The 67,611-nt window shown below is 36.5% G+C and overlaps 2 protein-coding genes across 5 annotated transcripts; one reads left to right on the forward strand and one right to left on the reverse strand.

Annotated features, from left to right (window-relative positions):
• Positions 1–612: 612 nt before the first annotated feature.
• Positions 613–32,123, reverse strand: Nsl1 (NSL1 component of MIS12 kinetochore complex). The gene is made up of 6 exons (XM_046438471.2): positions 31,843–32,123; positions 28,581–28,659; positions 18,664–18,794; positions 16,970–17,024; positions 4,212–4,279; positions 613–2,495 (listed from the first exon to the last, which is right to left on the reverse strand). The coding sequence occupies exons 1-6, from the start codon at positions 32,074–32,076 to the stop codon at positions 2,220–2,222; spliced, it is 843 nt and encodes a 280-aa protein (XP_046294427.1). The 5' UTR covers positions 32,077–32,123; the 3' UTR covers positions 613–2,219.
• A 12-nt stretch (positions 32,124–32,135) lies between these two features.
• Positions 32,136–55,295, forward strand: Tatdn3 (TatD DNase domain containing 3). Of its 4 annotated transcripts, XM_046438474.2 has the most exons (11): positions 32,208–32,305; positions 32,893–32,966; positions 35,121–35,153; positions 42,504–42,577; positions 42,781–42,865; positions 45,817–45,879; positions 46,798–46,907; positions 47,075–47,130; positions 49,040–49,152; positions 50,338–50,418; positions 54,324–55,295. In XM_046438474.2, exons 2-11 carry the CDS (start codon positions 32,958–32,960, stop codon positions 54,465–54,467), a joined length of 768 nt encoding a protein of 255 aa, XP_046294430.1. In that variant the 5' UTR covers positions 32,208–32,305; positions 32,893–32,957; the 3' UTR covers positions 54,468–55,295. The 4 variants fall into 4 exon arrangements, with proteins under 4 accessions (XP_046294428.1, XP_046294429.1, XP_046294431.1 ...); XM_046438472.2 differs by lacking the exon at positions 32,893–32,966 and having other exon boundaries at positions 32,136–32,305; XM_046438473.2 differs by lacking the exon at positions 32,893–32,966 and having other exon boundaries at positions 32,138–32,305; positions 50,341–50,418.
• Positions 55,296–67,611: the final 12,316 nt, after the last annotated feature.

The raw sequence follows: 67,611 nt of genomic DNA on the forward strand, positions 1-67,611 counted from the left end.
ATCCTCAGCACCATACCAAATAAAATAAAGGCATTCTGTCCATCTACAACTATTAAAAAAAGAATATAAGTCACCCTGAAAGGGGTGAAGGGGGGAGGATTTTTGTGACCCTTATACTGACCAGATCCCAGATCAGGATAATTCTCTCTAAACATAAAATCTATAAGAACAGGTTCTAATTAGGACTAATCAGCATGGGTCAAAGTGACCTACAGTTGTCATAACAGTGGGAACCTGAAAGTCTGACATCATCTTGCTGTCAATTAAAAGTCAAGAGGTGGGCATGACTCTCTGGAAATTTCATTGGGAGCCCTCTCTGGGTCTTCCTCCAAGTGAATTTTAGGATTATCTCCCAATAAAACTGGAAAGCCAGAGCAGCATGCCATCCCTCTCCTGAGAGGACCTACTCTTTCCCTTAAGAGTGTCCCCTTTTCCTCTTTTCTATCCCTTCTAATAAATTCATGCCTGTTACCTTGAGTGACATGTCTGAAATCTTTCTGGCATGACTGCAAGAAAGGTCTCTGTGCTACATCAGTCTTGCAGCAGGCCTCTACCCAAAACAACAGTATGAAGTTAGCACTGTAAAAAGAGCAATATTCTATAGCCTCAAAACAATTTTAAAGTGAAGTTTAATATGTTCTGAAATGCAAGGTGCTGACCTGCAATTCAACTAAAGCTGAGCTCAAGAACACCCACTGAAAACTCTTAAAAATACATAGTATCAAAGTCAGTCTTTGTACATTATGTTAATTAAAAACATTATATACAAATATACAGATATGGAACTGTAACATTAAAACATAGAATGTAAAAATGCAATAAAGTGACTTTATAAGTTTTCTTCACGGAAACAGGCTTCACAAATCTAGACATTTATGATTATTAAGATATTATGAGCAACAAATATATAAAAAAATCTAAGCCATGATTAGTAAATTCCTTTGGAAGTGGAGAAAAGTAGTATACATATCAAAAGGGAAACATGGTAAGTTATATGGTCCTGCCTACTTTGCATATTATAAGAGGAACCAAAAGTGCTATAGGAAACTGTAGTTAAATGTTAGAAATATATGTAATACATTTTCTCAGGCTTCCATCAATGATTATCTATTTGACTTACAAATATCCTTAAATGTAAAATTGTTCAGTATTATTGCATTTGTTGTATAATGAAAATTTGCCAGTTAATCTGATATATACTTTGAGCTGAAAGAATTTATGTATAATGAAATAAATGAGGGCTGGGGCTGTAGCTCAGTGGTAGAGTGCCCGCCTCGCACGTGTGAGGCACTGGGTTCGATCCTCAGCACCACATAAAAATAAAGATACTGTGTCCAACTACAACCAAAAAAAAAAAAAAAAAAACACTAAAGAAAAAGAAAGAAATGAGGAATCCTAAGAAAAAAATTATTAGTTTCCAAGTCAAATTATGTTAAATATTCATGAAAAATAAAATTATAGGCCAGAAACACTGGCTACTTGCCAATGTTCATTCTGAATAATAATTCTTGCACAAATAATAGCCATCTTTGTCTTTTGAAGCAAACCCCAAAAAAGCCTAAAATTAATCCCACAAATACAAATTAACTGATTTCAGAATAACAAATTCAAAGCCAGTATTGTCATTTGCACATTAAGTTGATATGCAACTCTAGCTGAGAGGTAGAGCACAGGTGTGGCATGCACAAGGCCTTGGGTCCCAACCCCAGCACTCCAAACAAATAAAATCCTACATATAAAAAAATGCATCTGCTCCTGTATAGAACTGATTTGTTTTCAGCACTGAATGAATCATCACACAGCCTCCCCCTCTTGTTTTAAGGAAAGATATACATCAAGGAAATCAATAGAATACATTACTTATACAATTCCTCAAAAGCAGCAAGGCAGCCAAGAGTTGATGGCATTTAAGGAAAGTAAAAAATTTGCACTCTTAATGTCCACTGATGTGATTTGTGCCAACTTCAAACAAAACAAAACAAAGACCCCCCAAAACCACCACCAACAAAAATAAAACCCAACCTAAAAACACTTTTCACCTAGTATACATGAAATGAAATGATAAGAAACACAATATTATATCATATCCCAGCACAGACTTACTATGTTTGTATCAATGACTCACTAGTAAGAATTATTTGTTGGTTAAATAAAGTCCTGTCTAAGTAGTAGATGGTAATCTAAACACTGACAGCACCTATAGTCTCAAACAAAAGAGCTTATGAATCCAGATTAATTCTCTTTGGCCGCAGTGGATACCATTTTCTCTGGGGGCAGTCTTTAGTTCGCTTTCTTTTCAGTACCATATCAGAGGTTTTCCTGGGAGCAGTCTCCATTGGTGTGGTTTCTATTTGTGTTATAAAGCTCTCGGGTTTAGCATCTGGTTTTCTACAACTGGAAAAGATTTCTTGGTGGATCCTCTGGAGCTGAATAATAGGTTGCATCTTCAAAACTTGGGAAAATCCATCTCCTTGTTCAATCAATGAAGGCAAAGCCTTAAAAAAGTAACAATCAACATCAATCTCAGGTTGTAATACAAACATATGGACGCAGCACTATCTTCAGGTCAAGGCTTTTTTGAGACCTAATTTCTTGGGGTTATGGATATTCTGCTTTTATCTTCAAAATAACAGTTTAAGCCGAGGAATTTTTACTAAAAGCTAAGACTAGAAAGATTTATTCTTATCCTACAATGTCTGGTATTAAAATTAAATTCAACAGAATGGAATAACAGAATTTCAGAGCTAAGGATCTAATGTCTGAAATTCTGTATTTTAGGATTAAGGAGTACTTTGCAAAGCTTGATAATCAAGAAGAGGGATCAGTACATTTTTCTTGTAAAGGACCAGACAGTAAATAGTTTTGCTCTGGAGGTTTGCGTCTCCTACCATAAGAATGCAATTCTGCTGTTGTAATGTGAAAGAAACCTCAGAAAATAAGTGAATGAATGGACATAGCTATATTTTAGTAAAACTTTATTTACAAAAATGGGATAAGTGCGGGGCTGGGGATGTGGCTCAAGCGGTAGCGCGCTCGCCTGGCAAGCGTGCGGCCCGGGTTCAATCCTCAGCACCACAAACAAACAAAGATGTAGTGTACGCCAAAAAAAACCTAAAAAATAAATATTAAAAATTCTCTCTCTCTCTCTCTCTCTCTTAAAAAAAAAATGGGGTAGGCTGAATTTTAGCTTGGCCTACCCTAATTTGCCAATACCCAATCAAGAACATGCTGAGAGAGAGATAATTACTAGAAAATTATAGAATCAATCCAAACCTCAAAAGAATATTACAGAAAATTAACATTAGAACAGGGGAGATTCTGAAGGAGTTTAAAAATAATTTTCATATACTAGAAATCCAAATGTTTCCTGTTTGGATAAAATAAATATCAAACCATAAACATTTTCATTATAATAATATCAAGATTCTCCAGTTGGAGGAGTAGTATAATATAGTGATTAAGAGTATAGATTCTAGGTGAGGTGTGGGGATTGCTCAGTGGTACAGCAAGTCCTTTTAACATATGTGAGGCCTTGCATTCAGCTGCCAAATACCGAGAGAGAGAGAGAGAGAGAGAGAGAGAGAGAGAGAGAGAGAGAGAGAAAATATAAATTCTAGAGCCAAACATTCACGGTTTAAATCCTGGCTTGGCTACCTTAGCATCTCAGTTTCCTTATCTGTAAAATGGGGGAAATATAGTACCTATAACATAGGGTTAGTATAAGGATTAAATGAAGTAATAAATGTAAAGCAGTTACATGGTGCCTGATTCACTCCAAGTAGACAATAAATGTTAGCTAGTATTATTATCCAGAATCATCTAATGGGCTGCTAATACTCAGCCCTTTAGATGATTCTGGATAATAATACCAACCTTTAATATACATTTAATGTGCCTAATAAAGTGTTCTGAATTTTATTGTTGCTTGATACATTTATTAAACATCTATTTATTTATTTTTAAATATTTTTTAGTTGTAGAGGGACACACAATATCTTTATTAATTTATTTTTATGTGGTGCTGAGGATAAAACCAGTGCCTCACACATGCTAGAGGCAAGCACTCTACCACTGAGCCCCAGCCCCAGCCCATTAAACATCTATTTAAAAGACTAAGAATTATAATACCCTAAAACACATATAGATGTTGAGAGTAAATAAGTAGTCATTCATTTTGTTCACTTTATACTTTTTTATCACATAGTTTTTACCTTGACGGCTTCACTGATCACCTTAGCTATGGTTTCCCCTCTGCATTTCAGACTTTCCATGCGAGAATCTATAAAAACATCACCAAGCAATATTAGGTTTTTTAATCAAACAGCAAATCATAGAAGCATTCAGATGCTATCTGGACACAAATCTGTTAGGACCATTTGCTTTAACTTAATCTTCCTTAGATTGTCTTGTAATCTATTAAAACAAACATCCTAGTAAGTTAATTTGGATAAATGAAAAGACTATAAGAACATTAAAACAGTAAAGTAAAACTAAAAGTTAGAGGCATAAGGTAGTAGACAAGATTCTACCATGAGCAGTCCTAATGGTGTGTGCTCCTAGAAGAGAGTGCAATGTTCATTCTATATATTATCTACCATCATATTATAACATCTCTGAACACCATCATCATATTTTAGAATATAGGTTAATACTTAAGCAAAAGATTTTTGAACTTAGATATACAATCAGGCTATGGTGGTTATACTAATATCAAACAAAATAAACTCCAAGTCAAAAGTTGTTATCAAAAAGACTTTATTGATAAAAGGAAGTCAATCAATTCAGAAGCTCTATCAATTATTAACCCAACAAGAGCTCTGTTTTGGTTACTGTTTGCATGGAATATCTTCATTCATTTTTTCAATTTCAACCTGTTCATGCCTTTGGATTTCAAATGACTCTCTCTAGACGGAATATAGTTCAATCATGTCTTTTTTCTCCATTTGCCAACTTCTACTTTGAATTAGAGAGTTTTTAGTCCATTTATATTTAAGGTAATTATTAATAAAGAAGGACTTTTGCCACTTTGGTATCTTTTTTTTTGTATATTATTATACCATTTTTGTTCCTGGGTTCCTTTGTTACTGCCTTCTTTTTGTTTAATTTTTTATAATATACCATTGTTGTTCTTTTTAAAAAATTTTTTTGTTGTTGATGGACCTTTATTTTATTTATCCATATGCAGTACTGAGAATTGAACCCAGCACCTCACACATGCTAGGCAAGTGCTCTACCACTGAGCTACAACCCCAGCCCCCGTTTTTGTTCTTTTCTGTTCATTTGTAGTATAATTTTCTAGATAATTTGTTAGGCTACAACTGATAACTAGTACAACATGAAAGCAATTTTCAAATCAATATATTAAGGCCTATGCTAGGTGAAAATTAAAATTCTCAGCAAGTGCTATAGTTTGGATCTTTAATGCCCCTAAAAACTCATGTGTTAAAGGCTTGGTCCCCAGTTTGGCACTATTAGGAGATGGTGGAAATATTTAGAGGTGGGGTCTAGCAGGAGGGCTTCAAGCCACTGGGGGTTTGTCTTCCACAAGGGGGTTGTGGAACCCCAGTACCTTCCTCTTCTCTCTTTCCCTTACTAGCCATGAGGTGAGAAGTTTTATTCTGTTGCACATTCCTGTCACGATGTGCCATGATAAGGCCAACTGATCGTGGACTGATACCTCTAAAACTGTGAGTTGAAATAAACCTTTTCTTTTCATAAGTTGATTATTTCAAGTATTTGTTATAGTAACTGGTGAGTAATACAGTGATTTATTTTTAAATATATGCAGATATTTCTTTGCAACTAAAACAAACCTCATTTAAAATTTCAAATATATCTAAAGATATGATACCATGTTAAACTTTCAGTTTTTGACTGAGCCTTATATGATATACTAACAATATCAAGTGGTAAGGATATGAAGCAAGTGGAACAATTACCATGCCTGCTGATTGAAATGTAAACTGGAAAACTTTCTGCAGTAGCTATAAAGACTAAATATATGCCTATCACATGACACAAAAACTATTTCTAGATTTATACCCATAAGAAATGAGTACAAAAACAGTATATGAATATTCAGAGTTGCACTACGCATATAGCCCAAATCTTCAAACAATCCAAATGACAATTAGTGGAAGAACAGAATAAACTGTTTATAGACACATGGTAGAATACTACACAACAATGAAAAAAACTTTTTTACTACCCTTAAAACATGGATGAAATCTCAAAGAAACAACTCAGAGCTAAAGAAGGCAACACAAGAGTACATAACTGTACAATTCCATTTATACGAAGTTCAAGAACAGATAAAACAAATCTATAATGATGTAAGTCAGAAAAGTGGTCACCTCTAGTAGAAGTAGAATACTGACCAAAAAGAGGTATAAGGAAACTTTTGGGGATACTGGAAGATACTGGAATGTTACACAGAGTGTCTATAAAATTAGGAAACAGGATACACATGTGTTAGTTCCATTTTCCAATGATATGCTCAATATCTTTTTTAAAGCAATAGGCCCTATTGTTAATCTAAAAAAATGTAACAAATACACTATTTTACTTATGCTTTCAGATTCTTTTGATACTCCAAACTATATTTATTGTATAATTATAAACATAATGGGAACATTATTTGAAAATGCAGAGCTTAAAAATAAGTATATCCTTCTTTCCAACTATGCAGATACTGTATACCTAAATCAAGGTGGCAGGTACATGTATATATGTGTATAAATTCACCAAGCTGTGCACTGCACGTTATACCAACACACAGACACACACACACAATGAACACAATATATTTTAGCATTTACTGTAGAAAGTTATCTTACTTTTACTTACATAGTAAGGCAATCCTAATCTTCTTCATTGTTACTGCATAGTTTACAAAATGATCTATCACCTGAGTGATTCTATTCAATGTTTTATTAACAGTACCAATAATTATGTTCACCAATTTGTGAAGCCTTCACTATGATTCTCTAATTGGAAGATTCTTAGAGACTAAGAACTATCAATGACTAATGTAAAGAATTCCTAAAACACCTCATTACTTTTTTGGTCTATAAACTTATATATTGCTGAACAACAAAGCTTTCCATCTGTTACACACGCAATGCAAAAGTAGATTGGGCTTGTATACAAAACGTAGTTAGGTCCTAAGTTTGAATACAGATTGTCACACATGAATGTCTGAAGGGATATTCTAAAGTTGTGCAGGACATATAAGACATTTAGTATCCCTGGCCTGAGTATGAAATGCCAGCTATACCCTTCTCATTACTATGGTAACTCAAAAATGTCCCCCAACTTTTTAAAAAGGACCACTAGGGGGCAGTACCTGCTCCAAGGAGAACTCTAGTATTCTTTATCTTCTAGAACTACCTTGGGAACAGGAACCTCATGCTCTCATCTTATGATCTCTGGTGTTGAACACCTAACATGTAGAAGAAGTGCACAATAGTTATGATGGAGCTAGGCTATATAATAGAGAATACTATACAGGCACAAAAGGGTGAGGTCAATCTAACAGGAAAACTGAAGGGAAAAGAAAATCACAGGTATTGTAAGAGAGCTGCCTTAAAAGAGGATTTGGTGCTTGGAGGAGCTTGGAGACTATAGGGGTAGGAGGTAGGTGGCAGAGGATATGCTATACCAAAACAAGGGAATAAATCAAGAAACAGGAGAAAACAGGAACCAGGAAATGTGATCCAAAACAGGAGACAAGTAAAGGAAATTCCCAGAATGATAATGAAAGGAACAGATAGGATGAAAGCTCTCTGCAGCAGGCTTAGAGAGTACCCAGTCCAGATTTGGAATAGGAAGGTGGAAGGTTCCCAGATTATTTCCAAGAAAAGAAAGGAATTTAAAAGTGGATTTGATGGATAACCTGAAGTGTTTGGGAAAGAACGAACCAAAAAGAAAATTAAAGCAATTATCATTCCAGAAGGGAGCAAAAAACTATTCAAGAAAGAAATACACTCATAGTAATAATTACCTGACTCAGATTGAAGAACATTTATATAGTCATAACAATATAAATACTAAATACTACTGATTTTTTTTACAAGAATGACTGAGATTTGGTTAAAAGTAATGCTTGTGAGATGATTCTATTAAGAAATCTGACAATGAAAGGGAAGATTTCAGGAAAGAAATACAACATGAAAGCTTTCTCTACTTGTTCCTACTTAGCCCATTCCTACAATAGTACATGTTGCCATGCCAATCTACATTATGTAATTTTAGTAACCCTGTAAGGCAAGCAGATTTCATTTGCCTTCTTTTATAGGTTAAAAAAAATTAGATGCTGAGAAACGAATCTACAATTGAAGAGAATTAGAATTTACATCTCCTAGAATCCAAAGCATGTACTCTTCTATATTCTATATGTAACTTTCCCAAATACCACTTTGCCAGGAATTACACTATCTTCAGAAGAACAGAGGTTATGAAATATTTAAAAGTTAGCTCAAGCAAGGCTGAGGATATAGTTCAGTAGTACAGAGCTTGCCTAGCATGCACAAGACACTGAGTTTGATCCCTAGCACCACAAAAAGAAAATTAGCTCCAACATAATGAAAATATCTTGAAACAAAAATAATTATGCCTGATAAAGAATTAAAATAGCACAATTATGGAGTTAAATGTTTTAACTATTAACTTTATAATATTTTTGAGTTAAGTAAATTAAATTCTTTGCATTTAAAAAACTAAGCAGTATCAATAATTTTAAGAACAGAACTAAAGATTTTTAAAAAGAGACAAGGTAGGAGGAGACACATTTAAAAAGATCACTAAATATGTGACTATGCTGTCTGATAATGGAATAATAAGTAATTTCCAACATTAATATCTGTTTAGGAAATTTCAAAATATACAAACATCTCACTCCCTCACTCAAGATTACTCTATGTGAATTTTTCACATTTTTTAACTGTGAGAGCATATAGGTACTCCCAATTCAAAATCTAATTTAAGAATGTCTCACATGTAGATGTCTGGTCCAGGCCATGCAGAATATGGAATAGGCAGAAGCATTCTCAATAGCCTCAATAAGACAATTTTGCCAGGCACAGTGGCAGAAGCCTATCATCTCAGTGACTCTAGCAGCTGAGACAGGATAGCAAGCTCGAGGCCAATCTCAACAACTTAGGCCCTAACCACTAAGCAAGACCCTGTCTCTAAATAAAAAATAAAAAGGGCTGGGGAGGTGGTTCAGTGGTAAAATGCCCATGGGTTCAATACCCAGACTAAAACACACACAAAAAAAAAACCCAAATCTTCATGGCACCACTATTTACCCTCTTTGCCACAAACAATGGTGGAATCCAAAGTTTAGGGATCTAGACTTTGCCCTTAAAAAAATCCTACCTAAACATCACACAGTAAAAACTATGCACCTGAAATGTGATATTCCTAATATCTTTTATCACCAATGTGTAGTATTTCAGTTACACTGTATGTTCAACAAGCCTTTAAGGGGGAGCCTAGAAACTCACTCATTTCTAATAATTTACAATTTTTTTTTTTGTCAAGGGGGAATGCATTTCTAATTCCAAAGCCCAAACTTTGAACTTATAAAACATAACTACTTATAAGTGCATGACTACCTATAAATATTGTAGCCTAAGAAGGACAGCATTATTAAGAAAGAAGAGGAAATGCCTTTAAGTCCTCTGCTTGTAGAGTTAGTAAAGAACTGAAGTATTATTAAGGCTGCTGTATGAAACTTAAAATAGCTCCTTGCCATCACATGTTTAATGAAGAACAAAGAAAAAAAGAAGAAGAAGAAAGAGAAAGGGGGGAGGGAGAAGGAGAGGACAGAAGGGAGGGAGAGCTCTTCAAATTAATTTCAAGGACTTTTAAAAAAAAGGGCAAGATAGAGGCAATTATTCATTATACTAGCAGAATTATAAAAGGTTGTTACTGACAAATGAGAACCACATTTTATTGGTAGACAGTTAATCAGTAGATTACTTCAAGGATATTAAAAAATGTTTGTCCTTAAAAATGTGGAAGTTAAGCACCCTTGAGAATGCTGCCTTCCCTAGCTGCTGCTTTCTAAAACACAGGGAAATGAAAAAGTAGAAATGAAAGATTGAGTAATCAGCCTAGTTTTGCTTTCGGGTTATCACAGTGACTAAAGTAGGAAACATGAACTTCCAAAGCAGGCACAAATTCAGGAATTCAGCAAAAATATATTAACTGACTGTTTGTTTTCTATTTCCAATGTATGTTATACATATGAACAAGCAAGATCACATAGCACAGGATGACTGGTTTGTACTGGTTTCTGAGAATACAACTAAAATCATTAATTAGAACCATGAATAGGAAAACAGCATCCCTGGTGAAAATGAAAACAAAAACTAAGCCATGATTTATGATTTTCTAGAACTTAAAGAGATCTGCTTATTGGACATAATCCTCCACACCCATTCCCACACATACCTTGCCACTTCCTTCAGCACTGTGAAGTCTCTCTAAGGCATTGTTAAACCCCTTACCCTCACTCATTTTATCTGGCCTCAGAGAAATCGCTAATCTTAGCTTGTAAAGTTCTTTCCCTCTGTTCACTCCACTGTACTCAGTGGATTTTATTCCATAAATACCTAAGCTCATTCCTGACTTAGGAACTTTGTTCTAGCTCTTCCCTTTGCTTAGAGAGCTCTTCCTCTTGATGGTCACCAAATAAAATTCCTTTCCGTTACTACCACAGAAATGTGTTTCCTATCACTTAAACACATCATCTTGGCACTGATGTCACTAACTTATTTTTGTATTTATTACTTTTTCCTCCCACTAGAATGTAAGCTTCACAAAGCAAAGACTTTATGTTGCTGCTCACCATTATGTCCTCCATGCTGGGAACAGTTCTGGCACACAGTAGACATTCAACATGTATGATTAAATGGACAGAGGTCACACACTAAGTATTTATGAGCATGGTGCTATTACACTGGCTACATATAATGTAAATATACTGGAAAAAATTTCATAGAACTTTCAGTTGTAGGTGTGAAAGAGAGACTATAAATAAGGAAACCCACAAATAAATTATAACTAGTAGTATTAAAGAAATAAACATGTTATGATAAAGATCTAGGGAGGGAGACATTTTAATTAGGATGGTTAGGAAAGAACTCTGAGAGGGTAACATTTAAATGAGAAAGAAAACATGGGAAGAGGAGGGGAAGCATGTGTGAAAGTGAGACACCTTCAATGAACTGAAAGATGGGTAGGCAATGGGGGGCGATAGCCAAAGGAAAGTGCCTGAAATGGATTTAGAGAGGCAAATGGGGGTCAAATCATCTAAGGGAATGCAGAGAAGTTCAAACTTTATTACATATATATGTATGTATATTTTTTTTAAATATTTTTTTCAGTTGTCAATGGACCTTTATTTATTTAAAATGGTGCTAAGAATCAAACCCAGTTCCTCAACGCATGCAAGGCAAGAGCTCTACCACTGAGCTACAACACCAGCCCTGTATGTATATTTTTATATCAAAAGATTTAGGGATTTTAAGCAGAGGAATGAAAATTGATTTGTGTTTTTAAAAAGTATCCTAGATTTCTAGTCAAGTGATTTTGGAAGTTCATAAAACACCCTATCTTTGCCTCAAACAATGTTGGATACAAAAATCAATCAATCTATCTATCTACCTATCAACACTGAGGACTGAATCCAGGGGTGCTTTACCACTGAGTAACACCCCCGATCCTTTTTGAGACAGGATCCTGCTAAATTGCTTAGGCTGGCCTTCAAACTTGTAATCCTCCTGCCTCAGGCTCCTGAGCTAATTAATGGGATTACAATTGTGGATCACATCCATGCCCATGCAAGGCAAAAGTAGCCAGAAATTTGTCTCCTGCAAAAATGAAAGGGGTTCAATGTGTTCTAGAAGAGCAGGAAATGGAAAGTGTCCATTTCACTTTTGAAACCAAGGGCTGAGGTGAGTTTTCCCACCTTGAAAAAGAGGCGGGGGTGGGGGTGGGGGTGGGGGAGCCTGCCTTCCACCACTGTCAGGATCTGAAGCTTACTTAAATCTATAGCGAAAACAATGAGAAACAAATAATGCCTCAAGGCCTGGACCTGGACCAGGCCACATGCTGACTGACTGGCTCCAGTATCAATAGTGGGATATGAGCCAATTTAAGATATGGTTCTTACATGGGATTGTTGAGGCCAAATGAAGGCAACCACAAAAATACTGGACAAGGAAGGGTGAAAGCAAAAACAAGAAAATAAGCACAAGAAAAATTCTATTCAAGAAGAGCATGAAAAAATTCTAACATACGTGAAGAAATTAAAAACATGAAAGATGACTGATATAACTAATGTTGGGGAGAGGAACCTCCTGCAAATGAAATTAAAATAGAGCAACCTGATGATGACTTCAAAAATTGTTTGAGACCCCCAGGTACAGTGGTGCACACCTGTAATCTCAGAGATTAGGAGGCTGAGGCAGGAGAATCACAAATTTGCAGCTAGTCTCAGCAACTTAGCAAGGCCCTAAACAACTCAGTGAGACCTTGTCTCAAAATAAAAAAGAGGGCTGGGGCTGTAGCTCAGTGGAAGAGCATTTGGCTATCATGTGTGAGGCACTGGGTTCAATTCTCAGCACCACATAAAATAAATGAAATAAAGGTCCATTGAAGACTAAAGAATATTTTTTGAAAAATAAGATAAAAAATAAAAAAGGGCTGAGGATGTAGCTCAGTGGTAAGGTGCCTCTGGATTCAATCCTCAGTACCAAAAAAAAAAAAAAAAAAAAGTTCTGGATTCTCCAATAGCTAAAGAAAATCAGAACACACATCATGAAAGAAAAAAAAATAATAAATTAAAAACAAGTATAATATAAAAATAGAAAAACTGATTAGCAAAATTGAAACACTAGGATAAAGATTTTCTAGAAGATGTGAAAGTATATAGGCAGATGTTAGTGGAATATGGGAGGAAAGAGGAATTAAGGAACAAAAACAATTTTTCAAAAAAATTCAAGAACTATGTGTATATAATCCCATTTAAATAAAATTGCCTTGACCCTTACTTCACTATATTCATAAAAATTAAGATGGATCATAGATCTAGAAATAAAACTAGAACCTAAATAAATAAATAAAATTGCCAACAGGTGAAGAAATTACCAATTAAAAACCATGAAGGTAAACTATATATTGTTGAGTGAAAAAAACATTGACAAAACACAACGTATTATGTAATATTTATATAAGAAAGCAACTTAAAAACTCCTGTGCTATCTGTATACAAATGCACTAATAAAAACATAAAATTGGATATACCAAACTCCTAACAGTAGTTCCTATTTGAAGGTGTATGCGATCAGGTAGCCTTAGGAAAAGAGGCTATGGTATATTATCATTTCCTAATTGTTTAAAATTCTTAATTATGTTAATTTTTAGGATAAACTTATATTTATTAAAAACACAAAAACTAACTATAGAGCCAGGCATGGTGGCGCAGGCCTGTAATCCTAATGACTCTAGAGGCAGAGACAGGAGGATTGCCTTTGAAGTCAGCCTTAGTAATTTAGAGAGGCCTTCAGAAACTTAGCAAGACCCTGTCTTAAAAAATAAAAAGGGCTGGGGATGTAGCTCAGTGGTAAAGTGCCCCTCGATTCAATCCCCAGTATCAAAATAATAAAAACATAACTATAAAAATATTTAAAATACAACCACAATTTAAAACCAAGTTAGATCTATGCCAGTTCAACCGGAGGATTTCCACCATAAATTTGAGTTAGAAGACTAAATTGTAGATAACCTGATATATGAATCACTTTTATGTAAAATAAATTATGCCCCCAAATTATCCAGTTTATACATGCTCCTATAAAATTATATGTGCAGAGAAAAATGGACTCATACCAGCTTAACTTTCAATATCTAAAGGAGTGGCAGATGAGAAGGGAGAGAGGACACCAAAACAAAACAAAAAAAAAAGAACAGTATCCTTGATTTTAAAAGGAGAATAATATGAGCTCATCTATAGAAAAATTTTTGCATTAATATTTCTTGCGTGCACTTGATCTTAGTGTTGGAGCACTCCCCCTTAGTCTTGAGTAATGGGGGGTGGAACTGGCTATGGGAGGCAAGTGGGCCTCACCTTGGCAAGGAAGTGTAACTCAGGATTTGGGCGTCACCCAAGGGGACTGGGCTACATCCCCATTTGTTGTAACACAATCCCTTGCCTTATTTGGGTGGAATTTTCTATCAAATGTCTTTCCCCTAAATAAAAACAGGGATTGGGGTGTGCTTGCTCTCTTGCCTCTTGCTTCCCTTACTTCCCTTGCCCTCCAATGTGGGAGCTGACACCTGAGGTCTCAGAGCCGTCCCTGATCCCCGAAAAACATTATTTCTTGTTTGTGTAGTCTTTTCGTTGCCAGCCCAACTCACGCAGAGGGACCCTGACTCCATTGCCTGCGCAGGACATAGGCAATAGTTGGCGCCCAGAACAGGGACATTCTGCGTGAATTTCAGGCATTTGGTAGGTGTGGCTTTATCTCCAATAGTAAGAAGCGCGTATATATTTGCAGAGTATTGTGGATTGGTTTGTGAAAGTGAGAGGAGGGAGGAAAGTGAGTGGACGTAAAAAATAAAATAAACTATGGGGAATTCTTTGTCTTCAGAGAGAGAAATCTATTTTGCAACTCAGAAGACGACAATCAAGGGAAGGTGAGGCCCACTTGCCTCACTGCATGTGATTCCAATTCCACACCCCCATTACTCAAGGCTAAGGGGGCATGCTCAGCTCCTATTCAGGACAGCCTGACAAGTTAGGACATAGAGAAGTGAGAGCTTAAGATATGGGAAAAGGGGAAGGGCAACAATAATAAATAGAAATGATATCAGTAAGTGTTAGACTAAAATAAAGCAGGTGGAGGTGATAGAATATGACCATAAAGGTCATAAGGGAATTTGACAAAGGCTCTCTGGGAAGATCCTCTGATGAGGTGATAGTTTGATAGAGAATTGAAAGAAGTGAGAGAGTTGGGCAGATAGTTTCAGAGAGAAATGTGTTTCGGGTAGAGGAAGCAGCAAGCCTGAAAGCCACAGGAATACTGTGAGCTTGGAACATCCTGGAACAGCAAGGATGCTATTGTGATTGAAGCACAATAAGCAAGGATAAGAGTGAGAAAAATACCAGGGTCAGAGATGATATCAGAGAAGCAGCCAGGGACCAAATTCTAGAACAGGTGAAGTATAATGGGAGAAACTGGAGGGTTTTAAGTAAGAGGTAACAACCTGATTTTGCTTTAAAAGAATTCTCTGGATATGGTATAAAAAAATAGGATTGAAAAGGAGACTAGTAAGGAAGCTATTACAGTAGTCCTACTAAGAGGATATGATGAGGGCTGAAGACGTAGCTCAGTGGTAAAGTATTTGCTTAGCATACTCAAGGCCTTGGGTTCAATCCCCAGAGAGAGAGAAAGCCTATGATAAACAGAACAAAAGTATTAAGAGGTAGATTTGGTGAGTGGCAGCTGGATTTGGAATGTTTGTTTCAAGATAAAGGCTGCAGGATCTGCTGGCAGTTTAAGGGTGTAGATATCAAACAATTTTACTCCTAATTCTGGTGACATGTTAAAAATGTGATTTAAACTATTTTTGCTTGTTAATGTTTTCAAATATGCATACATTATTTATATGATTAAGAAAAACAATACATTTTCCAAAAGATATACACTAATTAATCCTTTCTTTACTTTTGAGATTAGAAGGATATGACACAGAAGATTTTTATACTAATGCTATGTAACCAGAATGTTGGGAGTAAAATCACATAAACCTTCAAATGATCCTTTAAGTAAATCTGTATTCCCTCCTAGATAAAAAGGTTACCAGGTTTCTTTAGGTGAAAATTAACTGTATCTAAAAAGAGATACTTCAGTATATTTTAAAGAAACAAATTTCAATTACTGTTTTTATGCTGTGCAAAATCAAAACAAATACATGTCAATCACTGTATTTGGAAACTACCCATTTTTGGTGAACCATGATAATTGATTAAGCATTAAGTTCTAGGTCAGTTTTTAAAAGTCAAACTGCGAGTTTTGTGATTTTAATCAACTTCAGAACAGTTTCTAATGCTTGTACTTGTCCTTCTCAGTTTATCCTGCTGGTTTAGGAGATTTGGGAAATTGTGGGAGGGGAGAGAGAGGTGTGAAAAAAAGAGTTCAGAATTCAAGAAAGACAGGGTATTTCAAGCCATGAGCATAACTATTTCAATCAAATAAATCAAGGGTTTTGCTAGGTTCCCCGCCCCTCAATAATTGTTCAGAAATGGCATTTTTGAGTGCCAAAGGAAATTTCAAAAAGTCTGTTAGGAAGATTGCTAAAGTTTTAAAATGTGAGAATAGACATTTAAAAATATGTATGATTCATATTTTTAGCAATGTCAGCTCTATTGCTGCATTTCCATATGTTTGTTTGTATTGATTTTATTTATCTGTGTTTTAAGGGAGACATCTAAGTGGAAATAAAACTAGGTTCAAAGGTACAATAAATACCTCTCTCTTAAGTTCAATGTAATTTTATTTATTGGATTTTATTTTGTAAACAAGGAGAAACCAATGAAGGTTATAACACTATGATTTAATAGTATAACTTTGACTGTAATGCAAAGAATAGACGGTAACAGCAATTAGAGACAGAGTTATTATAATAAAATTAGAAATGGGCATGTGTTATAGTAATCTAGGTCAGGAGAAAGCTTTATAAAGTCTAGATTCCTGGGTCCAGCCCTGGAGATTCAAAGACAGCAGGTTTAGAGCAAATTCTCAGAACTCTGAATGAAGAGTAAAATATGAATGACTGGTAGTTAAGTTTAAGTATCAAAGGAAGACATCTTTGATGCTGTACCTTTAGAAGAACAGCAAGAACTTAATAAAATCACAAGCTCATGCTTCATTTTTACCATAAATGAACACTGCCTTACCTGAATCAGGGTCATATTTTAGATCCAATGGAGGTACAACAGGTTGGTACTGTTTCTGCAAATAGCATAAATAAAACAGACAATTTAATCATATAATGTCTCACGTAATGTCTTTCAACTAATGTAAGAAAATATACTATGTAATCAATAATACCATTTTTTAAGGGGGAAAATATATATTTTAGATCCTGAAATCTGTAGGAAAGGGAGGAAAAAAGGTGAGGTCAGGAAGTCCAATTTATATCTTTTATAGTACTGCCACCTGCTGCATACACTAAGAAATAGCACCATAAAAACAGGTATAATCAGAAAAACCAATCAAGTAAATTAAAAACAGAGACTGAATGTTTTGTTTAAAGTACAGGGCAGTTTCCAAATTATGAATAACTACATTTCAAAAGTTCATTTAGGAAAACTCAAAATTCGTATTTCCACAGAAATGCCATTCTAAATGATAGTTGAGCTACCATATCATCACACTAAAATCTACATATCCTATATTAACACTTGAACTACTTTAGAACTATTGGTAATTCCACAGTTCAGGCAACAAGAAAGAGGAAAATATTTCTTCTTATTCCTGCCCAAAGTCAAAAGGAGCAAAAGAGTTTAAAAAATGGAATAAAATTTAAAGAAGAAAGAAAGAACTCTTTGGTATCTTCACTCCATCCATTTTACCTCACTTTTAAACAAGTACAGTGGGTACATCACCTAGGCAAGGAAGGAGACAGTAGAAAATACACACGCTTAGAATGTTTTTCTCAAGAAATTTTAAAGTGGTAACAGATTAGGTATTTGAAGAATAACTGCTATGGAAGAAAAAGAGAAACGATCTCCTTATAATTTTTTTTTCATAGAATGATGACTAAAGTGTTTTAAAGTATTAAGCCCAGTCTTTAATGACCTAGAACAATCCCTGAAAGGGAAAAGACTAGAAGACTTACATGCAAAAGTATGCTGATTTCAAATACTTAAGGCAAATAGTATAGAATAGTCTAAAAGCAGCAAAAATTTCGTATTCAATGGGCAATGCCACTTCCAATAAACCTTCCACAATCCCTAAGGTGACATTTAGATCTAATTTGCTTTGTGGACTTATTTTGTATTTATTCCAGTCCTAATAAATCTGAAAGATGAAGGTATAATACAGTTAATACTAATATTTACAGTAATTGGAAGAAGCAAGCCTATCATTCTGCCTATCTAAAGAGATCAGTCTGAAGGAGTTGACTTCCTGATCTTATGACCCAGATGGTTGAGTTTTAAAGCAAAAAAAAAAAAAAAAATACATAATTCATAAAGCAAATTTGGAATTTCAGCGTTATAAATAAGTACTCAAATCATTTTCTCCACCAATTTAACTAAAGGGTTATTCCAAAATACACAACCATATACAAATAATATTCCAAATACAAATAAGAACTAGAAAACAGTTAAAAGATAAATTTCCTTTCCCTTCCTGGTCTCAGAATCATTAAGTCATCATCAGGCTTCCATCTTCAATTTCAATTTTAACATCAGCTGTGTTCCACACCTCATACAACTTAGATCAGGAATAAGTCTTAAGAGACAAATAGTACTGATTAAGACAGGAAAGACAAAGAGAACAAAATATCATCTATCTCCATGTGGTTCACATACTTTATTTTTTTATTGTGGTAAAATATACATAAAAATTAAATAAATCATCTTACCAGAGCTTCATGTTGTGCCTTTAAGGTTTTGATGACACATTCAAGGATCTTTCTGGGATACTGCTTACGTTTTGTTGCTATATCTACTATGACTTCATCAAACTGATCTTCAAGTACTTTGATGTCAGAATCTATTTCAGAAAAAAATAATAACTAAAAGAAGTTCTTAAAACTCACTATACATATTAGTATGAAAAATTGTTATAAGTAAATTAAATTTAGAAAACACAAATAATTAAAGAAAACATATATGGCAAGTTAATAGACACTCCTACTTTGGTGATTAGTTAATTCTCATTCAACAATCCTTTTTTTTTTTTTTTTTAGTACCAGGGATTGAACTCAGGGGCACTTGACCACTGAGCCATATCCCCAGTTCTATTTTATATTTTATTTAGAGACAGGGTCTCACTGTGTTGCTTAGCGTCTTGCTTTTGCTGAGGCTGGCTTTGAGGCATGTGCCACTGCACCCAGCTGAACAATCCACTTTTGAGCACCAATAGGAAGTCAGGCCTAAACCAGAGAAATATAAATGTTAACCTAATATGATCCCAAGAAACAGATAACTGCAATTTGATAAATCAACAGAGGTATTAGCAAAATGTCATCAGGACACAGAAAATGAAACACTAACTATGTCTGGAGTTTAAGACTTTTAAAAGGAAGTAATATTTGAGCCTGGCTCAGTGGTACAGTTTTGTTATTCCAGCAACTCATGAGACTAAAGCAGGAGGATTGTGAGTTCAAGGCCAGCCTTGGCAACTTAGCAAAAAAAATATAAAGAGCTGGGGATATAGTTTGGTGGTAGAGCACTCCTGGGCTCATTCCCTAATACAAAAAAGAAATAACATTTGAGCTCAAAATATAACTGTAAATCCACTGGATAAAAATGGTAGGGGAAGACTGAAGATACAGCTTGGTTGGCAGAGTTCTTGCCCAGCATTCACAAGGCCCTAAATTCAATCCCCAGAACCAAAAGAAAAAAAAAAAAAGTAGGGGAAAAATGATAAGGAAACGCATTTTGGGCAGAGGAAAACAGTATTTGTAATAGCACAGAGTCTTGAGAAACCGAAAAATTCTAAATGCCTGCGGAATGAACTAAAGGTAAAAAGGATGAAAAATATTTAAGAACTAGACTGTAGGGCTGGGGTACAGCTCAATGGTATAGCAAGTACTTAGCATGCAAGAGGCCCTGGATTCAATCCCCAGCACTAAAAAGAAACACAAAAACAAACAAAACCTTAGACTATAAAGGACATTTAGTATCAGAGATATCCACAAGTTATTAATGTGATTATCCTCACATAAAAATAAAAAAAAATCTTAAAGAGTAATATACCACATAAAAATAAATTAATAAAAATAAGGGTATTAAGAAAAAAACTTTTGCAGAACTCATAATCAGCTTGTCCTTATGAGTGCAAAAATTTTGATTCAGTATGAACATAGGGCCCAGAAATGACACTCTACATGAAATGAGTTCAGGTGCTGATCAACTTTATTCTGAAAATAATTTTGAAGAGTAAAAACACTAAGTAGTTATGAATCCTAAAAAACTAGGTCCTCAGCTTACTTGGTTTACATCAGATGTGTTCTGTTGTGTCAAAATCTGTTAAAAATGGATCTATTTGGGGCTGGGGTTGTGGCTCAGAGGTAGAATGTTCATCTAGCATACGTGAGGCACTGGGTTCAATCCTCAGCACCGTATAAAAATAAAGATATTGTGTCCCCCTATAACTAAAAAATAAATATTTTTTAAAAAATGGATCTAGGGGCTGGGGTTGTAGCTCAGTTGGGAGAGTGTTTGCCTGGCATGTGTGAGGCACTGGGTTCGATCTCAGCTCCACATAAAAATAAAATAAATAAAATAAAGGTATTTTGTCTGTCTACAAAAAAAAAAATTTTAAATGGATCTATTTATTTTATTAAGCAGAAGCTTTGTTATAAAATTTGAAACAGCATGTATATTATTTGAAACATTCTGAGAAACTGCTGATATATGTCAGCATATACATCCATATCAGGTAAAGATTAATGAAGTACATCAGGTATGCTCTTTCATTCATGTAATGAATATTTGTTGAATCCAAATAAATTACTTCTTTAGAGAGTATTATGAGAGAGACATTTCTTACTTAGAATACTTATTTATAAATAAGCAGCTCTAAATTTTAACATATCCATTAAAAAAGTTAAATCACTGACTAGAAAAGAATAATGTACACAACCAGTTTAAAAAAAAAAAAAAGTCTCCCAGCTAAACCTTTGTAGGGAAGGAAAATGGTCTCTTAATGCCACCTAAGGATAAAAAAGCTGCAAAATTGAAACATATAAACAAATTTGAACAGAGAATTATTCATTAATTTAACAAACACTTAACAGGGACCTATAAGGTGCCAAGTTGAAAAAATATGAGGAGAAAAACAAATACAGTTCCTGCTCTCAAGGAACTTATGTTCCAAACATTAAATCTAACTGATCCTCCTGTAACTAAGATAACTCAGGGTAGTAACAGAGGAAGGGAAGAGGTTGGTTTCACTTGTATATTCATTCATTCATTCCTTTGTTCCTTCACTCATTTACATAAGGATCTCAAGTGCCAGATCCTAGAAATCTTAGTCAACAAAACAGACAAAAAACTTCTGCCCCAGGGGCTGTGGTTATGGCTCAGTGGTACAGCGCTTACCTAGCACCTGTGAGGCAATGGGTTCAATCCTCACCATCACATTAAAATAAAGGTATTGTGCCCATCTATAACTGGAAAAAAAAAATAAACTTATCTTGCTAAGGGTTGCTTTAGCTATTCTGGGTCTCTTATTTTTCCAAATAAATTTCATGACTGCTTTTTTTATTTCTATGAAGAACGTTATTGGGATTTTAATAGGCATTGCATTAAATCCATATAATGCTTTTGGTGGTATGGCCATTTTGACAATATTAATTCTGCATATCCAGGAGCATGGGAGATCTTTCCATCTTCTGAAGTTTTCTTCAATTTCTTTCTTTAGTGTTCTGTAGCTGTTATTGTAGAGGTCTTTCACCTCTTTTGTTAGATTGATTCTCAGGCTTTTTTTTATTATTTTTTTAAGGCTATTGTGAATGGAGTAGTTTTCTAATTTTTCTTTCTGTGGTTCATCGCTGATGTATAGAAATGCATTTAATTTGTGGGTTTGTTTTTATATCCTGCTACTTTGCTGAATTCATTTACTAGTTCTAGAAGTTTTCTGGTGGAATTTTTTGGATCTTCTAGGTATAGAATCATGTCATCAGTAAATAGTGATGAGTTTTGAGTTCTTCTTTACCTATTTGTATCCCTTTAATTTCTTTCTTTTGTCTAATTGCTCTGGCTAGAGTTTCAAGGATGATGTTGAATAGAAGTGGTGAAAGTGGGCATCCTTGTCTTGTTCCAGTTTTTAGCAGGAATGCTTTCAATTTTTCTCCAATTATAATGATGTTGGCCTTGGGTTTAGCATATATAGCTTTTACAATGTTGAGGCATGTTCCTACTATCCCTAGTTTTTCTAGTGTTTTGAACATGAAGGTGTACTGTATTTTGTCCTATGCGTTTTCTGCATTGAGATGATCATATGATTCTTGTTTTTAAGTCTATTAATATGATGAATTACATTTATAGATTTCTGTATGTGGAACCAACCCTGCATCCCTGGGATGAATCCCATTTGAGTGTGGCGCACTATCTTTTTATATGTTTTTGTATGTGATTTGCCAAAATATTTTTGAGAATTTTTGCACCTATGTTCACCAGGGATATTGGTCTAAAGTTTTCTTTCCTTGGTGTTTCTTTGTCTGGTTTTGGACTCAGGGTTGTATCAACCCCATAGAATGAGTTTGGAAGGGTTCCCTCCTTTTCTATTTCATGGAGTACTTCAAAGAGTATTGGTGTTAATTCTTGTTTGAAAGTCTTGAAGAACTCAGCTGAGAATCCATCTGGCCCTGGGCTTTTCTTGGTTGGTAGGCTTTTTTTTTTTTTAAGAGAGAGGGAATTTTTTAATATTTATTTTTTAGTTTTCGGCGGACACAACATCTTTGTTTGTATGTGGTGCTGAGGATCGAACCCAGGCCGCACACATGCCAGGTGAGCGCGCTACCGCTTAAGCCACATCCCCAGCCCGGTTGGTAGGCTTTTGATGGTGTTTTCTATTTCATTACTTGAAATTGATCTGTCTAAATCATGTATGACCTCCTCATTCAGTTTTGGTAAGTCATATGTCTCTAGAAATTTGTCAATGTCTTCAATATTTTTTATCTTATTAGAGTATACATTTTCAAAATAGTTTCTAATTACCTTCTGTATTTCGGACATGTCCATTGTAATATTTCCTTCTTCATCTTTTAGAATTTGAGTTATCTTTTTCTCTTCATTAGCATGGCCAAAGGTTTACCTATTTTATTTATTTTTTCAAAAACCAACTTTTTGTCAATTTTTTCAATTTTTTTTTTATTTCATTGATTTCAGCTCTGATTTTAATTATTTCCTGTCTTCTACTGCTTTTGGTGTTGATTTGTTCCTCTTTTTCTAAGGTTTTGAGATGTAGTATTAGGTCATTTATTTGTTGACTTTTTATTCTTTTAATGAATGCACTCAATGCAATAAACTTTCCTCTTTGTACTGCCTTCTTAGTGCCCCGGATATTTTGATATGTAGTATCAGTGTTCCCATTTACCTCTAAGAATTTTTTTATTTCATCCTTGATTTCTTCTACTATCCATTCATCATTCAATTGTGTATTATTTAGTCTCCATTTGTTACAGTAGCTTCTATTTTTTTATTTTATCTTTGATTTCTAATTTTATTCCATTCACAATACCCAACCTTAAACTATACTATAGAGCTATAGTAACAAAAACAGCACGGTATTGGCATCAATACATTCTATACTATTGGTTCTACATGGTAGATGTAGACCAATAGTACAGAATAGAGGACACAGAGACAAACCCACATAAATACGGTTTTCTCATACTAGACAAAGGTGCCAAAAACATTCACTGAAGAAAAGATAGCCTATTCAACAAATGGTGATGGCAAAACGGAAATCCATATGTAGCAAAATGAAATTAAACCTCTCTCTCTCACCCCCACAAAAATCAACTCAAAGTGGATCAAAGACTTAGGCACTAGAACAGAGACCCTGCACCTACTAGAAGAAAAAATAAGCCCAAATCTTCACCACATCAGCCTAAGATCTGACTTCCTTAACAAGACTCCTAAAGCACAAGAAGTAAAATCAAGAATCAATAAATGGGATGGATTCAAATTCTCAGCAAAGGAAACAATAATGTGAGGAGAGACTCTGCCTACAGATTGGGAGAAAATCTTTACCACATGCACCTCTGATAAAGCATAATCTCTAGGATATATAAAGAACTCAAAAAACTTAATACCAAAAAAACAAATAACCCAATCAATAAATGGGCTAAGGAACTGAAGAGACATTTCACAGAGAAGAAATACAATTGATCAACAAACATATCAAAAAGTATTCAATGTCTAGCAATAAGAGAAATGCAAATCAAAACTGCTCTTAAGATTTCATCTCACTCCAGTCAGAATGGCAATCATCAAGATTACAGGCAACAATAAATGTTGGTGAGGATGTGGTGAAAAAGGTGCACTCATACATTGCTGGTGAGACTGCAAATCGGTGTAACCACTATAGGAAACAGTATGGAGATTCCTCAGAAAATTGGGATGGGGCCACCATTTGGCCCAGCTATCCCACTCCTTGGTTTATACTCAAAGGACTTAAAATCAGCATACTATAATGATGCAGCCACATCAATGTTTATAGCAGCTCAATTCATAATAGCTAGACTAGACTATGGAACAACCTAGGTGTCTCTCAATAGATGAATAGATAAAGAAAATGTGGTATATGTATACTCAATGGAATATTCCAACGCTTTAAAGAAGAGTGAAATTATGGAGAATATCATGCTAAGTGAAAAAAGCCAATCCCACAAAACCAAAGGCCGAATGTTTTCTCTAATATGCTAATTCACAATAAGGGCAGGGCACTACAGAAGAACAGAGCTGCCTTAGGTTAGGTAGACGGAAGTGATAGGAGGGGAGGGGAGGGGATGTGGGGATAGGAAAGATAGTAGAATGAAACAAACATTATTACTGTATGTATATATATATGACTACATGACCAATATGATTCTGCAACATGTACACTCAGAAAAATGAGAAATTATATCCCATTATTATGATATATCAAAGTGCATAAATGCATTCTACTGTCATGTATAACTAATTAAAACAAATAAAAAATTTTTAAAAAAAAACACCTCTGCCCTTGTAAAACTTACTTACTGCTTCTATGTACTACATCAAAAACAAAACAAATCCTATTAATTCTATTTTCTGAATCTCTCTCTTTTCTGGGGGGAGGGTACTGGGAATTGAATTCATGGGTACTCTATCACTGAACTATATATATTCCCATTCCTTTTTTTTATTATTTTTTTATTTTGAGATAGGATGTTGTTAAATTGCTGACATCAGCCTTGAATTCACAATCCTCCTGCCTCAGACTCTGAGCCACTGGGATTATAAGGGTGTGACACTACACCTGGCTCTAAATATCTCTTGAACCTATCTTTTTCTATTATCTTAGTGCAGGTCTTCACCATCTTTTGCTGCATTATTGCAATTAACTCCCTAAGGGCTGACTGCCTTAAATTTCTCCATTCTCCAATCCATCCCTCAGACAGCCAGCAGTTAGTTTTCTAAAACACAATCCTTTGCATGTAATTCTACTTTAAAAAACTCATTGAGGGCTGGGGGTGTAGCTCAACAGTAGAGTGCTTTCCTGACACAGATGGGTTAGATCCCCAGCACTGCAAAACCAAACAAAAACCTCACTGCTTCACATTGCCTGCAGGATAAAGTACAAATTCCTTAGCATATCCTTCAAGGCTACTGGAGATTTAACCTCAACTTCTCTTTCTGGCCACATCTGCCATTTTTCCCAATTCACTTCTGATATTTTCCAAACACATCACTCCTGTGTGCTTTTGCACATGCTGTTTTGTTTCAGATATCCTTGCTACTTCCTATCTAGCACACTCATTTATTTATGCATCTTACTTAACAACAACCTATTGTTAGGTCTTCTCCCACTTTCCAAAGAGCATAGTGATTCCACACCCATTTCCTTCCATAGCTGCACCATTGTTTGGGGTATATATATTTATGATTGTTATGTCTTGCTGGTGTATGGTTCCATTGAGCAGTACGTAATGTCCATCTTTATCCCTTTTGATTAATTTTGGCTTGAAGTCTACTTTATTTGATATGAGTATGGAAACCCTTGCTTACTTCCGCAGTCCATGTGAGTGGTATGATTTTTCCCAACCTTTTGCCTTCAGTCTGTGTAATGCCTTTTCCTAACGGATGAGTCTCCTGTAGGCAGCATATTGTTGGATCCTTTTTCTTAACCCAATCTGCTAGCCTATGTCTTTTGATTGGTGAGTTTAAGCCATTAACATTTAGGGTTACTATTGAGACATGGTTTGCATTTCCAGCCATATTGGTTTATTTTTGTTATTTAACTTGTTTTTTCTCTTTGATTATGTTTTCCTTTAGTGTACTACCTCCCTTTGCTGGTTTTCATTGTTGTTTTTCATTTCCTCTTCATAAAATGTAGTTCCCATTTTCTACCTATAAATTTTTTTAACTTTTGTTTATCGTGGAAGGTTTTTATTTCATCTTCAAATCTGAAGCTTAATTTTGCTGGATACAAGATTCTTGGTTGGCACCCATTATCTTTCAGAGCTTGAAATATATTGTTCCAGGATCTTCTAGCTTTCAGGGTCTGTTCAAACGGAGATATACACTGATAGCCACACCTACCAAAAAATGGCGAGAAAGGTTTTCCAAGATGGAGTCTGTCTGCTTCCAGCGCTGGGGTGTCTGGTGAAGTGGGAGGAGCTGGGATGGTCTTGTGCTATGGCTAGATTGCAGTCATGTGACTGGAAAACAGAGGTTCTGATTTCTGCACAGGTGGTCACAGCTCTCCATTTCCTTCCATGAATGATAGTTCCTAAATGTCAGGACCATGTCTGTTCCTCAGTTTTCCAGCATTTGGCATAGGACCTAGTATTTACCAGGTACCCATGGAAGAAGGTGAAAGTATACTGTAGCATTCTCAACTACCTCTCCTCACAAGCTTGCACCACCACATTCAATTGTTTTTTTCATTTTAATGTATAAATTAAAAAGTGAATTTTGGTGACTTTGAAGAGATAAATATTATAATCCTAAGGACAGTAAAGTCTTCAGAGCGAAGTATTACCTCAATGTTGAGAAGAAAAATTATAACCACAGAAAGTTTTGTGGTAGGGCTGTAGTCAGCTCAAGGGTATGAACATAAAGCTATGCTAGTGACTTCAACTCAATAATATGAACATAAAGCAGTGATGACTTCAAGCTATGCTAGTCAGATCTGAGTGATAGCACCATGAGGACATACTAGTCTCTCTTGTCAAGGTAGCCCTTCTCTGGACATTGCTGTCCTGGCAAGGGGAATTCTGCCTCTCTTCTCACACTGATAATTCCCTTTCTACTTTTTTTTTTCTTTCTACACTAACCATTCTTTCTCTTAAAACTTTTGATATCTTTAGATAGTTGTTAGAGTGTGTGTATACATACATATGATATGTATATAAATGATTATATACATATATATATATATATATATATATATATATATATATATATATATATATCTCAACTCTGCTGTAAGCCAAGAAAATATTCTTTTTTTTTTTAAGGAGTCTTCTACAAATATATGACCTCATCCTTTGCTTGGTACTAGTATACTACTTCTAAGGGTGCTTCAGTATCCACTCTAAGGATCACTTGCAAAAATAAAACTTGTTTTATAAGGAATGAATAGGAATCGTCTGGGCCTGTTTCTTTTTCTTTTCTTTTTTTGTTTTCCCAATATAAGTGAATTTATTTCATGTTAGAGTTGCCAAATCTGACAACAGAACCATTTGCATACATAGTATTCTGGTGTTTTGTCTACTACAGTATAACAAATCTCCTGCAAACAAGTGGCTTAAAAGAACTGCTGCTTATCTGCTCTCTGCTCATGGGTAGAGGGTGGTAGAAAGAGCTCCATCTTTGTTCTGTATAATATGGGTTGGTGGCTTGATGGACCAAAGGACCCATGATGGTTTCAATCACAGGTCTGCTGCCTTAGCTGGGATGGCCGGAATGGCTGGGGGCTGGCAGAACTTCTCCTCTCCTTTTATAATCTCTCATCTGCCAGAGCAACTACCTTCAGCAAGGTAGTCAGACTTTTGTGATAAGTTAGCTGCCCTCTAACAGAACATTTTGGTCTGAACTATAACCCTATAAAATTCTTATGAAGTATTAACTCTCAGAAAACCTCAGAGATAGATACTTAAAATGAAGTAATATGAAAAGGTCCTAATCCAGTATGACTTGTGTAATAAGAAAAGTGGCACCACAGACATGCATGCACAGTGAAAAGGACACAGTGAGAAAGGACACAATGAGAAAGTGGTCATCTGTGAGCCAAGGGCAGAAGTCTCAGGAGAAACCAGCCTGCTGACATGGGCCTGTTTCTTCATCTGGGGATAATACTACAGTATTTTCCAATAAACTTTAAAGATTAATCAGATGAAATCCTGTTTATAATACTAGAGAGCATATATGATGGATCAAGGTAACTACTGTGTTTCCTCCAGATTATGACTTCAATAGTCTTCTATATTAGTTTCCACTTTTTATTCTCATAATTCACATAAAGAATTAAAAACAAGTGATAATGAAAACTGGGATTTAAAAGAAACATTCAAAATAAAATTAGCGACCAAAAAACAAAGAAATTAATGACAGAAGAAAAAGTTATGACACATACCCATAAAACAATTATCTGAAGCTTCCTGCCATGCTTGCCCATTAATGCTGACATTCTCTTGCACAGCTGATTCAAAGGTCTGCAATAAATTCACAGTAGTCAAGTCACCGAAAAATTTTTTAATGCCAAATCCAAGCATTTTGTCAAAATAATTTCAGATTTGTGACCATGTACATAGTAAAGTTAGAGACTAGCCTATTAGTGCATTTATTCTTTGCAATGAAGTAAAATTCCATTTTAGTCACTGAGATGTACTGATAACAATTTTAGCTATGATAGCCATTATGGTACCTGTGAGAAAATTTGCTGCATAATTTTAGAATACTCTTGTAAACAAATAAATAAAAAACCTGTATATGAAATTAAAAATAAAGGCTAACAATTTGGACTCAATTGAATCCCAGGTGTACTATGATACACATGCTGCAGAATGAATGCCACTGTTAACAAGAGGGAAAATAAACATCCTTAAAATAAACTAAAATTAATTTCTACTTTATAAATAACAATATGGGGGGGGGGCTGGGGATATAGCTCAGTTGATAGAGTGCTTGCCTCACATGCACAAGGCCTGGGTTCAATCCCCAGCACCATTAAAAAAAAAAAAAAAAAAAGGTTTTGTTTTTTTTTTTTTAGAGAGATACACTGAAGTATTTAGGGATGCAAAGACCAGAAAGACCTAAGATTTGCTTTAACACAATACAAAATAAAGAACTAAAGGAATTTGGTAGTGCCATTAAATTTTTAATGCATATTCCCTATTACCCAACAATTTCACTTATAGCAATATATCCAAATGGATTAGTTTCATTAAAAAAATTAAAAGAGGATGGACTCTTTATGGTACAGAATGTTCATTTCAATACTGTTTGAAATATGAAAAATTAAGGGGAAAAATAAAATTCAATTTAAAAATCAGGAAAATTGATAAATATCCACACCAGATGGTACTTTAAAAGAATATCATCTCTATATAACATTGACAGGGGCTTGGGCTGTGGCTCAGTGGTAGAGTGCTCGCCTAGCACGTGCGAGGCTCTGGGTTCGATCCTCAGCACCACATATAAATAAAGTTATTGTGTGCAACTACAACTAAAAAAATAAACATACATCTTAAAAAAAAATTGACAGATAATAGTCAAAGACATATTTAGTTTAAAAAAAAGGCAAGTCAATAACAATTCATCAGCATGACACTATTAATGTAAGCAAGCAAGCAAACAAAAACAGAAGGGGGAGTAAAACCATAAAAAAAGGTGTGTAGGGGGGGTTTATTCCCCACCAGGTACTCTCCAAATAGTTATCTCCAGGAAGCTTTGAAGAGGGATAAGGAAAAGAAATTCAAAGCAGAATTTTGCTTAAATTTAAGCAAAGTAGAATTGCTTAAATTTAAATGCTACTGTTTAAATTTTTAAAAACGAGTATGTGTTTTGTACCACTTTTATAATTAAAAATAGGCATAAATCAAATAACTGACAATTATAAAATGTATATTCTACAAGGATTTTATAAAGTAAAATTTCGGTTGAAAATGTTCATAACACAATACAAAATGTGTATGGGCTTGCAAGAATTTATGTATGGACTTGCAAGAATTACCTAAGAATACAAATTATCTTTGTAATACTCACTGCAGTCCTACCAATACTATTTTTGTAGAATAAATGCTACTATATTATACAGTTTTAGATGAATAGCTACATCAATATAATTAAAGCTTATTTAAAATGAAACACAAGTTAATTTCCTTGGTAGTTAGTCTAAGCCTTCAAAAATTTATCTTGGTGATTCACTTTAAGATCTCACTAAAGAGGATATAAGATGTTAAGCCACATTCTGCTTCTTATGTATGGTAATTAAGTGTTTAAAATACCTTAACATTTCCTAAGATCAGAGAAACTCTATTATTATTGCAGTCCTCTTTCAAAAAAACTACTAAAAAAATGTTCTGAGGTATACTTCTATTCTTGCCTTTCTTATAAGAGGGAATGACATGAACCACTGCATATAAAACTGGAATACATTACAACCTAAGGAGTTTCTCTCTCCTTCCTCCCTCCCCCCCTCCTTCTCTCTCTCTCTCTCTCTCTCTCTCCATGAACCACTGCATATAAAATAGGAATACAAATTACAATTACAATTTAAGGAGTTTCTCTCTTCTCTCCTCTCCCTCTCCCTCTCTCCTCTCTCTCCTCTCCCCTTTCTCTCCCCTCTCTTCTTCTCATCTCTTCCTCTCTCTCTCTACCTCTCTTACTCCCCTCTCTTACTCCCTCCCTCTCCCCCCCACCCCCAGTAATACTGGGGAGTGAACCCAGAGGCACTCTACAACTGAGCTACATCCCCATCTTTATTATTTTTGTTCTGAGACAAGGTCCCCACTAAGTTGCCTAGGCTGCCCTTGAATTTGTGATCCTTTTGTCTCAGCCTCCCAAGTACCTGAGATTACAGGCAAGCACCATCATTCTGGGACCCAAAGAATTTCCTTCATTCTTTTTCCATTTAATCTCTATTTTAACTCTTTGCACTGTGATCATTCATATTCACCAATGTGCTGCATTATAAGCTATAAATTATTTTTCTTGCACAGATTGTGTGTTTCCTTATGATACGCACCAATTCCTCAATTTATTTCCTTTTTCCAAAAACTACCATCTCCAGGGCTTTGCAAAATATCCGAGAAAGGAAGGGAAAATGTGTTATAAGGACTAACTTTAGCATTAATGAAGTTTATAAGCAACATATGTACCCTCTTCACTTATTTTAGATTTATAAAGAAAATGTTTTCGATCTGCTTCTAAGAGGTTCTAAAACGGCAAAAGGCCAAGGCCAGGTGACTTTCCAGGATTACCCTTTCTTGGAGAATTCCTCAGAATGTATTATATGCCTGCTCGGTTCAAAAGAGGAATCAATAGACACGTAGAAAGGAAAGTAACACGTTCAGTGTATCATTACTTTAAGTGGTAAAATGGTACCTTGAGTTAAAGAAAACATTTTATTTCAATTAATTTCGCCTGTTTTTTCTTTTATAATTATATATGCAGGTCGCCTTACATTTCTCCCGGGTCAGCACTGGTCCAAGTAATTAATAATACCCAGCTGACACTAACATCTATTTCGTTCTCCCCTCGCCTTTCTCAGGCTGCTTCTACAGCAGCCTGGGCACCGTTAATTCCGCTGAGGCCTGGAGTAGGGTCTTTCTTAGCCCGGAGCCCCGGGGAACGGGGGAAGGGAGTGATAAACAGGCGGCAAACTTGGTCCGTACCCACTGCGCATCTCGCAGCGCGAGCTCCCGAATCTCCTCTGGCAGCGCGTCTCCGAGCTTTTGCACGAAACGGCGGCACAATTCTACCAGTTCCGTCACAGCTCTCTTCGAAGTGCAACGCACTCGGAAGTCCTCTCGGGGGTTGGCTGGGACTGCGGTCTGGCTGTCTGTCCCGGCCACTATCTCTTGGTCCTGCGAAGGGGCGACAGCCACTGACTCAGAAGCCCCCGCCATTTTCCAGTTTGAACTGCAGGCGGGGACCCTGGGACCGGAAGTCCGAGTTCCAACTAGTGGAAGGAGCACACGTCCCGCCTGAAACTCGAGGGGACGCAGCCTAAGCGTTCCGGCTTTTGCTTCGCAATGCGTGTTTAGAGAAGTGGCGGCTGCAGAAGTGACGATGGGCGCGGTTGGCATGGGGCTGGTGGATTGTCACTGCCACCTGTCCGCTTCGGACTTTGATAGCGTATGTGAGAACGAGGCGGGGCTCGGGAGAGTGGGGAGGTTCTCGTCTTTTCCCCGCAGATTATCTTTCTCTCCCCCGTTGGGAGTGAAGCCCCCAAATCCCAGGCCTTGCCCGTGTCCCTTTGAGACCTGCCCGATTTCCTGCTTAACCCCAGTCATATTGATTTTTTTTTTTCTGGCCCTGGATTACAGTAAACTCTCCACAAAGCTTGTGTTTGCTGTTTCTGGTTCTTGAAGTCCTTTTTCCTACCTTCCCTGGACCGGGCTGCTTATCCCATATTCTCTAACCCCTCCCCCCCCCCATCTGACACATCGCATGCTCCAGTTCTAATGAAGCAGAGAGGCAAACTAAAAGAATAACACTCACACTCACAAAACCAGTTTATAAAGTGTTTTGCCTGCTACGTTGGAAACAAGAGACTGCTAACAGAGAAGGAAGAGTGGGTGTCTATTTCAGGAAGCAAACTTGTTAGGAGGTGAGGCTTATGGCTGGGAATATAAAAAAGCCAGCCAAGGCAAGGTGGTTTAGTGGAGCAGGCAGGTTGCAGGTCCCCAGGATAAAATTTAGTGCATTCCATTTACCAAAAGGCTGGATGAGCCTAATGAGCTACGGAGAGGAAGAAATGAAGCTAGACTGAAGAATTTTGTAGGAGATGGGTAAGGTAAGTCAGTAAGGAATTTGAATTGCATTAGATGCACAATTCAGTTCCATTAAAAGTGGGTCTGAGGAGTTAATAAGGCTGACCAGATCAAATAGCCACTTGAAGATCATTTTGCTGCTGTGGCAAATAGATGGAGGTAGAATAGAAGGTAGACCAGTTAAGAGACTTTTACATTATCAGACAAGAAATGATGCTTAGTACTATAACAATGATCCACTTTGTGCTTTGAATATAGCCCTTGCTGCTCTGCCACTGAGGCTTATTTTAAAATGGACATGTTTTCTTTCATTTCCTCTCTCCCTCCTTTCTCTCTGGAATTTCCCCCTCCCTAATTTCAGGGCAAACAGGATTATCTTTCTTTCCCATCCTAGGCAGTTATCTGGCCTTGAGCACACACTCAGAACAGGAATAGAATAGAAATTATTCAGACTTGGGGGATCTTAAGAGATGACTAGCTCACAAATAAACAAGTGAATTACAACTCTGGACAGAAAACTACAGGAACTTAGCCTTTGAATCACCTTTTTTTAAAAAAAAAATTATTAATATATTTTTATGTGGTGCTGCTGAGGATCAATCCAATGCTTCACATATGCTAGGCAAGCGGCCTGCCACTGAGCTACAGCCCCAGCCCCCTGAATCATCTCTTTAAAACTCCCCTATTCCAGAAATCTTGCTGAGTAGAATATAAAAGTTAATGTAAAGTTCTTAACTGTAAAGGGTAGTCTTTTAAAATAGATGCATTGACTTGTCTGTAAATTTTGAAAAGGTCAATTATGACACAGTGTATGGGTAGCTAATCACAATTTAGGGTAACACTGGGATGTATGGAGTATGAGATTTCAGATTCTGGAGCTTTTTCTGAGTACTTAACATTGGTTTTTGAATATTTTGAGGTTTCTGATGAGTTTCTACTGTTTTATATTAAAATATGTAATGTTATATAAGGGTTTTAGTATTCCAGATAATGGGAGTGGCTTTTTCATGGTATATTGTTGTTTTACTTAATCAAAGTATTTTTCTAGTTTATTAGAAGTATAAATAAATAAATAAACCGCCCTCCCCCATTCCCCCTGATGAGCAGAATCACAGTCTCTGTGACAGGAATCCCTCGTGTTTTCTCCTTTGCTAGCAAAGCAATGAAACTTCCTTTTCCTTTCTTCTCCAAACTATGCCCTCGTTATTGGATTGATATCAGAGACAAGGACTGAGCTTTTGGTAACAGTACTATAATGATAGTGGAGGAGTCTGAAAGGAGTAGATGTATTCAAGAAATATTTTAGAGATAGACTCTATTATACTTGCTAAGGAATTGGATTTGGAGAGGAAGGGAAAGGGAAAAATCAAAGTAGTCTCATATTTGTAACTTATACTGTAGGGAGAATTGTGGAGCTGCTTACTAGCATGTGGTGGGGAGGTAAGCAAACGAAATTGGTTTGTGGGAAGAAAAGAAAGATTTATATTGGGAACAGGTTGGAAAGCTTGATCAGTCCAAGTGGAGCGGTCATATAGTCATTTTTAAATATGAATCATGGGTTCAGGAGAGATTGGAGATTCAACAAAATGATCTTTTAATTTTTTTTAAAGTTACAGATAGACATAATACCTTTATTTTATTTATTTATATGGTGCTGAGGATCTAACACAGTGCCTCACACCTGCTAGACAAGTGCTCTACTACTGAGCTAAAACCTCAGCCCCAATAGAATGATACTTAAAACTGAAAACAGATGAGATCCCTTAATGCAAGTGCAGAAGGAAGAGCAGAGGGAGAAGTCAGGAGAAGGAGGGAAGCCAGTCATGAAACTAACAAGTAGCTGCCAGTGAGAAAATGGTGGTTGTGCAAAGCAAGAGTGGAAACTCTTTCAAGAAGGAAAAGGTAGACAAATGAGGGTTTCCTAGTGCTGCTGAGAGGTAGAGTAAGAAAAGAACAGAGAAATATCCTTGATGTTTGACAACAGCAATTTCTTTTTCAGTGACAAAAGAAGCCAGACTTGAGAGTAACAGGAGGTGGGTCAGTGTAGGCTCCTCACTTTCCACCATCCTGTTCCTTGCTAACATTGTCATTCTTTATGGTTCCTCAACTGCATCAATATACACAGCCAAGGAGTCATTACATATTCACCTAATTGTGATAATCTATGCTTATTTTAGGATCTGGACGATGTGTTGGAAAAAGCCAAGAAGGTAAGTCAGTACCTATAGTTGTCTCCCTTGTTCTTCTTTGTCTTTCCTGCTAATCTCAAACTGTAACTAATTTCAAGCTGAAACAGTTTGAAGTTTAGATATACTATGTTGATGTTGTTTCAGTAGTTAATAAGTGGCATTTGTACAAATGCTTACTCTATGCCAGGAACCAAGCTAAGCCCTTTCTTTTTTTTTTTATAGATTTTTTTTATTGGTTGTTCAAAACATTACATACTTCTTGACATATCATATTTCATACATTAGATTCAAGTGGGTTATGAACTCCCATTTTTACCCCAAATACAGATTGCAGAATCACATCGGTTACACATCCACATTTTTACATAATGCCATATTAGTAACTGTTGTATTCTGCTACCTTTCCTATCCTCTACTATCCCCCCTCCCCTCCCCTCCCATCTTCTCTCTCTACCCCATCTACTGTAATTCATTTCTCTCCTTGTTTATTTTCCCATTCCCCTCACAACCTCTTATATGTAATTTTGTATAACAATGAGGGTCTCCTTCCATTTCCATGCAATTTCCCTTTTCTCTCCCTTTCCCTCCCACCTCATGTCTCTGTTTAATGTTAATCATTTCCTCCTGCTCTTCCTCCCTGCTCTGTTCTTAGTTGCTCTCATTATATCAAAGAAGACATTTGGCATTTGTTTTTTAGGGATTGGCTAGCTTCACTTAGCATAATCTGCTCTAGTGCCATCCATTTCCCTGCAAATTCCATGATTTTGTCATTTTTTAGTGCTGCGTAATACTCCATGGTGTATAAATGCCACATTTTTTTATCCATTCATCTATTGAAGGGCATCTGGGTTGGTTCCACAGTCTAGCTATTGTGAATTGTGCTGCTATGAACATCGATGTGGCAGTATCCCTGTAGTACGCTGTTTTAAGGTCTTCAGGGAATAGTCGAGAAGGGCAATAGCTGGGTCAAATGGTGGTTCCATTCCCAGCTTTCCCAGGAATCTCCATACTGCTTTCCAAATTGGCCGCACCAATTTGCAGTCCCACCAGCAATGTACAACAGTACCCTTTTCCCCACATCCTTGCCAGCACTTGTTGTTTGACTTCAGAATGGCTGCCAATCTTACTGGAGTGAGATGGTATCTTAGGGTGGTTTTGATTTGCATTTCTCTGACTGCTAGAGATGGTGAGCATTTTTTCATGTACTTGTTGATTGATTGTATGTCCTCCTCTGAGAAGTGTCTGTTCAGGTCCTTGGCCCATTTGTTGATTGGGTTATTTGTTTTCTTATTGTCTAATTTTTTGAGTTCTTTGTATACTCTGGATATTAGGGCTCTATCTGAAGTGTGAGGAGTAAAAATTTGTTCCCATGATGTAGGCTTCCTATTTACCTCTCTTATTGTTTCTCTTGCTGAGAAAAAACTTTTTAGTTTAAGTAAGTCCCATTTGTTGATTCTTGTTATTAACTCTTGTGCTATGGGTGTCCTATTAAGGAATTTGGAGCCCGACCCCACAATATGTAGATCAGAGCCAACTTTTTCTTCTATCAGACGCAGAGTCTCTGATTTGATATCAAGCTCCTTGATCCATTTTGAGTTAACTTTTGTGCACGGCGAGAGGAGGGGATTCAGTTTCATTTTGTTGCATATGGATTTCCAGTTTTCCCAACACCATTTGTTGAAGATGCTATCCTTCCTCCATTGCATGCTTTTAGCCCCTTTATCAAATATAAGATAGTTGTAACTTTGTGGATTAGTCTCTGTGTCCTCTATTCTGTACTATTGGTCCACCCGCCTGTTTTGGTACCAGTACCATGCTGTTTTTGTTACTATTGCTCTGTAATATAGTTTGAAATCTGGTATCGCTATACTGCCTGATTCACACTTCCTGCTTAGAATTGCTTTTGCTATTCTGGGTCTTTTATTTTTCCATATGAATTTCATGATTGCTTTATCTATTTCTACAAGAAATGCCGTTGGGATTTTGATTGGCATTGCATTAAACCTATAGAGAACTTTTGGTGATATCGCCATTTTGATGATGTTAGTTCTGCCTATCCATGAACAGGGTATATTTTTGCATCTTCTAAGATCTTCTTCTACTTCTCTTTTTAGGGTTCTGTAGTTTTCATTGTATAAATCCTTCACCTCTTTTGTTAGGTTGATTCCCAAGTATTTTTTTTTTGAGGATATTGTGAATGGAGTGTTTTTCCTCATTTCCATTTCAGAAGTTTTGTCGCTGATATACAGAAATGCCTTTGATTTATGCGTGTTAATTTTATATCCTGCCACTTTGCTGAATTCATTTATTAACTCTAGCAGTTTCTTTGTAGACCCTTTTGGGTCTGTTAAATATATTATCATGTCATCTGCAAATAGTGATAATTTAAGTTCTTCTTTTCCTATTTTTATGCCTTTAATTTCTTTCGTCTGTCTAATTGGTCTGGCCAGTGTTTCGAGAACTATATTGAATAGAAGTGGTGATAGAGGGCATCCCTGTCTTGTTCCAGATTTTAGAGGGAATGCCTTCAATTTTTCTCCATTCAGAATGATGCTAGTCTGAGGCTTAGTATAGATAGCTTTTACAATGTCGAGGTAGGTTCCTGTTATCCCTAGTTTTTCTAATGTTTTGAACATAAAGTGATGCTGTACTTTGTCGAATGCTTTTTCTGCGTCTATCGAGATGATCATATGGTTCTTATCTTTAAGTCTATTGATATGGTGAATAACATTTATTGATTTCCGTATATTGAACCATCCTTGCATCCCAGGGATGAATCCTACTTGATCATGGTGCACAATTTTTTTGATGTGCCTTTGTATCCGATTCGCCAGAATTTTATTGAGGATTTTTGCATCTAGGTTCATCAGAGATATTGGTCTGTAGTTTTCTTTCTTTGAGGTGTCTTTGTCTGGTTTCGGAATCAGGGTGATGTTGGCCTCATAGAATGAATTTGGAAGAGCTCCCTCTTTTTCTATTTCCTGAAATAACTTGAAAAGTATTGGTATTAATTCTTCTTTAAAGGTTTTGTAAAACTTCGCTGTATACCCATCCGGTCCTGGGCTTTTCTTGGTTGGTAGTCTTTTGATTGCTTCTTCTATTTCATCCATTGATATTGGTCTGTTCAAATTGTGTGTATCCTCCTGACTCAGTCTGGGCAAATCATATGACTTAAGAAATTTATCGATGTCTTCACTATCTTCTATTTTATTGGAATATAGGATTTCAAAATAATTTCTAATTGTCTTCTGTATTTGTGTAGCATCTGTTGTGATATTGCCTTTTTCATCCCGTATGTTAGTAATTTGAATTCTCTCTCTTCTTCTCTTTGTTAGCATGGCTAAGAGTCTGTCAATCTTATTTATTTTTTCGAAGAACCAACTTTTAGTTTTGTTAATTTTTTCAATAGTTTCTTTTGTTTCAATTTCGTTGATTTCCGCTCTGATTTTAATTATTTCTTGCCTTCTGCTACATTTGCTGTTGTTTTGCTCTTCCTTTTCTAGGGCTTTGAGGTGAAGTGTGAGCTCATTTATTTGTTGGTTTTTCCTTTTTTTGAGGAATGACCTCCAGGCGATGAATTTCCCTCTTAAAACTGCTTTCATTGTGTCCCATAGATTCCGATATGTTGTGTCTGTATTTTCATTTATCTCTAAGAATTTTTTGATTTCCTCCTTAATGTCTTCTGTGACCCATTGATCATTCAGTAACATATTGTTCATTTTCCATGTGATGTAGGATTTTTCCTTCCTTCTTTTATCATTGATTTCCAGTTTCATTCCATTATGATCAGATAAAATGCATGGTATTATCTCCACCCCTTTATATTTACTGAGGGTTGCCCTATGGCATAATATATGGTCTATTTTTGAGAAGGATCAAGTGCTGCTGAGAAAAAAGTATATCCACTTGATGATGGTTGATATATTCTATATATGTCCGTTAAGTCTAGGTTATTGATTGTGATATTGAGTTCTATAGTTTCTTTATTCAACTTTTGTTTGGAGGATCTGTCCAATGGTGAGAGAGGTGTGTTGAAGTCACCCATAATTATTGTGTTGTGTTCTATTTGATTCTTGAACTTGAGGAGAATTTGTTTTATGAACGTCGCAGCACCATTATTTGGTGCATAAATATTGATAATTGTTATGTCTTGTTGGTGAATGGTTCCTTTTAACAGTATATAATGTCCTTCCTTATCCCTTTTTTTTTTTTTTAATATTTATTCTTTTTTTAGTTTTCGGTGGACACAACATCTTTGTTTGCATGTGGTGCTGAGGATCGAACCCGGGCCGCACGCATGCCAGGCAAGCGTGCTACCGCTTGAGCCACATCCCCAGCCCCTCCCTTTTGATTAACTTAGTCTTGAAGTTGATTTTATTCGATATGAGGATGGCCACCCCTGCTTGCTTACGAGGACCGTGTGCGTGGTACATTTTTTCCCAACCTTTCACCTTCAGCCTGTGTATGTCTTTTCCAATCAGATGTATCTCCTGGAGGCAGCATATTGTTGGATTTGTTTTTTTAATCCATGTTACCAGCCTATGTCGCTTTATTGGAGAGTTTAAGCCATTAACGTTTAGAGTTACTATTGATATATGGTTTGTACTTCCAGCCATGTTTGATTATTTATCTTTTTTTTTTTAATTTAGTTTGTTTCTCCATGATTAGCTTTCCCCCCGCCCTCTGTCTGTACTGAGGCACTTCCCATTGATGGTTTTGGTTATTGTTTTTCATTTCTTCCTCGTGTAGTGTTTTGCTCAAGATGCTTTGCAATGCTGGTTTTCTGTCTGCAAATTCTTTTAACTTTTATTTATCATGAAAGATTTTTATTTCGTTGTCGTACCTGAAGCTTAATTTTTCTGGATACAGAATTCTTGGTTGGCATCCATTGTCTTTCAGTGTTTGAAATACGTTGTTCCAGGATCTTCTCTCTTTCAGCGTCTGTGATGAAAAATCCGTTGTTAACCTTATTGGTTTACCCCTGAATGTAATATGCCTCCTTTTTCTTGTAGCTTTTAATATTTTCTCTTTGTTCTGTATATTGGATATATCCATAATAATGTGTCTTGGCGTTGGTCTACTGTGATGCTCGGTGTCCTGTATGCATCTACAATTTGTATATCCGTTTCCTTTTTTATTTCTGGGATGTTTTCTCTAATTATTTCATTCAGCAGGTTATTCATTCCCTTGGTTTGAATCTCTATACCTTCCTCTATCCCGATGACTCTTAAGTTTGGTTTTTTTATGTTATCCCATATCTCTTGGATGTTTTTCTCATGAATTTTTACCAGCCTTTCTGAGTTGGCTAGACTCTTTTCAAGATGATATATTTTGTCTTCATTATCTGAAGTTCTGGCTTCTACTTGCTCCACTCTGTTAGTGATACTCTCATTTGAGTTTTTAATTTGGTTTATAGTTTCCTTCATTTCTAGAATTATTGTTTGGTTTTTTTTATAATCTCTATCTCCTGATAAAGATGCTTAACTTCTTCTTTTATCTGTTTATGTAATTCATTTTCAATGAGTTCTTTCACTGTTTGAATTTGCTGTCTCATATCCTCTTTAACGTTCCATTCCATCTGTCTAAGGTATTCCTTGAGTTCTTTATTTGACCATTTTTCTGATGCCTCTAGGTCCTCCTGAATATTTAGGCTGTCCTGCATTGTTTGTACTCCTTTTCTTCCTTGCTTTTTCATGCTGCTCATGTTACTTCTTGTTTTGTTTGACTGCTGAGTTACTGTTTAATCCTATAAATTTATTTGATGCTGTCACCGCTGGTTTCAATGAAGTTATCTCCTCCGCCGCATTCTGGTGACGTCAGTTCTCTGCCATGGTAGTATCCCATGCAAATGGTGACAGTTCGTTCCCTTTGCCGGGTGACCAATGCAACGGGTGGGTCCTGACTGTCTCTCCCAAGCCCCGTTTCAATCCTGTGGCCACTGCCTATGAAGGCTCGGTTGGCATTAACCTCCATAGGATCAGAAGAGCCGACCAGTTGTTTCAGCGGGATCATTTAGTGCTGAGTCACAGTGGTTTGTCTTTCACCAAGCCCGGCTTCTCCTGCTTCCACCTGGACATGTCTGGGGCTCCCGGCGCTCAGTTGCCCTCCGCAGCCGGCTCCCCCCACCGCCCCCCGCTGCTCCGGGTAGCCCTTCTCCTCTTTCTCCACCTGCCTCTTGGAAACTTTTTTTTTTGCAGCCAGGTCAGTGGCTTTGGGGAGCAGACAGCAGGTCGGGGCGGCCTTGGAGGGGGGGGCAGCCTGGACAGCCGAGGCCGCTCGGGGAAGGAGGGATGCCCAGGGGGCACGCCAGGCCCTGCCTGTTTCAATGTGGCAGCTGGGGTCTTCCAGTCCCAGCAGCGGTCACAGGGAGTCCGGAGGCCACTCCAAGCTAAGCCCTTTCTGAATTTTATCTCACTTAATGTTTTATAACCCTCTGAGGAAGTACTATTTTGTAGCCAACCATTTCCCATTTGATAGATGACACAGTTAAGGCCGAGAAATTAGTATCTCTAGTTCAAAGACACATGCTAGTGAAGTGATAGAGACAGGTTAGTCTGAATTCAAAACATATTCCTGAAACCACCATTCTTACTAGTCTTGTATAACAGAATGGTCCATCTGTAAGTTCTTAAATTCACATTATTCTGGAGATTGGGGATATATTATAAAAGTTTTCTGAAACATTTTTATTTCCTAGAAAAATTATTAGTTTTTGGAAATGTTTATGAAATCCATCATAACTAGCGTTTCGCTGTCTAATCAGAAAGTGGTAGAGTCTGGGTGTGGTGGCTCATGCCTGTGATCCCAACTACTCAGAAAGCTGAGGCAGGAGGATCATGAGTTTGAGGACAGCCTGGGCTACTTAGTGAGACCCTGCCTTAAAACTGAATTTAGAAAAAGGGCTAGGGATGCAACTCAGTGGTAGAGCACTTGCCTAACATGCCCAAGGCCCTGGGTTGGATCCTTATTATTTGGGGGGGGGGGGGGGGGGGGGGCGGGGGGAGAGTAATAGAATTAGAAATGATTGCCAATATCTTTTTACATACAGCCTAATTAGGTGGGTGGGCTTTACAATCCCACAGGCCTAATGACCTATTTAAGCTATTTGACTGTATTCAAAACTCTGCTACTGATCTATACAGTGGATTATAACAATACATACCTCCTAGGTCTGTGTATATTAAGGGAGATAATATTTATATTAACTGAGCCTGGGGCCTGAAACAGTAAGTACTCAGTGTTAGCCATTATTATTATATTAATAATAAAAGCCTGAGTAAATAAAAATAACTAAATTTAAAATTTGAATTTGAATTAAATGTGTGATGTGTATTGTTTGGGACTCTTAACTATTCTATTTTTTTTTTTCAGGCCAATGTTATGGCCCTTGTAGCAGTTGCTGAACATTCAGGAGAATTTGAAAAGATTATGCAGCTTTCAGAAAGGTACTCCTTCTAATTAAAATTTTAAAGAATTGCTATTAAGGACACTTATATCAGTTATATAACATCAAATATTTATTTTTAAAGAGAATGGGAGGAAAAGCATATTAGCATAGTCCTAAAATTAAGATTCTTTTCTACTTTATAATGACACTGTAGTTGCCTACTCTATATTCCTGTGTTCTTAATTTATTCTACATTTTTAGATACAGCGGGTTCATTCTGCCATGCTTGGGTGTTCACCCAGTTCAAGAACTTTCACCAGAAGACCAAAGAAGTGTTACATTAAAGGTAATAGTCACATAAAACAAGACCCATAAAAATGATAATAACTTTTTAAAAAATTTTTTTAATTGTAGATGGACACAATACCTTTATTTTATTCATTTATTTCTATGTGGTGCTGAGGATCAAACCCAGTTCTTCACACATCCTAGGCAAGAGCTCTATCACCAAGCTCTACCCCAGCTCCTGGTAATAACTTTGACCCAGTTATCCTCCTCTTTCTAATTTATATTCTAAGAAAGTAATCCATTCATTCACAAAAAAAATTGTTATGACATTATTTATAGTAGAGAAAAATAGAAACAGCCGCAAGGTTCAGAAATAAAGGAATCATTAACTGACTTGTAGAATGTTAATTATAATTCAGTTATAGAAAATGAGAATTATGAAGTTATTGTAGCACATGAAAAATGTTTACTAAGGAGAAAAACAATACCAAATAGTTTATTGACTATTAGTAACATTCATGTAAAAACATATTCCAAGCTGGGCACCGTAGTGCATGCCTGTAATCCCAACAGCTTGGGAGGCTGAGGCAGGAGGATTTCAAGTTCAAAGCCAGCTTCAGCAAAAAGCGAGGCGCTAAGCAACTCAGTGAGACCCTATCTCTAAATAAAATACAAAAATAGGGCTGGGGATGTGGCTCAGTGGTTGAATGCCCCTGAGTTCAATCCCCAGTACCCCAAAAAATAATAATAATAAAAATATATTCCACAAGGAAAAGACTGGAAAGAAAAACACAGAAATGATAGTAATTATGATGATCTGATAGAATTATAAATTACTTTATTCCACATTTTTTTGTCCTGTAGTCATATTTCTTTGGAAAAAAAGTGATAGAATATATCTAGAAAAAGAAAGATACAAAGATTCACAGGTATAATTGGGTTCTCTGAACATGAAAGCATCTCTTCAGAATTGCTCTCAAGCTATTAAATTGCATTGATATTATACTCTCTCTAAAATCATCCTATCCACATGGTCTCACTGACTCACTGTATTCAATATGTGTTATATTTCATGCTTGTCTCCTGACTCAGCATCATGAAGATGCACAATTTTTTGAGTTTTTTTGTTATATAATGGAGTTGATAGATCATTTCAAAGAAGTAATTACCCTTTGGTTAGGGCCATCGACTTTTATACTAATGTATTTAGTATATTCCTACATTAAAGATGGTAACAAGGTGTGATTTATATTTTAAAAAGATCCCTTTGTCTACGGTATGAAGAATGAATTCTGAGGAGGGCAAAAAAGAAAAAAGGATAGTTAGAAGGCTATTGCAGTAGTTCACGTGAGAATAATGATGGGTTGAACCAAAGTGAGAGTGGTACAGGTAAAGAGAAGTGAATGAATTTGGCATATGTTTTAGATAGCTTTTCACCACTATGACCAAAATACCCAGCAAGAACAACTTAGAGGGGGTAAAGTTGATTGGGGGCTCATAGTTTTGGAGATTTTCATCCATAGACAGCCAACTTCATTGCTCTGGGTGAGGCAGCACATCATAGGAGAAAGGCCCAGTGCAGGAATTCTGCTCAGCTCACAGTGAGATCAGGAAGTGGAGAGAGAAAGAGGAAGGGACTGCAGGTAGAACAGCCCTTCCAGGGCATGCCCCCAGTGAACCACCTTCTCCAGCCAGGATGGACTGATTAGGTCTCATAGTCTAATCATTTTACATTTAACTACTCCTGCATTAACAGGAAACTTTGGGGGATACCTTATATCCAAACCATAATAGCAAATAATTTATTTCAAAATAAAATTGCTTTGCCAGGCATGGTGGTTCATGGCTGTTATCCTAGCATCTCTGGAGGCTGAGGCAGGAGGGTTATGAGTTCAAAGCCAGCTTCTGCAATTTAGCAAGGCCCAAAGCAACTTAGCAAGACCCTGTCTCAAAAAATAAAATAAAATAAAAAATTTTAAAGGCTGAGGATGTGGCTCAGTGATTAAGCACTCCTGAGTTCAATCCCTGGTACCAAAAAAAAAAAAAAAAAGAAAGAAAGAAAGAAAAGAAAAGAAATTGCTTTTAATTCACTTCAGGTAAAAATGCTTATCCTCTTGTCCTCCTGAGTTGTTGAGTATGATACAATTAGCTTAACTGCCAGAGAATCACAATCCAAAATGTTGGAAACCAGAGCAGGACAGCACTCCAAAGGATCTCTACTATTTATATAGAGGTCTATTACCATAAGTGTTCATTTAGTTAACCAGTGTTTACTGAGCACCTACTATGTGCCAGCCCCTCCTCTGAGCAGTAGAGACCTGACAATGAGTAAAAACCCTCTCATGGAAGCTAGATTTTAGATGGGACAATCAACAATTATATAAACCAGAAAACTTTCAAAGCACTAAGTGCTTTGAAAAAAAATGATTATTTGATAGGAATTTGGATGGTGTTTTGCTGTTGTTGTTTTGTTTAATTTTACTTTATATTTTTTTGAGGTACTGGGGATAGAAGAAATAGAAGGCTGATATGGCTAAAGGGATAGAGAAAGTGATAATGATAGAATCAGAAGAATTGGACAGATATCTCATAAAGACCTTGTTCGATTTTAGTTTACATGTAATGGAGGATGTAAAGTGTGGAGTGACAAGATGTGATTTATGTCTTTAAAAGATCCAGTTGGCTATAATAATCCAAAATTTTACCAAATTATACTTCCTAACTAACTGCCAGGAAATGTCTGTAAACAGAGGGCAATGATTAAATGGGACTCTTCGTTGAAAAGTCATATTTTTATAATCTGAATAGGTATGGGATAAGTTTCTACTCAGACTATAGCTAGAAGTACTCACAATTATAGAAGGGTTACTATTCTTAGTTCATTAACCGGTTAAATACATTAAATGAATGTAAAGTATCGGCATAGCATAGAGCCTAGCACTCAATATGTGCTCATGAAATAGTAGTTCCCTTCTTCCATTTTAACAAATTTACTTTTTGTTCTCCCAGGATTTGGATTTAGCTTTGCCTATCATCGAGAAGTATAAGGATCAGTTGTTGGCAATTGGAGAGGTAAAGACCCATTAGCTGATCAAACAACTTTTAATCTAGACCTCCAAATGATATATGATAGGTGAAGATAATCCTTAGTTTCATATTGGTGATTATAACTGACTTGAATAATTATGTTCACTTCATTCAGCTGAATTTGTTGAGAGTTCCTCAATAAGCAAGAGAGCATGGGGATGAAAGAATAGAAAACCATAGGCTTTATTAATAAGAGAGAAAAACTATACTAATAGCATTTCTAAATACTTTGCTTTTTATTTTTTCCTTTTGCTTAAATGTAGATCATTGCTTTTGTTAGTTAAAGTTGTGCCTGTGTGTGTGTGTGTGTGTGTGTATCCCTTCATAAGTAATTTAAAAGCAAACTTTAAATAGGGTATAGTTTGTAACAGTTTTATTTAAATTATTTATAATGCTAAAATATTTTCATCACCTATTAATAAAGTCCATTTCTTATTCAAGATAGAAGAATAACATTCAAACTTAGAGTACAGATAATAGAATGCATGCCAATATAGTATCAAAGGAAACAGTCATCTATGATCTATGCTGTCCAGTGTGATAACCACATGTAGCTGTTGAACACTTGAAATATGAGTCCTCCAAATTGAAATGGGCTGTAAGTGTAAAACACATACTGAATTTCAAAGTCCAGTACCCTCTCCCAGAAAAAATAATATAAAAAACTCAGGTTTTTGTACATGTTAAAATGATATTTTGAATCTACTGGGTTAAATAAAATAAAGTTTGTTATTAAAATTAATTTCACTTGTTTTTTTTCAATATTTTTAATGTGGCTACTATAAAATGTGAATTCCATATATGGCTTATGATGTGTTTCTATCACGTAGCACTGATTTATAGAATCTCTTTGGGGATTTATTAAGCCATAAATATGTAATTTCCTTTATTTTTCTGTTACAGGTTGGACTAGATTTCTCTCCCAGATTTGCTAACACTGATAAACAGAAGGAAGAGCAAAGACAAGTTCTAATCACACAGGTTCAATTAGCCAAAAGACTAAATTTGCCTCTGTAGGTTCACTTATCTTTCTGTATTAATAGCTATAGAGCAAATTAAATAATGACCAAAGAATCCTCCTGAAATGGAGTTCTGCATCTCTTTTTTCTCTGAATTATTGAACAAAAATAATACTTTCAGATTTCCAAGTATTAAAAGGAATTTTGTTGTTATTAAACAGAAACGTTCACTCGCGCTCAGCTGGAAGACCTACCATCAGCCTCTTGCAGGAACAAGGTATTTAAGATTCCTGAGAGACATGTGTCTAATCTTCAAGTTTGACATTTCTAGTTCCTAATCTCATAGAGCAAGCCACGTTTTGATTTGATTTCTTAAAGAGAAGGGAATGAGGCAAGAGCAAAGACAGAAATCAGCTAAGGTGATTTTGCAAGTCAGGGTACTTTTTACAAGGGTTTCACGCAATATATTTAACAGGACAGGATAGAGCAAATGAAAACTTGAATCAATTTATATTCCTTACTTTAAAAATCAGTAGCTCCAGTTTGGTTTCGTTTTTTTGTTTGTTTGTTTGTTTTTTCCTTTTGGTACCAGGGATTGAACCCAGTGGGGCTTAACCACCAAGCCACATCACCAGCCCTTTTTTTATATTTTATTTAGAGACAGGCCCTCACTAAGTTGCTGAGGCTGGGTTTGAACTTTCGATTCTCCTGCCTCAGCTTCTCACTGCTGAGATTACAGACATGCGCCACTGTGCCCAGCAGCAACTCCAGCTTCTAAGTCACCATGAGTAACATGAAAGAAGAAAACAAGGCAAGGCAGGGCAATCACACAACAGTCATCTTGGATCAGTGTTTTGTAGGTTTTCTGCCTATTGCTTCACAAAATAATACTGTACTGATTATGGCCATTATACATAAAATGCACTGTCATCTTCATGGTTGTCCCTAAAGTAAAAACATATCTGATAGCATTATTTTTTTTAAATGCCATCCACAGTAAGAAATTTTCTTTATTTTGAGACTCATATGCACATAAAGAAAGCTAACATTTTTCATAAGCAGCACATATATGTGTATTTGTATGTAAATGTATTTAAGTGTATGCAAGCCCATGCTTGTGGGTTATCACCTACTAAATTGATTTCGTAGCCCATTTATTGTCATAACTCATAGTCACCCATACCATTTGAAAAAACACTGTCAATTAATGAAGCAGATGTAATTGCCTGCAATTAAACATTGTATTTCTCAGTGATGAATACTAAACACTTCTGAAATCACTGAAAACAGGATTTTTTTTACATTTTTTTAAATTTTTAGTTCTAGATGGACACAATACCTTTATTTATTTATTTTTATGTGGTCCTGAGGATCGAACCCATTGCCTCATCTACTAGGCAAGTGCTCTGCCACTGAGCCTCAACCCCATGATTGAAAACATGATTTTTATGCTGACTGAGCAATTGTCCTTTAAGAACTAGAGTTGATTTTATGAAGCCAACTCTTAATTGTTTAATTTGTGAGTCATCTAGCTCTCCATTTCTTTTTTATTAGCATTTTTTTTTTTTTTTAGGAAAATAAATGTGCCTAAAGATCTTCTACTGGGGCAATAATTTGACAATTCAAAGACTTCTGGAAAAAAATCTGAGGGTATAGGCAGTTTAAATAATTGTTTTTTAAATTGTTTAAATTTTATTTAAAAGAATTTATTTTTTATGACCAATGTGATTCTGCAATCTGTACAATCAGAAAAATGAGAAATTATACCCCAATTGATTCAAATGTATGAATTGCCAAGATCATTGTAATGTCATGTGTAGCTAATAAAAAAAATAAAATAATAAAATATAAAAAATTTTTAAAAATTTATTTTTAATATTTATTTAGTTGTAAATGAACACACAGTATCTTTATTTATTTTTATGTGGTGCTGAGGATTGAACCCAGTGCCTCATACATGCAAGGCAAGTGCTTTATCACTGAGCTACAGCCCCAGCCCAAGAATATTTTTTATTCTATTTATTGAACATTGTATTTATCTAACCTGAAGTCATAGAATCTTGCCTTTATATCGCAGTGACCAAGATTTACTAGAATTTCAAATCTCTGTAGTTCAATTTGACTAAAGAGAAAAACTTTTCTTAAGGAAACAAAATGGAACACTGATTTATCTTTAATTTTGGAAGGTGCTGATAAGGTACTGCTGCATGCGTTTGATGGCCGGCCATCTGTAGCCATGGAAGGAGTAAGAGCTGGGTACTTCTTCTCAATTCCACCTTCTATCATAAGAAGTGGACAGGTAAGTTCTTTCATTAAAACTTATCATCCGATACTTTGTGAAATGTACTTTAAAATATAGGCTTTGACGGGCTGGGGATGTGGCTCAAGCAGTAGCGCGCTCGCCTGGCATGCGTGCGGCCTGGGTTCAATCCTCAGCACCACATACAAACAAAGATGTTGTGTCCGCCGATAACTAAAAAATAAATATTAAAAAAATTAAAAAAATATATATATAGGCTTTGACAACATACTTATGATACTATTCTAGTTACATTTCAAAAATTAAACTCAGGTCTCTATCTCACATATATATGTAAATTAATTAAAAACTAGATTACAGACCTAAATATAGGAGCTAAAATTTCTAAAACCCTCAGAAGAAAATAGGTCTAAATATTTTGACCTGGGTTTTGCAGTGGTTTCCCTAGCTACAACAACAAAAACATAAGCAACCAAAGAAAAAATATATATATTAGCCATTATCAAAATTCACAACTTCTGCAATTAAAAAAAGAGACATATACTTCAAAGCATTCTGTCAATAAGGTGGAAAGACAACCCACATAAAGAGAAAAAAAAATCTGCAAGTCATGTATCTGATAAAAGTTCAGGTATCTAGAATACGTAACATACCATTACAGCTCAACAATTAAAAAAAAAAACTTGATTTTAAAAATTGGTAAAGGATTTACAAAGATATTTTTCTCAAGAAAACATCAAGTGACCATAAGTGCATAAACATGCTCAATATTATTCTCCATTATGTTAATGCCAATCAAAGGCACAGTGAGATGCTACACCACCCAACTCAGTTTAGTAGTTACTCAAAAAATTAAAGGTAAATAGAAAGAAACACTGAATGTGGCAGTGGTGGGCCAATGACGGAATTCTCTTCTTTGGGTCTTTCAGAAGATATGTGATATCAGATATTTGAATTTCTTGATGGATATACTTCATTTTTGCTATGGTTATAACTAGAAGCTTAGTTCCCTGGAAGCTTTGAATAAGTTTATCAATGAGTGTTTATATTTTAACGATAACTGTTAATAGTGGAATAATGTGAACATAGTAGGAATCCAGGTAGTATTTATCAATTTAGTATTAAAGCCTGAATTTTAGTTTCTTCTGGAATGATGCATATGGGTTTAATATTTTATCTGTATTTCTCACATTTTAATTTTATTGCCTTTCTCTTTTCTCTAAGAAGCAGAAACTTGTGAAACAGTTGCCTTTAACTTCCATCTGCTTAGAAACAGATTCACCTGTGCTAGGACCAGAAAAACAGGTAAATGATTTTTCAATTTGAATATTATTTAGGTTGTATCTTTCATTTTAGCTGTTTCAGTTTAACTATGTTTTTCAGTATAGTGTAAATACAGTGGAATCCTAATGCTAGGTTGATTGTTTACACTGAGTTTTTTAAAATTATTTTTTAGTTGTCAATGGACCTTTATTTTGTTTATTTATATGTGGTGCTGAGAATCAAACCCAGTGCCTCACACATGCTAGGCAAATGCTCTATCACTGAGCCACTACCCCAGTCCCTTTATTGAGTTTTTTTCTAAATACAGCTTTTGTGCTACAAACAATGTTATTTGTTAGGGAGCATGGCCTAATTTATGTAATAAAACACAGTGTCTAGAATCAGAAAGATTTGATTCAAATTTTGTTTCTGTTGCTGACTAGATGACTTTGGGTAAGCTTTTTAATCTCTCTGAAACTTTTTTTTCTTTCATTTATAAAATGTGGGCAAAAGAATACTATACTTTAAGGATTATGGTAAGGACTACATGAAGGTACTTGAAAGCACCTAACAGCAGCTGGTATATTGTAGGTGATCAATAAATATTCATTTTTCTCCTTTTAATTAGCTTGTTATTATGTATTTCTTTCATTACAAGTATTGATATTATCAAAGATTTTTGTATCTGATCATTGCTATAGAATCTCATTTTGTTATTATAGACCACAAAGAATCACCTTTTAAATTTCATAGTTTCATATTGCTACTGCTTTAAATTATAATTTTCTGAAAGGAAGTCACAGCATCTGCTTTTTATTTGCTTTAGACAGTGTCTGTTACAGTTAGCTCATAATGTACAATTTGATAACTGCTTGTGATGTCTATTGGATCTGTGTCTCCACACCTCCCAAATTCAGAGAACTGTCCCTCAAAATTTGGAGGTCTAGAAGCAGCAGAAATCATTATGTGATTATTAACAAACGATGATTATTTGTGATTGCAATGTGAATTATACTAATTAATGTCCAATTAACTACATTTTTAGTGGGGAGGGTACTGGGGATTTCACTCAGGGGCACATGGCCACCGAGACACATCCCCAGCCCAATTTTGTATTTTATTTAGAGACAGGGTCTCACTGAGTTGCTTAGCACTTCACTTTTGCTGAGGCTGACTTTGAACTTGTAATCCTCCTGTCTCAGCTTCCCAAGCCAGTAGGATTATAGGCATGCACCACCATACCTGTTTAATTAACTACATTTTTGTAAATCCTTTTTTATCAAAGTATAAAAGCCAGGAACAAGAAAGTAGAGGATCATAACTTCTTTTTTCTATTTGGGTATAGGTCAGAATAGTATAGAATTACTGTCCTGATGTGTTAAATGAAAGAAAAGGATCTAGCATTTTTCTCCTAAACGAGAATAAATTTTGAATGCTGTTATAACTCAGTTTTTTTATTTGTATTTAGATGATTTAACAAAAACTGAGTTTGTGGCATAGTGCCTTGTACTAAGTAGGTATTCAATAAACATTTTTTGTATGTATGTGTGTATATAGATGTGTGTGTGTGTGTGTGTGTGTGTGTGTTTGGTGGTGCTGGGTATCAAACCCACAGCCTCACTAGCCAGGGCTCTACCACTGAACTACATCCTCAGCCCTAAACATTTATTCTGGAAAGTTAGAAACAGGGAAGATCATGAACAAGAAAATAAAACTATCTGCCACACTATAATAGTTACAGGCATAAACTCTAAAGTCAGATTGCTTGGGTTTAACCTCAGCTGGCCTTCTTGCTATCTGTGTAGGATGTTTTTTTACCTACTAGAAAAAGAGGTACTACTAGTAATAGTACCTACTGCATGGAGTTATTTTGAGGATTAAATGAAATATTTCATGAAAAGTTTATAACAGAGAGTCATCTATAAAAAAAGCACTAAATAAATGTAAGTTCTCTGTCCGTCCAGACTTTTTATATCCATGTATGTATATATACATATATTTCATAAAAATAGGATTAGCCTGAATGTATTATTTCGTAATTTCCTTTTATGTATGCACTTCTGCCTATATTAACAAATATACTTTCCATATCATGTTTAACAACTATATAATATTCCAATGTTAAAAGTAAATATGCAATCAGTGATTTGAAAAATTGTGCTCTATATGTGTAATATGAAATGAATTGCATTCTGCCATTGTATAACAAATTATAATAAATAAATAATTTAATTTTTTTAAAAAAGTAAATATTTGGGCTGGGATTGTGGCTCAGTGGTGGAGCGCTCGCTTAGCAGGGGCGGGACCCAGGTTCGATTCTCAGCACCACATAAAAATAAAGGCATTATGTTGTGTCCATCTACAAAAAAAAAAAAAAAAAAAAAAGTTTCATTTTCTCTCTCTCTCTCTCTCTCTCTCTCTCAAAAAAAAAAAAAAAAAGTAAATATTGGCTGGGTGCAATGGTACACGCCTATAATCTCAGTGGCTTGGGAGGCAGAGGCAGGAGGATTGTGAGTTCAAAGCTAGACTCAGCAAAAGCTAGGTGTTAAGCCACTCAGTGAGACCCTGTCTCCAAATAAAATACAAAATAAGGATGGGGATGTGGCTCAGTGGTCAAGTGCCCCTGAGTTCAATTTCTGGTTCTAAATAAATAAATAAATAATAAATATTGGCCATTTAGATTGTATTATAAACAATGTGATGAACATACTTGAACATAAATTTTTGTGCACATTTTTTATTGTGTTGTTAGGCTACATTAATTACTAAGGTTTTTTAACGTTAACAATTAATATTATTCCTCTGAATATTATCACCATGAGTAAATGCTTATTAATAATAACAGTAATTATTTATTTCATCAAATCTAAATGCTACTGATTGTAGGTACAATATATTAAGAAAGAAAAAACACTGCATGTTGTACTAAGACATGCCACTGAGTGTCAGTAAAATATATATATCCATTTCATAGATGTTAAGATGGGGTGGGGAGAAATGCATCTTGGAATCAGTGAAATTCCATTATATAGGCTATCTGGTCTTTCCAGATAGATGGTGTTTTTCTTTTAGTCAAACTGTCATATAACCTGTGAGGTAAGAGGCCAAGCAATAGCGTGGTGACCTTTTGGAGCACATTTACGCAACAAACTAAAGAAGAGTTGATCCATCAGACAAGTTAGTCTCCAAGTGTTCACTACTACATATTGCTTCATATGCTAGGAACTGGGACTTCATTTGTTAATACCCCAAGGCAGGAGCATAGACTTAGAATAATATTGCAGAGGTACCTTTTCTCCTGCCTTCATCAACTTATTAAGAAAAAACACTCCAATTTTTAAAAGTAAATTAATTTAAAAGAAAAAACAAGACGATCTTATCAGAAAAAAAGATTTTATCAGTTCTTTTTAGGTATATGTGACAGAGTATATTTAGACGTTATACAAGGATTAGAACTTATTCTAATTAGGATCCCATTCTTGTGGTTGTACACAATGTGGAGTTACACTGGTCGTGTATTCATATATGAACATAGGAAAGTTATGTTGGATTCATTGTACTGTCTTTCCTATTCCCATCCCCCCATCTCTTCCCTTCATTCCCCTTAGTCTAATCTACTGAGTTTCTATTCTTCCCTCCCCTACTCCTTTTTGTGTGTTAGTATCAGCATATAAGGGGAACATTCAACCTTTGCTTTGGGGGGATTGACTTATTTCACTTAGCATGATAGTCTCCAGTTCCATCCAATTACCAGCAAATGGCTGGGTAATTTTCCATTGTGAATATATATCACATTTTCTTTATCCATTTATCTATTGAAGAGCTTATCAGTTGTTTTTCACCAACTCATTTTTTTCTGTTTTATCTACAGTCTCCAAGGACCTGCTTCCCTTGAATGTCATGTTTGAATTAGTACCTGTTTTTTTTTGTTTGTTTGTTTGTTTCAGGTACGGAATGAGCCCTGCAACGTTTCTATTTCAGCTGAATATATTGCCCAAGTGAAGGGAATCTCAGTGGAAGAAGTGGTAGAAGTAACAACACAGAATGCATTGAAACTCTTTCCCAAGCTTCAACACCTGCTCCAGAAATAGCTTCAAAACCATTCATTGCATAATCAAATCAGCTTCAAGGGGCAACATTTGAGAAAAAGAAATGTACAGATTAAGAATCTGAACTGAGGCTGGGTGCAGTGGCACATGCCTGTAATCCCAGCGGCTCAGGAAGATTACAAATTCAAGCCAGTCTCAGAAACTTAGCAAGTCCCCAAACAACTTAACAAGACTCTGTCTCAAAATAAAATATCAGGGCGGGATGTGGCTCAGTAGTGGCTAAGTACCCCTGGGTTCAATCCCCAGCACACAAAAAAAGAGAAACTGAAGAGACCATTCCACAGGATACAGATGTATATTCTAGAGGAATATTTCTCTTATAAGGATAACTTGACTTGGATCCTGAAACCCTGGTTCTGATTCCAGCCTTGTGTTCCTTTTCAGTTAGCCAAGAGCTAGCAGAAAATTGGGTAAATCCTATTGCTGTTTTTTTACCTTGCCCCACTAAATAAAACCACCTTCTGAACCCAAACCATCACTTCTAGGAAGGGGTTCTCCCACAGGTAGGAAGACTTCAGCACCAACATGAGGAGGAGGTTGGGTTTGATCCCTTGCTACTTGTTTTGCTTCAATAGAACTGAACAAGTGAAAGGAAAGTCTGTTTTTTGTACCATCAGAAATCTCTTTCCTGAGTTTGTAATACTCAGTACTTGAATTATTTCTCTTTAACAGCAAAATGTGTAAGGTTTCAAAGTGATATTAGATTTTGACTTCCAAGGCCCCTGTTTAGCAGTCACTATTAAATAGCAAGCCTAAAACTTGTGCCCCTTGGCACAAAAGTTGAGTTAATAAACTAATTTAAAGTTCCAATGAATTTTGTCATATTTAAAATGTAAATGACTTTCTTAAAAATGTATCTGGCCTTTTTGGTGTATAATAATATTTTGTTTTTACATTTTAAAAAACTGTAGGGGCTGGGGATATAGCTCAATTGGTAGAGTGCCTGCTTGCATGCACAAGGCCCTAAGTTTAGTCCCCAGAACCACACACACACACACACACACACACACACACACACATCTTAACTGTAAAAACAATCCTGTAGATAGGTAGGTGGTAATGTTCATAACAACAGTGAGTGTACCCAATGCCCCTGAAATGTGCACTTCAAAATGGTTAAGATGGTGCATTTCATTTTATTTGGGGGCAGTTTTATAAATTTATTTGCCAGTAAGTGGTTAGTTCTCACTCACGTTAACTATATGCAGATTTTTGAAAATGTTAGCAGAGACATAAGTTACAAGACTATATAGAACTTGTGTGGTGAACCTTCATCCTCATTACTTCTATAGATAACTGCATATGAATACGATATGGGACATTCCCTATTCCTTTGGCTTGGACAGCTTTGTTGAGCTTGATATCAAAGCACATATCTGGAGTCTCCATCTTCTTCATAACACATTTTCAGATATGTGAGTGCCTAAGAGGCACAATTTTGAGTCTATTCCATGAATGCACTTGTGAATATTGATGGTATATTCTCAGGTCACTGCCTCATTGATGGCAAAAAGGCCCTTCTCATTACCCTTCTTTGTGGGAGCCATTCTGCCAGGCCAGGAATGGATAAGATGGTGAAAACTTATGTGTATCTTACCACAATTTAAAAATACAAATTTACTTCTATGATTTATACTAAAATCTGGGTATTCAATTTTTGCTAAGCATCAAATGCTAGAAAAGTACTTGTCATAGAAAAAAATCAACTTCCTAAAAATCAAAATGATTTCATGTAAGGAATCTTTAGTAGATATTTTGAGGTAAATTCATTTTCAGAGAAATCAAAACTAATGCTAGGGAAGATTGTCCAAACTAAAGCAGAGTAGCTAAGAAACATAATAGGGTACTTTATGAGTGTGTTAATCAACCTCCCGTTGTTCTAACAAGACACCTGAGATGATAAACTTATGAAGAAAGTAATTTTTGGCTCACAGTTTTAGAGGTTTCAGTCCATAGTTAGTTTGTCTCATTGTCTTGGGGCCTATGACAAGGCAGCACATCATGGTGGACTATATGTGATAGAAGAAAGTCACACATCTCATGTCTAGGACTTACAGCAAGAAAGGATGAGACTGGGTTCCCACCGTCCCCTTCAAGGGCATGTCCTCTTTGAGGACATGATCCCAACATTTCCCACTACATCCTGCTTCTTAAAGTTTCTACTATCTCCTACTAGCAGCAAAGGCTGGGTACTGAGTCTCCAGCACATGGACTTTGGGAAGACATTTAAGATCCAAACGTGGTGATGTACACCTGTAATCCCAACAGCTTGGGAGGCTGAGCCAGGAGGATCCCAAGTTCAAAGCCAGCCTCAGCAACTTAGCAAGGTCCTAGGTATCTTAGCAAGACCCTGACTCAAAATAAAAAAGAAAAAGCATTGGAAATGTGTCTCTGGTTAAGCACACCTGGGTTCAGTCCTGGTACCAAAAAAAAAAAAAAAATGATTCAAATGATAGCAATGAGGTATGTAACTATCCATCAGCATTATTATACACAAAATTTCTACATTCAACAGGAACTTATAGTAAAACCAGACTTCAGAGCTCTTCCAACTCTTTCTTTTCCCTGTTTCCTACCTCTTCCTGCCCACATTTCTTCTGTTAAACTCTCATCTTAATGTCCAACATAAATTACTGCATCTTGTTCACTCACTCCAGCCAGGCATGATCCCCACCTTCATGTTGTTTAGTCATTTTCTTTATTTATTCATTCCTTTCATGTATTCCATAAAGTTATTGGGCCCTTCTATAAGTGACCCACTAGATGATGTCCAGAGGTTACAAAGAGGAATAAGACATGTTCCTTGTCCTCAGTTCATGCTTTAATAAAAGAGGTAGCCAAATGGGCAAATAATTTCAAAGCAATGTGAGAAATGCCACAATAATGAAGATCAGAGTGCTGTCAACCAGTCTAATGAAACATTCCTTTGTTTATTTTTTCAGTACTGGGGATTGAACCCAGATCCTCATGCATCCTGAGCAAGTGCTGGACATTCTCAGCCCCCTTTTTATTTTTTGGAGACAAGGTCTCACCAAGTTGAGCCAGTCATCCTCCTGCTTCAATCTCCAGATTAACTGGAATTACAGGTGTGCACCACCACACCCAGTTTATATTCCTTTTTAGTAGAATTGTCTTGCATATGTTTTGCACCCTTAGAGGTTGTAAGCCTTTTGAAGACAAGCCAAATTTTTGTTTTCACCTCTTTTTGTGTACTGGGGATTGAACCCAGGGGCACTTAATCACTGAGCCACATCACCACCCTTTTTTATATATATATTTTGAGACAAGGTCTTATTAAGTTTCTGTGACTGGCTTTGAACCAGGATCTTCCTGCTCCTGAGTCACTGGGCTTACAGGCGTGCACCACTGAGTCCAGCTTTGTCTTCGAATTTTCTACATAGACTGAAACAAAAAGGGGAAGGAAACATGTGACAGAGGTAAGGATTATGATAGGAGAGGAGTGAGCAAGAAAAAGAGCAAGCAGCAAAGTGCATGATAATGAAAGAACTGATATTAATTTCTTCTTACAAGAATGATATAATTTCATCTTACTATTACTAAAAAAAACAAAACAAAACAAAAAAAAGATAAGAGCTAGAGTGAAAACCATTTCTTTCAGTAAGGGATGTCACCATATGCTGGGAGGTAGGGAGACATTTTGCCTTTTAGCCAAGGCAGGGGGAAGCTGTTTCCAATTAGGACTTCTGGAAATGAGGAAAGGAATATAATTGGAGGACAAAAATAAAACTAAAGACAGGTGGAAGATGGAGGAATGTTTTATAGCTATGCCCAAGTTATCAATAGAGGCATTTTGGGGTTACAAATGTGATTACATATCCCAATGCTGCTGAGAGAAGAAAATAAAAATTATTCTATCTGAAGTAAAATATCTATCCCAACCTTTAAAAAACCTTCACAGAATAATATTCTCAGTGACCTTCAAAACAAAGCAGCAACCTTTTAAAAGCTAATCAATGAAACTTGTTATTCATATCATATATATCTGACTAGTTGTATCTTCCTTGAGCTACAAAAGTGCATATTTTAGGAAATTTCAGCAATTGGTAGTAAAGAGAGACTTATTTTTAATCCTAAGGAAAAAATATTGGTCATCTAGAAGAGTAAAAAGTAGAAAATAAAATTTTCTTCAACTCTCTTAAGTTTGTGTGATGGACTCCCAAAACAGAAGACAGATTAATAAAATAAAAGCAGGCAAGTTTATTAATGCACATTGTATGAGAGAAAAGTCACTCAAGGTAGTGGCTTAGAAGACTGCCTTAAATAGTATTTCCACAAAGAAAAATACCTTTTAGAGAAGTAACAAGACAAAGGAAAACAATCCCAGGCTTCAAAGGAGGAAAACATGGAATGTAAATTTATGGACCGAAAATTGGCTCACTGGTGCCTGTCTCTGAGCTGATAAGCAAGTGTTGTAAAGAGGAATTTATATCCATTCTGTGGGTGGGAAAAAAGGAAGGATGTAAAAAGACCTTCTAACTTTGTGAATGCTATGGTTTGGATCTGGAATGTTCCACAAAGTCTCATGTGTTGAAGGCTTGGTCCCCAATGCAGCAATGTTCAGAGGTGGGGCTCATGGGGAGTGATGGAATCACAAGGGCTCTGACCTCATCAGTGGATTAGTCCATTAATGGGTTAATAGTTTGATGAAATTATTGGAAGGTAGTAAAAACATAGGAAGTATAAATTCCAGGGGTGGTCAGCCAGCATGGATGAGGAAGAGGGACCTGCAATACAAAGGGGGCATAATATAAAAGAGTTTTTTCATTAAAATCCCCAAAGGAAACATGCAGATTTGCTGGTCTCTGCTCTTCCTCTAGGACAGGAGGTGGACCACTTCACCCACCCATCACTCTAGAATAACAGAAAAGTGCAGATTTGAGTAAGGATTTTACACCTAGGTATACTTGACCTGCCCACCCACACCACTTCATTCCATATCATCACAATCCAGCTCTCATAGGTCCTTCTTGTTCAGAAGGCCTTAGTTTAAACAGTTGTGGACTGGCTATTGAAGCTTGGCTTCTGGCTTCTGCCCGGTTGTCCCTTTGGACACATTGCAGGAGCAACTTATGGAAGAGGCATTGGCTTTCTGTGGCTGCAGCTACAATGGTGGGACTAGCTGGTCTTTTCCGGGCATCCCTGGTACTTGAGAAAATATCTCAGTATGGCCCGCTGTCATTGTTGCATTAGTGGGATTGACTGGGGCATTCCACTGCAGGCAGCTCTGCAGGAAGCCAGGGCTGAAAAGGAGGAGCTGTCATCAAGTGTTTACCAAGGAATCACAAGCACCTAGCAGGACAGGTGAAGGGTGAAGCACTACTGGGAGATAGGGCGAGGGTGACTTGACTTCCTGCCATTTCAAGTAGGGTCAGAGTCCATGTTATTTTGTGACTTTTTGAGTTTCTGATTTTAGCTTGAAGCTCTTACAAGTTCTTAGAGGAACACAGAATAGAAATGTGTAATGATGGGGGTGGGGTGAGGCAAGGCAGCTTAAAGGAGGTGGTATTTAAATTAAATGTTGCATAAGTTGAAGTTGGAGAGGTAGGAGAATATGCTGAATTCAGAGAACCACAAGCAGTTCCATAAAGCCAGAGGTACATGGTGAGACAACAGGATAGGGCCATAGAGAAATGAGGATAGGGAGGTTGTTCATTGTATTGGGTATGATTTGCTTATCTTCTCTATTTACCTTGGATTGAGCCAAACAATAGTAGTGTGTTTGATGATCTTTATTTGAGCTTCTGTAAGTGTTAGAAGATGATTTCCCATGGCTCTCTCCTGTTTCAGTACACCTAGGGTCAGCAGCACTGATAACCTTGTTCCTGTCTCTTTGGAAGGTAGAGATATGGTTTCTTTCTGGAGCAGAGGGCAGGCTCTGGCAGATAATGTCCCCTTCTGGGCAAAGGTCAGGTTTCTTAAGCTCAGGAATCTTCCCCTGTGTGACAAAACCTGTAAGAGTGTGTGTGTGTGTGTGTGTGTGTGTGTGTGTGTGTATCTACCTGGACTGCTCCCTGTTGGTCCAAGGATCTTGAGGTGGTGGGGGAGGGCAAGGAGAACCAGCCCCAGCATGAGGCTTGTGCTGCTGCTTGTCCTTTGTAAAGCTCTTCGGCTCTGAACCAAGAGTCTCATCTCTTCTGCCAGTGCCCAGGAAACTGGCAAGTCAAATCTTCATGTTTTTGAAACTAGGTATTTGTCTTTGGGGAAGCAAAAATTAGATCTAGGTCTGGCTAATTTTTTACATACTTCATAGTTTTATCCACACTGTGCCCGAGAAAAGTCTAAGCTGAGGCAGGGTTGTAGGCCAGGCAACTTATCAAGGTCCCTTCCTATGTCAGAATACTTTGACTTTCTCAATCTGAGCTTTCGTTGGAGGCAGAGAGAAACCATAAACAATACCAAGAAGAGTCTGCATTCCAGGCCAGTCAGCACTCAGCTTGCCATTTGGAATAGGTGCTTAAGTACAAAAAAAAAAAACATAAACCAAGTTAAAAGTCTGAGGTACTGCGCCCAGAGAAGCAATGAGAAGAAGGTGACAGCAGCCAAATAGGATTTGGCCACAAGATGATTCTAAGGAATTCTCACTTTAGAGATGAGCAATAAAATATAACAAAAACTTGAACTACATATATGCACCTTATTTTACTTCTCAAGTATGTATTTATTCAAATCACCAAAACTGTAGGCTTGACAGAGTAACTTAAGGTAATTGGCAAGTACAAACAAGTGTTAACTTCGAGCAACTTTAGCCTTCCACTGACCAGTGGCTTTGGTCAACATATTCCTCTGATTTATAGAAACAAATGTAGACTAAAATTGAAACATTTTAGATTAGTAAAGGGGACATTGCTATAAAGTTTAGGTCTTTCATCTTTGAAACTGTCTTTAATAACTCAGATCCCCTGTTCAAAACATCTAAGTCTAAGTGGTGGAATGGAATGAGTGAAGAAGATGTAGCATGTTTTATATGACTCAAAAATTTGGGGTGACCTAGCTAATAATTTTGTTTAGCTTCTTTTGTTTGTTTTTGGTGCTAGGGAACTGAACCAAGGGCCTTGTGCATGCAAGGCAAGCACTCTACCAACTGAATTATATCTCCAGCCCCTCTGTTTAGCTTCTTTTATAATTAATTTCTAAATAATTCAGGCAAACATTGAAGAAAGATCAAAGAGAATGTATTTGTGTGTCTCTAAGAGATGCACTTCATCTTCATCCAAATATGCCATTATCTGAAAAACAAAAACAAAAACAAAAAATAAAAAATAAAGTACTTGGAATATAAATTATAATGCATTTTAAAGTTTTCAAAATAACCTGAAGGGCAGAGAGGATGAATACCATTCTATAGCTGGACACTAATGCCTAGAAATATCACACGACTAAAAGCATGAGACTAATTAACGGCAGAGGCAGACCTTGAACCAAAGTCTTCTGTTTTGTTTTTGTTTGTTTTATTTTGGTACCAGGGATTGAACCCAAGGGCACTTAATCACTGAGCCACATCCTCAGACCTTCTTTATATATTTTATTTAGAGACAGGGTCTCTCTGAGTTGCTTAAGGCCTGGCCAAGTTGCTGAGGCTGGCTTTGAACTCCCAATCCTCCTGCCTTAGCCTCCCAAGCCCCTAGGATTACAGGTGTGTGCCACCATACCCGTCCAAGTCTTCTGTTTTTAAGGCTGTACATTTAAGTAACACCGCCCATCTTTGGCCTCCACATCTCCAAGTGAATGACTGAAGAGAAAACTTGGAGATTTCTGTCCAAGAAAACTCCTTCCCTTATCCTCACATCACTATTGACAGGAGCCCCCAGAACTCTTGAGTACTTTTAGCAAAATCCTTGACCTCCTTCTTCTCCTTCTACTCTCAGGGTTCCTGGGGATCTGGAATGTCCCCCAAGGCCCAGTTGTTAAAGATTTTGTTCCCAAGGTGGCGTTATTGGGAGGTGGTAGAACCTTTAAGAGATGGGGCCTAGTAAGAAGTCTTTAGGTTACTGAACACATGCCTGGGAAGAAAATTTTGAGACCCTTGTGCCTTCCTTTCTTTGGCCTCCTAGTCATAATTTGAGCAATTTTGCTCCACCAATGCTTTCCTATCCTTGCTATATGACACCCCCTGCCCACCAGCAACCTAAAAGCAATGGCTTTTTCTGGAATCTCTAAAACTGTGAGCCAAAATAAACCTTCTCTCTTTATAGGTTGATGATGTCAGATATTTGTTATAGTAACAGAAAGCTGACCAATACACCTCCTCACTAGTTTAGACCACCACCAGGTTCAACCATCAGGACCAATTTCGTTCTATGCCTTGGGTAATAATCCTCAAATAGTTCTTTAGACAGCAATGAATCCCCGCTCAAGCAATTCCTATCCCTCTGTACCACTTCTTTATGTTTCTCCAAATATGTAACCATTTATCAAATGTATCTGTTTTTTTAAACTTTAAACAAGTTTCTGATTCATCCCAGAAGAGGAAGAAAGCAAAACCATGGTGGTTCTGTGGAAGGAAGCCAGGTTGAATAGAGGAGATGGGTTGAAAAGGTACTCTAGGACTGTTCATGGGGCACCAGGAAGCACAGGGAAAGGCTGGCTGTACCCAGTAAAATCTAAACTTTTTGAGGCAGGGGTTTTATTCATTGCTGTACTGATGAGCATCTAGAAAACTGCCTAACTAACAATATGCATTCATAAACAATGTTGAATGACTAAATAAAAAATAAATGACTGTTTCTTCCCTTTACACAGGTATCCAAAGGAAAAGAGTAGAATGTCTTCTAATTTTCACTGTTAATATTGAGCAAAATGGGGTTGGGGTTGTGGCTCAGTGGTGGAGTGCTTGCCTGGCAATGTGTGAGATCCTGGGTTCGATCCTTAGCACCATATAAAGATAAATAAAGGTACTGTGTTCATCTACAACTAAAAAATATTTTTAAAAAATATTGAGCAAAATGTACCTTGTAATTTTCTTCTTCCACTTCTAACAAATATTCTACAGCAGCCAACAGGTTGCCATGGGAAATTCTAAGTTTTGGGGCCATCACTCAAGAGCATGACGATTGGTCTTAAGGGAATGAGGTAAGAGCCACCACTACTTCCAGAAAAGCATATGCCATGTCCCAGTCAGTATTGATTCAGTCAGCCAATATTTTCTGAGTGCCTAATTTGTGCCAGACACTGTTATAGGGAATGAGGATAAAACAATGAAAACCCACATATGATCCCTGCTTTCAAGGAGCTTAGCATTCGGCAGACATTGATAGAGAAATCTGGACAGGGTTGTCAAGTGTTAAGGAATGCTATTTAGACAAACTGAGGTCAAGCAAAGGTCCACTTAAAGACAGAAAGAGAGACCCCCTGGCAGAGGGAACAGCATGTGGCCATGTTCCTGAGGTGGAAACCAACTTGGTTTGTCCCAGAGGAGGAAGAAAGCAAAGCCATGGTGGCTGCGTGGAAGGAGACCAGGGTGAGTAGAGGAGATGGTTGAAAAGGTAAACTCTGGGACTGTTCATGGGGCACCAGAAGCACAGGGAGAGGAGCGTGCATTTTATCCTAAGTGTGGGGTGAAACCTTGGGTGAGTTTTGAACAAGTGACCTCTGTAACATAAGATTTGTAAAAGTCACTTAGGTTGTTGTACAAAGTAAACACAGGGGAGGGGACAGCAAGAGTGGAAGCTAGGGACCCTCAGAAGGCCCCTGCTATATTTCTAGAGACAGATGACTATGGATTAGATCAGGGTAGTAACAGTGGTTGGACTCAGGGCTGATTTTGAAGATGTTCACAGGACTTGTTAACAGAGTGAGTAAGGGACATGAGGGAAAGGAGAGGAATCAGAGGCTTTCCTTTGTCTCTCGCCATTTTCTGAGATGCAGAAAATGAGATTAAGTGGAAGTGAGTATGTGAGTTTGGGGTGGGGAACAGGAATTCTAGAAAAGCATATGCCATGTCCTAGTCAGTATTCAGTCAGCCAATATTTTCTGAGCGCCTAATTTGTGCCAGACACTGTTATAGGCAATGAAGATAAAACAATGAAAAACCACATATGATCCCTGCTTTAGCAGGGAATTCTGTTTTAGCAATGGTAGATTGGAGATGGCCTCAAGTGCAAGGGGCAGTCTGATAGGTGCAATCTGATATGCAAATAAATCTGAAAGTTAGAAGAGAGATCAGGGTCAGAAATAGAAAATGTGGGTGTCAGCAGACAGAGATGATATTTTAAGTACTCTTACAGGTTAAGTTCCACGAGCTATCTCGGTCAAGATCACCTAGAGATGTTTGGTGTTTTGCTGTTCTTCAATATCCACAGGACAGGAGAGGGTCAGCTTCTCTAAAGAAGATGTTATTTTATCATGAATGATGTTTATTGTTTGATTTAATGAATGTTTCTTGAGAGCCTACCACAGTAATATGTCTGTCCAACTTTAGAGGTAACATTCCATCTCCTCATTTGTAAAATGCCTCTGCTGGTCTCCTGGAGGGCACTCTCTTATCTGTTCTCCAGTAGCAGGTCTGAAGTTCTGTTTCAAGATGGGGTAAATTCCCTTTAGGGGCAAGTTGGCCATTTGGCTGCTCTTTAGCAAATTCCTCCAATACAGATTTTTTTTTTTTAATAAGGATGCCAACAATTTTACCTCTATTTCTCAAGTGATCTAAACTCAGTTTAGGAACAAAGAAACCTTAATAGTATTCAGAATAAAGTAGGCACTAAAAAGATTTTTTTTTTTAAAGTAGCATGCCTTTTTTCTTTAGCCCAGGTACTTTCCACTTGTGGAAATAAGAAAATAAAATGTGTTGGGCATGGTGGTGTGTGCCTGTAATTCCAGTGACTAGGGTGGGTCAGGAAGAAGGATTGGAATTTCTAGACCAGCCTCAGCAATTTAGTGAGACCCTAAGAAACTTAGAGAGACCCTGTCGCAAAATGCAAAGGTCTAAAGGTGGGGCTCAGTGGCTAAGCACCCCTGGGTTCAATCCTCTGTACAAAACAAACAAACAAACATAGTATTATTATAATAACAGTTTTGACCTTGCAGACTCCTGAAAAAGACTCAAGTACCCAAGGATCCCTGAGCCACACTTTTGAGAACGACTAGTTTAGATTACTAATACAGATAATGTGTTAGAGTCAGCTTTTGTATTGCTGTGACCAAAACACCTGACAAGAACAACCTGAGGAGGAAAAGTTCATTTTGACTCATGGTTCTCGAGGTTCAGCACGTGGGCAGTTGACTCCATCGCTCTGGGCCTGAGATGAGGCAGGACATCATAGTAGAAGGGTGTGGTGGAGGAAAGAAGCTGAGGAAATGGCTTCCAGGAAGCAGATAGAGATCTCCACCCACCAGGGACAATATATAAACCTCAAAGGTACACCATTAGTGACCTGCTTCCTCCAGCCACACTCGACCTGCCTACAGTTACCATTCAGTTAATTCATACCAGTGAATTAATCCACTGATTAGGTTAAGGCTCTCACAACCTAATCATTTCACCTCTGAACATTCTTTTGTTATCTCACGTAGGAGCTTTGGAGGGACACCTCATGTCCAAACAGTAACACTGTGTATTTACATACCAATTTCCTAGCATTTAAATTAGGTCTATACTTATCCTGTATCCATGCACCATAAAGTTAAATTGTTGTTTAAATCTGTTTAGTTAAAAGGGGCAAAGATTTTTTTCTAAAATATTTAGAGGGTTATTTTTTTTAAATCATTTTACTTATTTATTTTTTAATTTTTGGTACCAAGGATTGAACCTAGGGGCATTAAACCACTGAGCCACATCTGCAGACTTTTTCTTTTTCAGTACCTTTATTTAATTTTTTTAATGGGGTGCTGAGGATCAAACCCAGTGCCTCATACATGGTAAGCAAATGCTCTACCACTGAGTCACAACCGCAACCCTGGGAGTTTTTTTTAATGATCTAAGATTTTGGCTTATAAACTTTATACCATAAAATTTGTTTATGGGGATTCCATGTGTTAGATTGTGTATTGTAAAAAGCCATGTATATTCATGTAAAGTTGTACACTATGTTTGTCTTGGAGGCAGATTTTTCCCTCCACTATCAAACTTGTGACAACTAACATAGTAGCTATGAATTAATTCTTCTAGTTCCAAATAATTCAACCAGAATAAAAGATTATGCTTTTTCTCTTAGAATGAGCAATACTCTTTGTAAAAAGTATTTTTTGAGTAAAACATGGCCGGTGCACCTCAGCTTGGGAGGCTGAGGCAGGAGGATCACAAGTTCAAAGCCAGCTTCAGCAAAAGCAAGGCACTAAGCAACTCAGTGAGACCCTGTCTCTAAATAAAATACAAAAAAGGTCTGGGATGTGTCTCAGTAGTTAAATGCTCCTGGGTTCAATTCCCAGTACACACCCTACCCTGCAAGGAAAAAAAAACAGGATTGTTATAGATTAATTTTAAAATACAATGCATCCTTTTGGCTTTCTATGTCACACTGCATCACTTCCCTATAACACTTACTAAGAGCTCAGACCAAATGGAAGTCACAGTCACATCAAAAAATTAAATCTCCAATGTGGTCCATTCTTTACCTTCTGAACTAAATAAAGTATTGGTTGTATTAAATATAATTACATATGCACACTTCCCCCAACCCTCCACAATTGAGAAAATATTACCTGTTGACTGCCTTGACTAAGAAAGAAGTCAATATTTATAACAATACCAAAATAACTGGCATTTATGACTTCTTCTTCCTGAAAAATAATACCACTACCCCATACCATTGCCTTCCACCCAAACTCCCTCCACTTTTTTTTTTTAATTATTGCTTTCAAGGCTATTGTGTGACTTTTATCATCAAAATCATTTTTTGTTTGCTTCAATTTTGCACATGAAATGTTTGCAGAAGGCAACAGAAATTGGTGAGATGGGGGGTCTCTGAAGTTCTTGGGATCTATCACAATTATGTGTAACAACTTTTTTAAAAAATGTGGTCCTAAGGTCACCAGCATCACAATCACCATAGTCTTTTGAGAATCCAGATTTCAGGACCCAGACTAGAGCCTATTGAATGAATCAGCCTGGGTCTGGGATTCTGTATAGGCACAAGAAACTGAAGGTCTGAACTCTGGTGGATCTTATACA

This window comes from Marmota monax, unplaced genomic scaffold, assembly GCF_021218885.2.
Source record: "Marmota monax isolate L192 unplaced genomic scaffold, Marmota_monax_Labrador192_F-V1.1 WCK01_AAM20220418_F8-fsc00118, whole genome shotgun sequence".
Taxonomy (NCBI): Eukaryota; Metazoa; Chordata; class Mammalia; order Rodentia; family Sciuridae; genus Marmota; species Marmota monax.

Excerpts from the sequence above, each read along its gene's own strand:
- Nsl1 (XM_046438471.2), bottom strand. The coding sequence starts at position 32,076 with ATGGCGGGGGCTTCTGAGTCAGTGGCTGTCGCCCCTTCGCAGGACCAA. Across the intron at positions 18,795-28,580 it reads TTCAGATAATTGTTTTATGG|ATTCTGACATCAAAGTACTT; the intron begins GTATGTGTCATA and ends TTTCTGAAATAG. Across the intron at positions 2,496-4,211 it reads TGATCAGTGAAGCCGTCAAG|GCTTTGCCTTCATTGATTGA; the intron begins GTAAAAACTATG and ends TACTTTTTTAAG.
- Tatdn3 (XM_046438472.2), top strand. The coding sequence starts at position 32,240 with ATGGGCGCGGTTGGCATGGGGCTGGTGGATTGTCACTGCCACCTGTCC. Across the intron at positions 42,866-45,816 it reads AAAGAAGTGTTACATTAAAG|GATTTGGATTTAGCTTTGCC; the intron begins GTAATAGTCACA and ends TTGTTCTCCCAG. Across the intron at positions 50,419-54,323 it reads TGCTAGGACCAGAAAAACAG|GTACGGAATGAGCCCTGCAA; the intron begins GTAAATGATTTT and ends TGTTTGTTTCAG.